We start from the raw sequence: 72,089 nt of genomic DNA, 5'->3' as shown, positions 1-72,089 counted from the left end.
TCAAATGGAAGATTTCTGCAGATATATCTGTACTGTATTGTACATAAATATAGCGATATATTATGAGAATATGTGACTGCACGCATTACAGACTCGTAGCACGGGGTGGGGGGGGGGGCAGGAGAAATGAGTCTGGTGTCATGTAAATTTTTTGATTTACTGGGTGGGTGTTAATACAAAATTTACAACATAAGTTGCCATGTTGTAAATACAAATTTTATAACCTGAGTTGCCATGTTGTAAATTATGTATAAAAATTTACACCTACTCAGTAAATTCAAAATTTACGACATGACACTGACCCCCCCCCCCCCCCCTCCTTTTAAAAAAAAAAACGATGCTACGTGCCTGCATTGACAATATAACATCCATACAAAATATATTTACAGAATACAAGTAATGATCGATATGAGATGCACGTTCGTCAACAAAGTATTGCATATATAGGAAGGCTACATCTAACAATTCATGAATACGTTAAGTTTGGCTTATAGATATTGGAGTAAAATTGCATATTATAATAGTTTATATTTAATACAAAGTGCACTTACATGAAAAGTGTACATCAAAACAATATAAGCACATATCAACTATATTGTGCAATATTTTGTGATCATGAATAATTGGAGTTATGGAGACCTTTGAAATTATTTCTTATATCGATTAAAATGTATTTAAATAAAATATTCTCTGCTAAAGAATTATTTCATATCAAGAAAATTTTGATCAAACAAGAATTATTACTAACGACCCGGTGATCCCGAATAAGAATTGCATGATTCATTAGCGTCCCTGCATAATCCGAACAGCGGATTCAGCCTTTGAACATTTGAAGCGAAAAAAGAATATGAATTTTCACCATGTAGTGTTGTCATCTCTGTTAAATGAATATCTGCAACAAGAAGGATGAAGATCTTGAGGTTTTTTTTTTTTGTTCAATTGTACAGAGTTTGGTACTGAGAGCTCGGTGGGGCAAAGTTATGATGTCGGAACTATTCGTCAATTAGCATGTTCTTCCGGTCCGTTGGGTGGATTGCGGATCAAAGGAGACCGGAGCCGGTAAATCCCATGTAGTAGGAGGCAACAGGGACAGATGACCAGGAAAGATCCCCTTCGTCAATTGTGAAGAATTTATATAATTGTTTGTGTTAACTTTTTTCAGCAGATGGGCCTTCGATTTAAGTCCTGTGCGACTAGATCCCGCCAGCTTCTGCGCTGGTGAATTTCATACCGATATAATATATCTATTTCTAGACGAGTCTATTATTTACATAACGGTGGACAATTGAATTATTCTACTAATTTGGTTGACTACCTCTCTACATATGTTCTTGCCGCCTGAATAATTCACGCAGACGACAGCTGATAAAAAGACTTTAAAAAAGCGAGCAAGACCTGAAAATATTGAAGCACAAAATACAATCAAATACTTCATTTGGTTAGTAAATCACTCTAACATAAAGATGACATCAATTTCATTTGCTTAATAAAGCAATAGTTTTGTTTGATTAAGTGATTGACAGTTATTGCGTTGTCCATCAGTAGGTATATATCGCTGAGAGAGAGAAAGAGAGAGAGAGAGAGAGAGAGAGAGAGAGAGAGAGAGTTTTCAAGTGCAGTATTATTTCAATTAATTAGGTCACCCGAGAAAACTCAGGTGACCTATTGCTATCTGTTTTCGTCCGTCGTCGTGCGTCGTGCGTTTACAATTTTTACTTTTTTAACTTCTTTTTAAAAACTACAAGGCTAATTGTTACCATTTTTGGTGTGAGGCATCTCTACGGTAAGAGGAATATAAATTGTGAAATTCGTGGCTCCACCCCCCCCCCCCCCCCGGGGCACCACAGGTGGGGCCAAATATGCCAAAAATAGTCAAATTTTCAAAAATCTTCTTCTCTACTCCCACACATGTGAGCAAATAAAATGGTTGCATGGTTATGATGTCCATGAACCCCCTACCAAAATTGTGAAATTCGTGGCCCCTGGGTCAGTGGTTCTGCCTCTAGGGTGGGGCCAATATGGCCATATAGTAAAAATGTATTAAATCTTAGAACATCTTCTTCTCTACTCCCATATACATTTATTAAAAACTAAATGCATGGTTAGTATGTCCATGAAGCCCTCTACCAAAATTGTGAAATTCATGACCCCTGTTTCAGGGGTTTAGGCTCTAGGGTTGAGCCAATATGGCCATATAGTTAAAATGTATTAAATCTTAGAACATCTTCTTCTCTACTGATCCCATATATATTTGTTAAAAACTAAATGCATGATTTTGATGTCCATGAAGCCCATCTACCAAAATTGTGAAATTCATAACCCCTGTGTCAGGGGTTCAGGCTCTAGGGTTGGGCTAATATGACCATATAGTAAAAATGTAATAAATCTTAAAAAATCTTCTTTTTACTCCCAAACATGTGGGCAAAAAACTGAATACATGGTTATGATGTCCACTTACTCCTCTACCAAAATTGTGAAATTCATGGCCCCTGGGTCAGGGATTCAGGACATGGGGAGGGGGCAATATGGCAATATAGTGTTAATGCATAATTATAATGTTTTAAAAATCTTCTCTATTCTCACACATCTGTATAAAAAACTGACTTCATAATTATGTTAACCAGGAAGTCTTCTACAAATAAAATTTTAAATATCATGTCCCCTGGAGTATTGGTTTTGACTCTAGGGCAGGGCCAAAATGAATGTATTGGTTTAATGTATATAATGTTTAAAAATTATCTTCTTTACTCCCACGCATCTGAAAGGAAAACTGAATTCATGTTTTGTAGACCAGATCTTTAATTTTTTCGCCAAAATTACAGGTTTCGTAGTTCTTTTTGAAAGATTTCAGGCAGGGAGGTGGTCGTCATTACAACTTTATAATTTTTCTACTCCAGAATGAAACCAAATTAAATGAATATATGAGACTCCTTGACAAGTTTGTGTATGGGTTATATGCTACTCAGGTGACCGTTAAGGCCTATTGGCCTCTTGTTTTAATATGAAAACAATCGTCTGAAAAAATAATTTTGTTGTTGAATATTTCCAGATTTTGTCTTCCGTCTTATATCAATTGGAAACGGGAAGGTTCAGTACTTTGATTATGCAAAAGAGGAAAAAACTACTTGTATCTTTTAAACGATTTCATTTGATTCGGCATGATTCTGAATATTACTGGTATATTGTTATACGTGTAATTATCTCTAGACCTAGATCTTGGCTTTGAATATTTTATGATAGATTTACTTACTGTATATACTGTATATACGCAATATTTTTGCATCGGTAAAGAATTTTTCGGATATCATTCGTGTACTTATGTGAGAAAATTCACCCCCCCCCCCCCTAAAAAAGGGTTAAAACGTTGTAAACTAGCGTAACGCGCAGAACACGTCTCCCTTTGACAGATACATAGTCGTACCTTGCTGCAAACGTGAAGGACATGTCACAAGTTACATGCTTTCACTTCAACAATTCCTTGTTCCAGATTTCAAGAAATCCCTGATTTGTGTTTACAAGAAGTTGTAATTATTGAGCTCTCTTGTAGATCATGTTGTACAATCACTTTTGTTTAAATTTAGTCGTAAAATCGTTGTTAGCAAACAGGTGTTGAACAGGTGGTGGAATGAAGGAAGTGAAAAAGAAAGTATAAAATAATATTGTTTAATTTATTTTTCACATTTGTTCCATCTAACATGCCTTTTGATGTAACATTTTTTATAAACATATTTAACATGTTTTCATGAATTATCATCATGCAAAGTGTTCATTTTTAACATATTAACATTTGTATGTACATTGTACTAGTATATGATGTATCTGTAATTTAGTGATACTTATATCTTGTCCAAATTTTGATCAATTTTTATTAAAAACAATGAATTATGACATAATATAGTTATGACTATATCGTCTCTGTCGTATGTCTGTCTCTCTCTCTCTCTCTCTCTCTCTCTCTCTCTCTCTCTCTCTCTCACTCTGTCTGTCTGTCTGTCTCTGTCTGTCTGTCTGTCTGTCTCTCTGTCTCTGTCTCTGTCTCTCTCTCTCTCTCTCTCTCTCTCTCTCTCTCTCTCTCTCTCTCTCTCTCTCTCTCTCTCTCTCTCTCTCTCTCTCTCTCTCTCTCTCTCTCTCTCTCTCTCTCTCTCTCTCTCTCTCGTTGAATTTCCACTGCGTCAAAAGAGAGATAACTCTTCCATGAATTGTGCTCGGGTTCAACATTTCACCCACAGCGAAAAATAGGACGTGCAGAATACCTGAAAATGTTGTTGCAGGTGTAGGTAAGTGGTTATATGTTAATAAATAGAAGCAAAGAAAGGTATATAATAATTCATCACAGGTAAATTTAACAAATGCAGCTTTATATTGATCTAGCCTACATGCGTCAAGGCATCGGGGTTATCAATTAAAGTGTTTTATTCGGCTGCTTCTACATTTTCAACTGCTTGATGAACTTATTCAGTTATTGAATTGTCCACAATGTTTATGTTGTGAGCATGTCCCTAACGTCACTCCATGTGTAATTTGAGCAGGTGAGTGTATATTACATGTAGCCTATTAGGATGTGTTTATATGAACACATGTACATTCATGAAGGCCTATATATCTGTAGCTCCCGGTCTGAAAAAATTCGGATGGACGACCTGGGAGCTACAGTGCCTCCCATAGTAAAAAACTGCAATTTACGGCGCACAAAGAATTGCGCTAGTTTTGGACTGATTAGTCTCATTTCCGAACATATTCTGTACAAATATTTAATTCCAAGAAATTCCCCTACAGATATCGTCACTTTACTTGCGGTGCGTCGATTTACCCAAATGGACCCAAATGGAACGTAAAATGACCCAAATGGACCAAAATGAACCCAAATGGAAACCCAAATGGAAATTGAATGGCATAATTGAAGATTTTATTTAATAATTTCAATCATTACTTTAAATATAATGAGTTTTTTTAATTGAAAAATTTCAAATAAAACAACAATTTCTGACCAAATGGAAAAAGAATTTGATAATGTAGCCTTATCAATTAGTTTAATGATTTAAATACATGATTTAAATAATTTTTTTTTCGAATCTATTTATTGGATTGTTAGCAGTTATAAGTAGTAATAATGTTGTCCAGCTCTTGCCACGTTGAGGCCATCCTAACATGCCTAATAAGAGTCATAATTTTGAAATAAAAATATTTAAAGCCAAAATAGTAAATTGAAAAATTAAACATAAAAATTATGATTTCCGAGCAAAAAAAGATTTTTTATGATTAAAAATAAAATATGTATTTTCAAATAATTATAATAGTTACTTAGAATTTCATATGACCTTAAAAAAGATTTCAGTCCAAACATCGATTTATTTTAGAAATCAAAAAGTAATTCAAAATTTGATGCATGAAAAATGAACCACATACTGTACATGTATAAGTAAACAAAAATCATCATATCAAAACATGCACTACATGATTGGTTTGAGCTACTATTTTATTAAATGCCCTATTAGAAGAAACAACCGAACAGCACTGTATTTACAGCACTTAAATTATTTAACATGCATAACAAGAATTTTCCATCTAACTAACTTATATACATCTATATTTAAAAGACAACTATGGTACTTTATTTTCCAATATCGAAAATAAATATTTGAATTATATTGTTATGATTAAAAAGGTATCTCGAAATGATTATATATCAACAGCTATATTAACAGTTAGATATAAATTCATATATCAATAAAAAATCATTAACAACACAAGAAAATTGTCGTTTTAGAATATTCATATTTATTGATTCTTTATCATATAATTGAAATTATTAAATAAAATCTTCAATTATGCCATTCAATTTCCATTTTTTTCCATTTGGGTCCATTTGGGTTCATTTGGGTCATTTTACGTTCCATTTGGGTAAATCAACGCACCCCTTTACTTGCCTCTGATATTCTTTTAAACACGACCACCAGCCCTGTAAAGTGAAGTGGTGCAGTTTGTTTACATGTAAAAATGGCGACTCTCGATCTCGACGTAAATTAATATACTTTATTTTCCAAGGTCGGTTAGCATGTTTCAAAGAAAGTCTGAGGCAAGTAAAGTAACAATATCAGTAGTAAATTGTCTGAAGAATTTAATGGTACTAATTGTTTTCACAGAATTTGTGTGAAAATAAGGTTAATCAGTCCAAAACAAGCGCAATTTTTTGTGTGCCGTAAATTGCAGTTTTTTACTATGGGAGGCACTGTAGCTCCCATGTCGTCCATCCGAATTTTTTCAGACCGGGAGCTAAAGACCTGCAGCTAGTATATATCAAGACACTTTTCAATTTTAGCAAGATGGACCTGCATAAAAATAACAGCAGCTAGCTTATACATATGTTGGCTAGCGCCCAGTGAACACCTGAGTAATATGGAGGGCAATGGTCAGGGAGAGGAGATCATAGCTGCTGCTTCTCCCAAGTATGAACTGGTTTTTGAAGGCATCACTGTATCCATTGGGGAGAAGATCATACTCCAAAATGTCTCTGGGACGGCCCAGTCAGGAAAACTACTGGCAATCATGGGGCAAAGTGGTTCGTTAATATGAAAGTTTAAAGCAGTTAATCAAATTATTAATTATATTAAAAAAAAAAACATTGGCCCAAGATTAATTCTTGCCAAGTACCAGTGCTTGCCATTTCTTTGAAATGCACAATTTAACATAGAAAAATAATTATGAGTGTTGGCAAGAATACAAGGTATTTGGTAAGAGTTGGTCCTTTAGGTCAGTTATAATTTTATAAATTTTTCTACATTTACACTCCACAGATTGTCATGTAAACTTTCTGTAATAAGATTGCATTACTCTATAGGTCTTGTTACAATGGCAGAATTCATGCTAGAAATTATTGCCTGTGAATTTGTAGGTGCTGGTAAATCAACATTACTGGACACTTTGGCTGGAAGAATGAGTCTTACTTCAGGGGCAATAACTCTGAACCAGCAGCCAGTTGGAAAGAAAGACAAACGACAAATATGTTATGTCCTTCAACAAGATATATTTTTCCCAAATCTGACTTTAAGAGAAACATTGAAGGTATACATGTACATTATATAACCAATTTAATTTTTTGTAAGTGAAGCAAATCTGACTAATTAAGTCAACTACTATTTAAACAGTAAATATGATATGCAAATTTTTTTGCAATTTTTTTTAATCATCAATTTCAATTGTTGCATCTAGTTTGCTGCCATGCTGCGAATATCAGACCAAGTTAGTTATGATGACAAAATGAAACAGCTGGATGAGGTCATTGATGCCTTGGGTCTGAAGAATTGTCTTGATACAAGTTGGTCACATTTTTTCTTTATTATGAATACAATTTATGATCATAACTATCATTATCAAGTTCACTTTTACCTGAAAGAAATATGGAATCATTGAAAGCTGTTTAATCCTCTTTCAGCCATTATAGTAGAAAAGTTATAAACTTTCATCAAATGAATAAACTGAATCTGCAGTCTCATTTCAAAGATAGAAATATTTGAAGTACTGGTGAATAAAGGCAATATTTTTTACAGAACACAAAAATACATAGAATAATTTATAATGAATTGTTAACATTTTCTCACAGAGGAGAAAAATGAATACAAATGTCAATGCAATAACCAAATTGAAAGAATCGACTGCTGTGTATATTTATTGAGTTCTCTTGCTCTGATGTTGCAGTGATAGGTGGCGATATGATGCCCGGGCTGTCAGGGGGCGAGAGGAAGAGAGCTAACATTGCCTGTGAGATCCTCACTGACCCTGTCATCTTGTTACTTGATGTATGTACCGTATTAGAAAAAGAAAGTCTGAAAATGAAAACCAAGAGTGGAGAAGTTTTCATTTCTGATCTTGGTACATGTTCATTAAAGTTGATCTTAAAAGGTTTTTTTTTTAAATCTACGTCTTCTTTATCAATTCCCCCAACAAACATTTGTTTTTATGCACTTCTAAAATCATGTTGAAAAGAATTTTAAATTTCTTTTTTCTCCAAGTTTGCATTAGTTATAGTTGATATTTAAATTGACACAGTGTTTTTTGTGATAAGCGAAACTCTGAAGGAGAAATTTATCCTTTTTTTATGTGTAGGAACCTCTGACAGGATTGGATGCCAGTACAGCGCAAACTTTTGTACAGCTTCTAAAATCTTACGCAGCTTCTCATGACAAGATTGTCATCCTGACAGTCCACCAACCCTCCTCTAAGCTGTTCTTCTCGTTTGACAGTCTTTTGTTGATGTGTGAAGGCCAGGTACATTCAATTCAAGTTCAACATCTAAGGATGGAACTAAATAATTCAGATCATACTCATAGGAATTTATTTACTTAAAGAAACTAAAAATGAACTGCATTAAAAAAAAATTCCATTGTTTTTGGTATGAACTGTATTTAGAAGCCATACAATTCATTCCGAATGCTTTAAATTCCTTATAATATGTGAGTACTATTTTCCGCAATCCCATTGTTTTGTATCAAATTGCGAGAATATAAAATTGCGAACTCGGAACATTTATCAACATTTCTTATTGTTCCCAACTCTCAGAAAATAATGGTGAGATATTAAAATCAGCGAGGGGTGCTTCTTGCAATTTTACGCGGATATAAATTCCTCACGTTTAATAAGGAATTTACAGTACTGAAACAAAGTACATCAGTTTTCAAAAAATAAAGTGATTTGTTCTCATAGGTGGAAACAAGTGTAAAACAGGCATAAATTTGAATGGAATTGATATGTTTTGAATGAAGTTGTATTGTGATATTTAGCAAGGAAGCTCATGCATGTACTGATACTTTTTGTCAGTCACTTAGTTACAAACAAAATTCAATTATACATGTTGTTAAATTTTCAATTGTAGTTACTGAAATTATTTGAAATTCAATTTCCATATCAATTACATGTAGAACAACCCATACTCATGATTTTTTAAATTCTTTGTTTCATTTATAGAATGCTTACTATGGTGCTACCAACAATATGGTGGAATATTTTGATGCAATAGGAATCACAATAGCAGAAGGTTTCAATCCAGCTGATTTTATTTGTAAGTTATTCCTCTAGAAATTAAATATTCTAACATTTTGATGAGTTTTGACTGAAAAACCTTTGAATATATTTCTCAGTTCTCATTGCAATTTCTATGTACACCTGTATTTCAGTGGAGAAGATGAAAAGCTGTACGGATACTCAACAGAAGATATTGGAAGCTGCGAGGGAAGTCAGGTCAGTGAAGGGCACTGGGAGTTGTAAGATTTAAGAAATTTTTAAAAACTAAATTTCATATTCAGGAGGATGAATACCGTGTGGTCCTACACCCAAAACTAGATTGACATTATAAGATATGGAAATACTGTTTACAGAGTTATTTTTGCTTAATGTAATTTTTGCCCTTTTACACTTGCAAACAATTTTGCCACGTCTTGAATTCACCCAGACACAGTTGTGTTTATAAAAAGATGATTTGAGACAGTGGAATTCGCCCAGTCTTAAATTCGCCAACTGACAATAAGGGCAAAAGGGGCGAAAATAAACAAGGATGAATATTTCCCAATATACAGTATACCTTGTTTTCCTGCAGATTAAGAGAAGACTGGCCACTCAAAGATCGCTCTAGCTCTGTGGTGTATGATGATCCAGCATCTCCAACGATGTTAAAAACAATACAGTTTAGGGATAAAAGTTCCTCATTCTTTGTCAAATTTTCCAAAAAGAAGAAGGCAAAGTCAGATGAAGAAGGTACTTGTAAAAGAAGCAATTGATAATTTTTTTTTGGTCATTTTACATCAATGAGGTATTCAATGCGTAAATAGATATCACATCATTCAATGGCCTTGGTTTTAAGCAAAATCAATCAGATTATAAGTCTCTGATGCAAACACTACTGGCAATGTGTACATTACAGTTTACACTGTAAACCATCTTTTATTCGCGTGTGAGAATATTTCGTAGGATCATCATCGTCGCAATTATTTCTCACCGCAAACCATTTTTTGTCATATAGTTGTTATAGCAGGACTGGTTTTGAGAAGACTTGGTCGCGAACATTAGTCATCGCGAACCAGTTTAATTAAAATGTGAAATAAAGTCGTTGTGAACAAAAGTTGGTATCAGTGATGTATAATTTCTGATTTGTTGTATAAACATGTAGTATGACTGTTTTATTTTGAGATTTTTTCCCTTAGAACCAGGAAGCATTCATGCCAGTTTAATGGATCTTGATGAGATATCACAACAACCAGATATCAGGACCAAAAAGTGGCCAACAGGGTTCTTTGTTCAGTATAAATACCTCACAATTCGTACATTCCAATTGGCCAAATCTCGACACTTGGACCCGACTAAGCTTGTGGAGAATGCTGTGGTGTGCTTGTTGTTCACACTGATCTGGTTCCAGCTTCCACGTGTGGAGGAAACTGTGAGAGATAGGATGGGTGCTGTAAGTATCCTATTATTATTTTGTCATAAGGAAGACATTAAATACTTTTAATGATATAAGGCTTCCACAAAATGGTAGTTCAGTACCATAAATTCCTTACTTTACGGGAGTACTTTATTCCGTGATTCCGCTGTTTTGTATCAGATCGCTAGAATACATAGTAGTGAGCACCATTTTTTTTGTAATTTCCTATATTTCAAAACTGTCTGAAATACAAAAGCGAGATTTTAAAATCTGCAAGGATTGCTTCTCGCAATTTTACGTTGATATAATTTCATCTAATTTAATTAGGAATTTACAGTAACCAAAAATACAAATCACTTGGTTTTGTTAAATATTGCCCCAAGAATTTTGGTTTATTTTTCATGTAAATTCATGTTTTTTTAAACTACTGATTTTTTTCTACTTTAAGTAATGTTTTTTCCATATTTTGCAGATATTTTTCATTGCTATTCACTGGGGATTCATCCCACTGTTTGATGCTGTTGCATCATGTAAGTTGATATTTTATTGTCTGTCTGAAACAAAATGCAAACAAACTTAGTTGAATTGCTGTCATGTCATTGATGAATATATACATGTACATGTAATACTGCAAATTCATTAGTGTGTAGAGTTTTACTTTTCTGATCATAGATGTTAAAAATTGTAGTTAGAAGATTTTCCTTGTCCACTTAGTAAACATTGCTTTGCTGTTGACATATGTAGTTCCAATGGAGAGAGTGGTTATCAACAAAGAGCGAGCGGCGGGCTGGTACCGACTCTCCGCCTACTACTGTGCCAAGATGACCAGTGAGCTCCCTCTGACCCTGCTTCAGCCATTGTTCTTTGTTGTGGTCACTTACTGGGCAATAGGACTCAATGGAATCACATCATTCTTTGCCACCATTGGGACAGTTTTCATCAACAGCATTGCGGGGCAGGTATAAGTCTGGCATTATTTAATTTATCTTACATGTTCGGTTCACTTACAGCTGGAATTTTGAGCAAGATTTTTTTATCATGTTTCGTCTAGAGTCTGTTGATTTTGAAACTACAAATACCTCATAAAGTTGGTTAATTCTATTCAGTGCACAAATGTTATAACATTATACTTGAACATGTATTTCTTACCTTTCAGAGTATAGGCCTTTTCCTGGGGATTGTGAATACTGAAATGAGACAGGCGATAACAGTGACTATCCTGATAGAGATGATCATCATGTTACTAGGTAATATCTCTAGTCCACTCCTGTCTTAGACAGTTCAGACATTGAAATTCGCTACAAATGACAAATCCTCAAAATTTTTCCAAACTGCCATCTATAAATACATGTGTATTACACCCCTGCGAATGTGTTCGGAATGTTTTCTTTATCGTTGCTAAGTTTGTAATAAATCCAGAGGTGCTCGAATGAAAGTTCACGAGACTTCACCGAGATTTGTTCAGTTCCTGTGAAATTTCGAGCGGAAGTTTAAGTGTTCGGATAATACTCTCAAAATACGTAAGTCCTGGTTGTTTTTCATATCATATCCTACTTGATATTATGTTACAACATGGAAATCTTTTAAGATGTATGTTTTGTTTCACCATTTAGCGGTTATTTATATTAAAGGATAATATTCAGAACAGAGTTATCGTTCGTGTTCAACCACGTGTACAGTGGTTGAAATTTAAACATTGGGTTGCTTAATAAAATCATAGCCATAATTGATGCTTGTGGTGTGTAATACCATGTTTTTAGAAAAATAATGGGTTTCTGATTTGCATAAAAACTTCGTATATCGAGCCATTTTCAAGGTACATTCTGCATAAAATAGTATAGTCGGTTTCACTATTGATGCTTTTACTAGGTCAGGCGCGGATCGAAAATTAATCTTTAGGGGGATCTCTACAAACATGTTAATTGTTGCAACAGCAGACAAAATTTTCTTTTTGTAATGTCGCATTTATTTCTAGAACACATTTTATCCACCAATTAATGAATATGAAGTTTAAAATCAATAAACCTTTAGATTTTATATTTGACTACAAGTATCTACATGTAGATTCTTTGAAAAAGACTTTAAACACGAGGCATGATTTTTACTGCGAAACTGAAAGGGTCAAATAAAATCACGTGGTCTAAAATTTAAATGACAATAACATTCGCAGGGGTGTATTACTTTTGAGATATTTGCATAAATTTTTCTTTGAATTACTTTATTTTGGTGAAAGATGAAATACAATGTAAATTGTATCAAAAGATCCTAAATTTCCATGAAAATATTTTCTTTGATTGAACTGAAATTCTGTCAAAAATTTGGTACTTAATTTTAAAGTAGTGGTTTTCATATACACATGTATGTATAAGCATGCAATGCCATGTAGTTTTATCATTGTACTATGTGTGTGTTTAGTATGAATTAATTCTGTAAATAAGTTCTTGTAAATAAGTTCTATGTGTAAAACTGACCAAAGTTACTTCTATGTTTTACTTTCAAAACTACAATCCTATGAGGGAGGGCGATAAAATTAAAACAAACAAAATTTTCAAACCAATGACTTATTCGATTACAATAACACAAAAAAAAAATCAGTATTCAAGCTACATTTAGTCTAGCTATTAAATAATCTTTCCTGTCTGTTATAAAGAAAATCCCATTGGGTATTCCATGTATAATGTGCCCATAACATTTTGTACTTCAACAGATTGCAGTATTATACTTTCAAAAATTAAAATCAAACTGGAAAAAAAATCAAATTGAAAAAATTGGAGTTTGTTTGTTTTTTAAAAACAATGTTTTCCCCTAAACCTATGTGCATGGGTGACATTAAATATAGAGTTAACGTTGGACAGCCAACAAAAAATTAGTAATTTTCTAATGTCTTTTTGAAATAATATTGTTGTTTACACATACACGTACTGTACTAGTACATGTATTTCTAATTGTTGAAAATTTGTTATTTATACACGCCCAGTGCACTTTGAAGGAGTTTACACCCTATATATCTTTACATGTATTTGAAAATATTTGATCTCTTTATTGTTTTAGGGGGATTATTTACAAGAAATCTGCCATTCTGGTTGGACTGGATGAAATATCTCTCCTTTCTATTTTATTCCTACAACTGTCTCATGTATCTCGAGTTCAAAGATGGACCTCCTCTACTGTAAGAACAATATGTTGTTATTATTTAATGAATTTCAATTCCTCATGTTTACCTCAAATTGTGTCTGTTCATCTAATCTTTTGTGATGAAAAATGACTTGAATGCGAAATATTAACATATAACTGTATGACATGTTTGTAATATACATGGATGTGAACATTATATAAATTCATTGAATGAGCTGAACATAACTTATTAATCATGAGTCTTAAAAAGGCATGTAATATTTCACATTATTTGAAAATGTGTTTTTCATGATTTCAGCTGAAAATTGTCAAATTTAATTTTCCCCAAGATCCTGAATTTAAGTTTGAATGATTTTAATTTATACACAGGTGTAGTGGTCAAAATGGGAGTAGGTCGGCGTACCCTGTCTGCCATGTGGACAACAACACCATGATCCCCTCCCCCCAGGTCTTGGAGCACCACCAGATCTCCTGGGAGTTCTGGCAGTACATGCTACCATTGTTTGGCTACATCGTGGTGTTTCGCTGTCTGGGCTACATCTGGCTCCGATTTGTACAGAAACCTCACTAAGTCCTATACTGTAAAAGTGGTTATTTACGCTGGTGGTTAAGTCAAGTTTTAAATACAATTAAATACACGTTTGTGTTATTTTCCACTCAAAAATTGGATTATTTAAGTCATACGCACAGAGTTTTTTTAAGGCGGTTTTAAGCTTATTGTGTAACTAGTGTATATTTCCCCCATGCGAAAGTAAACATTTTTACAGTAGATCAATGTAATCATTCACAAAGTGGTGCAATTTCCATATTTTAGTAAAATTTATTCCTGGTTTATGTTATACAGAGAACATACTTCAGATATTGTGATATATAGAGATTTTAAAGTTTGTTATGTTTTGGGGGTTTTTTAATTATTTTAATATTTTTTTTAGAATTTTTGTACAATTTCTGATTATTTTTTTTTGTCAATTCTTAACTGTTCAACCAAATGTACATGTATTAATCACTAGATTTAATATGTGAATACATGTATCAGCTTGATTATAAAAAAATATCATTTTTTGTGAATGATGTAAGTACATGATTTTTTTTATCAATAACTGTTAAAATTATTACATGTACTTGTAAGCTCTTACCATACACTGTTCTTTACTATCTGTTGATGAGTGCTCTTAAAGTTATGAATGTTTATGCATACATACTAGTATATATAAACCTATTGTTATTCTTACATATCATATTTTATATATAGGAATTGAGAGTTGTTAAGAAACTATATTTTGAATCTCATTGAATATGTAAAATGATATTTTCAGTTCATTTTATTTTTATAAATTGTAATTCTATATGTTGTTGATATTGGACATTTAAGCATATTATTGTTATACTAGTAATAAAGATGTAAGAAACTGTTTTGTCTATATCATTTTTTATTAGTTCAACAGAGTTACCTAGTTCCAATCATCAATCATTAGACATCATCATGTGGTTAAAATGTGGAAAAATTATTCCTTTACCAAATGATTGCTTCTTGCCAAAAAAAGAATAAAATGAATAAACTTGTAAAAAGCTGACAGAGTGGTTACACTAGTTGTGTTGCAGAATCCCACTGCATTTTTCAATATGACCTCCGCTTTGACTCTTCCCTGCAAAAAAGAATAGGGGTTAGAGTAAGGGGAAAATGGATACGGAGATAAATTTGTCATTTGCTCTGGTGACTTTAATGGCTCATAAGCCTCTTGTGTCTAAGCAGCCGCTGAAATCAACGGTCTTTTTCTTTTTGTGACGATTTTTTTACCTCGCCGAGACGGTTATAGTTAGTTACATTATGAAGGTACCAATTTGAAATTTCGGTGGACGATGTAGCCCATGGGCCTTAAATGCATCCGAAAGTACAAAGAAGTTAAGAAGTTAAGTGATACTCAGTTTTAAGCGCAGCTAGATCAAAAAAGTGTGCTTCACAAAGACGGTTGGGAGCCAAATAATGATGAGAATTAATGTATATATTATACATGTACTCACTTGAAATGGTTGAATGACTACATGTAAGTGATAGATGTAAAAAATACCAGTAACAGTTACAACGATAAAAATCCCCAACCTCAGTATCTATTTAAGGAATAAGGAATCATTTTTTGTAGTATTATGAGATGATCAAATACGGTCGGGGAGATCAAATTCAATAAAGACAGAAGATTTATGAGAGATTTTATCACGCATCATCAGATTGTATTTACAGTGTATATAGTTTTCAGCTTTTGTACGATTAAATATTAAATAATCATTGATGAACTGTATTGGACTTTACATTACAAAAACGATTCGTACATGTACATGTAGTACTAGTGTAATCAAAGACCAACACATCGGAAAATGTAAATATTTATAATTTATACATAAATTTCTTGAATAAAAACAAAATCCATCTTGTTCCACAGTTGGCTTACCCTCAACAGCATCCATTTGTTTTGGGGGTTTTTTAATGTAAATTTCAGAGACTTTGTCATGCATTTGTATTCTGGTAGATGTATTTTACATGATTGTGTATAATTTTTTGCTGCATGTGTCTCGGTTTTTTGGGGTTTTTTTATCCAATTTTTTTTTATTGCATTCGATCAAAAAAGGAGGCAAAGCTCTGGAAACTGTTTTGAAAAGAACACATATACAGGTATAGAGTAGGGTGTAAATTAAATATAATTGGGGGTCAATAAGATGATATGCAAAACTCATATCATCTTATTGACCTTCTCTAAAACTAAAACTGATTCATTCAATTAAATCCTTATTTTTTACATAATTTTAAACGTATTCAATGGCGTTGTACAAATAGAAGCAAGAAAGAAAGAATATAAGGGTTGATCCAAAAGTAATGTCACACTATGCGCCGCGTTTCACACTGGTGCTGTATTGTATAAAATGATACATCAAAATTTTCCTTATCAAAATTCTAATTTGAAGTAAAATTTTGAAAAAAAAATCGTTGAACACTTAACAAGAAACTGATGTTTATAGCATGATATACCGGTTTGCATTTATGTAAAATAACATAATTTTAAAATCTGAAAAAGACCCAAACAGCACAATATTTTGAAATAGATATATCATAGACTTTTTCTAACTGTTTTAAAAAATTAGGGAACTTTACCGTCCATTTTGGATATCTACTCTCTAGACCAAGGAATAAAAAGATAGGAAATGCGAATAGTGATATGAGGTATTTTTTGCTTCCGTGGATAGAAATCACCAGAAAATGTGCTGGAATTGATACATCAACCTAAAATTGAGAGCGAGTGAATAGGGTACCCTTAACGTGGTTCCAATATCTAATGAAAGCTTATGTTATGTTAATAAATAAACTAAATAGACAGAAAATATTTCTCTGAAGGAGAGTTAAAACTAGGTTCTTACGCCATGAGCTATATCATAAAAGCTACGCCCATGACTTCTTAAAAAGACCTCGACAAACTGATTGCACATTAAATAATATCAAATATACTACCCCATCAATTACAAAAAGACTAAATAGTTACTTTACGAAAAAAAAGTAAAATAGAGCACCGTGGCCAATTTTTTATAGAGTACTAAAATTACGATTTCTACCAGAACACCAAAGATCTAGAAATGACGTAGCTAGCGTGCGGCGACTATCCTTGCTTCACGCTCTACAAAATATTTTATCTTCAGAAATATATATTTATCCTAATGCATTAATATTTTCAGATCTGAATTGAAATAGATAGATATCTAAATGCACAATTTTTTGTCCTTTTAAGCGGATTTTTCACAATTTTTTCGCATTTCGGTCAACCGTCGTATTTACGTAATTATATTCAAATATGTACACGAAGGTTAGAATTAAGATAACGCGTAAAATTCTCTAAAGATGAATTTTTAATTTGCTTATAAAATTGTCAGTTGATATTGACTGCTTAATATGAGTAGGTAGTTCATTCCATATATTTGGTCCAATTGTACTAAAGCTTCTGGCATTAAAAGTCGTTTTTGTTTGTTTTTTTTTTTTAATAGAAGGACCAGTGCAATAGCTTTCAGAATTTAGGGAAGAACGTAATTTATGATTTGTTGTTTGTTTCGACAAAGTTCTCTTGTAATCGAAACTCCGGTGCTTGACCCACAGAACAGTTGTAAATGACGTGAGAAATAACTAAGGACAAGACTAAAATTTCCGTTGCTTCTTTCGTTAAATACTATCGAATACATTTGATCCTTTGATAGTTTAGCATAGCTGTACGACATATTTGTTGATATTCTTTGAAATTTATGTTTTCATGCACCCTAGTATCGTATGCATTTCAGTTTTGATATCATTTTCGTAAGTGTTTATTGCCCTCGTTGTACATTTTTCTAAGTGCATTTTACTTCCAAGAAGAATGAATTCTGTTTTTGGTGAATTCTTTAAAGCTTGGCGTTCATCCAGTTGTCGATAATTACTGCACAGACCTCAAAATCGCGAATAGCATTGGTTTCACCGTATTTCGACGATGGATTGAATGGTTTATTTGCGGTAAGGTCATCGTAAACCGATATGGACGTAGGGGTAACGTCGACTAAGGTGCCAGCATACGTTAAATATAGTCATGGTCCTAAGGAGCTACCCTGAGGAACGCTGCATTGCAGCTGATGAACAAAAGATGAAACGGCATTTACACACACTCTCGGAGTCGCAAGTATGATTCGAACGCCGCGCTAAGATCGATTGCAATGACAACTTTCTCCCTCATACACACTACTCCATAACTGACAAAACTTCATTGAAATTGATCGGCAGTAAATTCTAAAAAGGCCCAAAGTACAAAAATGCAGTTTGGTTGTACAGAGCGAAAATTAGTTAAACTGGTTCCAAGAGCAACCAACACTTCGGAATGTAGCGGTAGAGATGGAGTTATGACTTATGCTTTTTGTTAATCTTTTGCACTCATATCATCGAAAGTTATCAGTCTGTTGCATTACCGATATCAATCAAATTTAATCAACAATTAACTATTAGATTAAAATCTAAAGGCAATCATTTAATAATAAGTTCGATAATTTTATTGGGCCTCTAAAAAAAACCTGATATTTTTTCATGCAAACCTAAAAGAGAAGGCCTTTTAGCTAGCCTGATCTTATGATAGCGTACATGTGCATTTGATACGGTATCTTGAAAGGTGGTATCCGAGATATCCGAGATATTGGGTCCTGGTATTTGTTTAACCTCTGTGTATACACTGTTCCACACAAAGTATCAATCATATTTTCACTGTAATGAGATCATGTGTTCAATAAACTGGATATTTAATAGCTTATAAAAAAAAATTCCAAGTTATATGTATGTACCGTTTCCATCCCTTTTTGGCAATTTCTAAGAAAATAAACTTACATGTCACTGAAATAGATGAAAGGGTAAATAATTTCTTCTGTACAAGTAATCTCTGTTTACCTGGAGAAATTTACAGAAACGAAAAGAGATTTCTTACGGATATTTATTTATTAATTTTGTAGCCGCATTCTTCAAACTGACAAGAGGGAGGGAGTGATTCATAGAAGAATACTTTATATTTTCATGCATAAACTATTGAATAAATATTGTTTGAACCACAAAATTTATATTTTTAACGTATCTACGAATATTTTTCGAATAATTATGTACATGCTAACACTAGCTTATTTTACAGTTAACGCCAGGATGATAAATATTATACATATACGACGCGTAGTACGCTTTGGGTTTACTTTATTATCTCTCCTTTGCCAGGCTTTTTCTGGGGGGGGGGGGGGGGGGTAAGGGAAGGGGCAGAATTTTTTCTAATGTAAAAAAAATAAATCTCAATGGACCAATACTTTACTATACTACTTTACACAACTGTTTGCTTTTAAAATGTCAATACAATATCAAATAATTCATAGTACACATTTATTGATTTTTTTTAATCGTAAAACTTTTTTACTTTCGTTTTGGGAACATACGGGTACTTGATATGTCACATGGTCGGTATGTAAGTCAACCAAACACAGATTACGGGTGCGCATTACAGGTGTATGATGTATCAAAATGTCGATAGGCGACCCTAAACATTGAAAACAAAGTCAGTTTTGGGGGGATAAGAGACAAATTGTGACTTCATTTGTGCTGTGCTGAAACTTCCATACCTATAGGATCTTAAGCAGTTGATAAAATATAAGGTGGGTGTCTTTTTATAACTTCTCTGTAAGTTAAAAAAGTTTGCTAGACATTATGTCGGCCATTGAAGATAATGCATACCTCCCCGGCCTTTTAAATTCAGAAGGCATGAAAATAATTATGCCCGCGTAGACAAGCACTGTATGAAATTTGCAAACATACCTGTATAGATATATATGTATGAACACCAAGTTAGAAACACATGGCAATTTATATTTGTTGATGTAAAAAAAAAAAAAAAAAGAATTTACATTAAAAAAATATGCAGTCTAAATTTAGATTAATTAAAATGATAAAACAATATACAAAAATTTATCATTATATATTACTTTTACGCATCCATACTCTCTCTCTCTTTCTTTCTCCCTCTTCCTTTTTTTCTCTCTCTCTTTCTCTTGACAACAGCTGGAAAATATTTCCCTGTTTATTATCAGATTTTGTATCGATTTAATTCAGACAAAGTAATAAAAAGTCGGTTACTGAGGTTTTGACCTACTTGTATTATTTACATTTAAATCTACTCTAAAAGACTTGTAAACTGGATTATTTTTGTTTACGTCAGAGGTTGAGGAGAAAAAAAAACCATGATTTTATATTTTACTTTTAAGGAGTCTGGATGTTGAACAAATTGCCCATCAGATCTACCTTAAAATTCTAAGTACGTTTTTTTGCCGTAAACTTTATTAATTGGGGGGATCCAAATATTTTAGGTTTCAAATTTTAATTTTTTTTTCTTAATATGCAGATTTTCGTCCATAGGATATTAATTTATTCTAAAATGTCAACGACCCTCCAGCCCCCATAAAAATGTGTTTAAAATTTTGTATGTGTTTACATGTAGGTAAAAAGTCTTTATACTTATACCTACATGTATCGTCTGGTCATTATCTACATACATGTGTATGTTGTTTACTCATCGTAGAATTATTCATGGTAATAATGCACGAGTTCAATACGTGTTTTTACATACATGTATAGCTATTGCATACTCTGTGTTAGATAAACTTATCAATACATCGCTCTTGGCTTTGATTGAACTACCGAAAGACTCGGACGGAAACCTAAATCGTGTGATAAAAGGGAAGAGAAAGGTAGAAAGAGAAAGGTAGAGATTTACTTTAATCACTCGAATGTTTACTTCAATACATCTAATAGATTAATACCAGCTGTTATAAAGAATTGACATGCTTATACATATGTCAACGAAAGTATCTGCAATTTTTTTTTTTTTTTTTTTTGGGGGGGGGGGGGGGGGGTCCGTCGCTTTCACTAAAAGTGTTGGAATGGGTTGGTTTTTTTGTTGTTGTTCATCCTTTCAGCCAGGACGATATTCCCAATGAATAATTAATACTGTTATAGATAATGAACAAGTTTAGGTGTACACTTTTCATCTAGATAGTCAAAGCCAATAACCTTTTTACAAAATTGAGATTGCCATTTCCATGTGAACGATTTGTCCGATCCTATAAACGTTTAAATAATAGATACATGTACTTTGAGTACACTTTAAGTACACTTGTCCTTTAGTACACTTGTTCAACGTGTGTTATTGTCATAATGATGTTTTTTTATTCATCAAATTTTACTGTTTTCTTTTTTTAACATATTTTACCCAAATATTGTGCAGTATAAAGGAAAATAATATTCATGTCGCAGCCACGTACATTATTTCCCTTGCTATTCCATGTTCAAAGAGTTCTCTAGTAAAAAGAAAACCTTTTACGATATTAAATGAAAAAAAAGAAAAACTATGATTCATTGCATAGATTTTGATAAACAAACCCTTGAAAATACAATTAAAGGAGTCAAACAAATTAAATATTCATGGACTTTTCAACAATATAGATATTCATGGAATGTTCAACAATTAAAATATTCATGGTCTTTTCAAAGACATAATGCCGTTGGAACCTTTTAACTTTTTGAATAATCAGAATGATAATTTGCACTTAAATACATTAATGACTTTGACAAAACACACTTTGAAAATTGATGTTGGATTGAAAACAAGCACATTTCCGATATATTAAAAAAAACTGCCGAGGAATACCGTTTGTTCAATTTATTAATATTAAGCGAATATTTGTTTGATTTCTGAGTACACAATTAATATCACATATTCACAGAGTTACAAACAAAAATACGCGTAGCGTACACCCCACAGATAATTTTGATCTGTTTGAACATATTTCATTGTTAAGAAAATATATACAACAGGATAGGGCACAATTACTGTAAACTTCAAACGGAGGATAAGTAAACTCGATTTCAATATACTCTTTGCACGTAGCGGTTTGAAATTCTACAGAGTATGTCTTGGGTTTTTTTTTTCAATATCTGCTTGAAAAAAGCTCGGATAAAAACTGAAATCCTTGATTTCAATTAGACACACTGTGTAACATTTTTAGGTTGCCAGAAACAGATATAACTTCTCATTATTCATTTACTCATTCGCAAGTTAAACTTAGGTGTCCTCCCTAAAAATCAAGCGATAATCAAATATGTACGTCTCTGTTTTGCGCATCGATTTACAATGTACCAATTGACAATTCTTTAAAAATTTAGACAAATTAACTAGGGTAAGAGTTGATAACCTTGAATCAGTTTAAAAGGCAGTCAAGCATAAGAAAAAAATGCCCCTAAAAAAATTCCGCAGCAGGAGTCAAATCACATGCTTAGGCACTTAAAGCGAGTGCCAATCCTATAATGGCGGATCTGCCGTCTGTTGTCTGACGTGCTCTCGTATATATTCTTTATGACCACCATTTGTGTTTATACATTTAGTTCCATATTGGTCAACTTCTTCCAAGTCTTCAGTTTGCCTCCAGGCCGGCAAGAAGCTGGAATGGTTTATTAGAAAAAAGAGCAACAGAGTCTGTTGTCATGTTGTAAATTTTGAATTTTTCATGTTGTAAATTTTGTATTTACACCCACTCAGTAAATTCAAAATTTACAACATGACACTGTATTCAAAAGTTAGGCATGTGTTATTACAGCACATTTCTGTTTAGTTCCAAAGAAGGACGGAGGCCTTCATCCAATCTTGAATTTAAGAGAAACCTTAATGTTCTGACTTCACTTACATTTTTTCATTCCAAGATGGTCGTAGGTTACAAAATCCTGATATTATATTGTAAGGAAAAGTTAAAGAAAAATACATTTAGCATTTAGTGGAATTCACTTGCTATGATGTCGCTTATATTCTTCCATATCAGTTTGTGTTGTAAACTGTTTAAATATGTATAGGGGTGAGAACAATTTTCCCCCTAAAAGCCTTTGTAGTTTAATAAAGGTTGTATTGAACACCTGTCGATATCAATGTGGATAAAAGTATATTCTAATCAAAATACTTTCACCGGTTTAGAGTTTTTAAATTTTGCAATGTTTGAAGAAAAAGTATATTTCAAAAATGTTTGGAATGGTAAAAATTATTAAAGTCCCAGTAGGATTCGATCTCATGACCTAAAGAATCGTAGTTAACGTACTAATATCCATATCTATATAATGACAAACTGACAAGCCGATGCAGATCCATATCGCTATATTGGAAAACGTTTTTTTTTTAAACTCAGCATGGTTTGAATACATGTTTAAACGTAGACTGACTATTTCTTATGGGGATTACTCTGCTGCTTTTCCGATTTGGAAATAACACATAATGTGTACATCAGTAAGGCCCATTGTGCAATGCTAAATTTAGACGAAATTCCAGGTAAAAAGTTATGGTTTCTTCGAATAAATGGCTCGACGACGAACCCTACCTCATATCTATTTATATACACATACAGTCATTGAAATCGCCGAGCGGAACTTTTCCGGAGTTTCCCCCTCTAAGCTTATTCAAATTGGACTTTAATCTTCAGACAACAACTGAGGCTTAAAGTTCTTTATTGAAAATACACGACCATGTACATGTGCTCAATATTCTTGTCTTGTAATTTACTGCAGTCATCGATTTGTGCAATATTTCCATTCACACAGAAAATTCATTTCATAGATCTGTTTATCCCCGTGTTTTTCTTTGTACTAATAGTTCAACCGATTTAAAAGTGTTAACAGTGATGATTGGGCATTTTATTGAGTACTTAAGTTAACACGTTGATGATCATGCTCAGAAACCTAATACATATGTATTTACAAACCAAATTTTAAACATAAATATTAACCCTTGTACAGATATATCTTTAAATTATCCAAGCGCCTTGAATACATTCATATTGTGCATGCTCTCAGACAAGCTTTTTCTCTTCTTCAAAAGTCGAGAAAGAAAATGGGAGAATATAAAGTGGATAACATCCTCATAGTTGACTGAAAAAGAGAATAAAAAGTAAATATACGTATCAATACACATCTAATATTTTACAAGCAAATAAGGACTTGTGTCTTCATACCACCTTCTAATAGTGTAACAAATAAGGACTTGTGTCTTCATACCACCTTCTAATAGTGTAATTTTGTTTAGAATCGTGTTATTGATTTTTTACGGTGGCCTTCGCTCCATATTTTTTCAATTTGAATGTTTGATCAAGGAACCAATTTTAAAAAACATTGGCCTGGGGTGATGACCCTAAATAAATTAGAATTATTAATTTTGTTACACAAAACTTACACGTTCCAGGAAAATTAAAAACTGAATTCCTTGGACAAAAATATACGTACCGTTTCAATGCTCGAGATCCCAAATGTTGTGACATTGATAACTATATGAATGGTATGAGCACTAGAAATAATGTACAGGCTCAAAGGAAAGAAGCTGAACGTGTCTGTCGATTCCCCAAATATAACGTTAATTTTCCTTCGTTTTTGACAAAGTTATCTGACAATTGTAAAAGTCATCAGTTTTAGGAACAATTTTGAAATTTAATTTTTTTTTTTTTTACACTGAACCCAATATATTCTTAAAATGAAAACAGCAACAAAAAATCGAATGAATGAATCCTTTCAGGGCAATGGACAGCCGGAAGGGATTGTATCCTGTATCAGTAAAAACTATGGCGTGATTAAGTAAATCAATAGAAGCTCATCAGTAAGGGCTTCCCAAGGAATCTCTTGTTTACGTTTCCGTGTATCCTGGTTTGTTTACAATCACAGTAAAAAAGCTTTTAACAACCTCTTTGTACGGAAAATCCTTTTTATGCATTCTGTGTGCTTTGTCAGTATAGGAACGTTTTCAAGAACATTCTATAAAAGAAAAAGATAATTATTTTAAATTCCAATAGATGGATGAAAATGGAAACTATTCTTTAAACGAATGTTTTTAGAACCATTTCAGCTAGGAGAAACGCGATATGTGTTTATAGTTAAAATGAAATCTTTTTTGGCGATCTCTTTACGAATAAGATATCATTTTTAAAGTCTCTTTAACCGAAAGCTGAAAAGAAGAAGAAGAAAACAAGTATATTTATGTAAATTCTAGCTCGTTCTGCATCGCCATAGAGGAATGTAAATGTTTATGTGCACAGCCCTTTGTAAGGTAACAACGGATTGCATGCAGATCCTAGTGACCGAGAATATGGGTCTTGTTACCTGCAACACATGGTCGCCATTTGTAGGGACTGTGATCATAAAAAGGGATAATTTAGTTGAATAAACGCTTATTAAGATGGTGATTTGGATTATCTTGTAGGGATGGCTCAAAACCGTTATGTTCCTAAACTTCCAATCCATTGTATCCCATACAAAGCTCGTTATGAACTTGCTGAGGTGTTTGATTCTCCTTCTGTGGATGGGCAGCGGACACTGGAAGGTCTCGCTGATGCCATTCTTGTACGCAGCGGCTACAGAGTACCATTCGACCACAACACAATAGCGGTATGTATATTGGGACATTTAAATGTTGTCTATGATTCAGTTTTGAAAAATTCCGCCTCGAACTTATGAATGATTATTAAACTGTAAATATTGCAGGCAATCAGGTCTCGTTGTAATTCTGGAGAGAGTCCAACAGTTAGGTTTATCTATGATCTGTCCAAATCTAAACTGGCCGACCTTAAACTTCTACAGGATGCTATATTCTCCCTTGATACACGTGCTGAGGATATTTTACCAAAGTACATGACAGGTATGTTTAAAAAAAAGATTGTTATTTGGGAAATTTCATGTAGGACTTAATCGTTGAAAAAAACGGTGCTTTTACAAATACATGTACTTCATAAAAATTACATATTCTTTTAGAAATCATTAAGAGATATGAAGCTGAAAACGGCCGAAACATATGCACCTATGATGACAAAAGTTCGCAACATGCATGTAATTGCAACGACTGCTCCGTCTCTTACAAAAGGCCAGAACGGTTAAATCGGGTTCCTTCGGGGGTCACCAGACACCCTAAAAAACAATACCATAAACATCGCTGTGACCAATCAGGATGTGTCCACAATCACGAAACTACACCAGGAGGCCGACAACAACCACCGTACCGTAACAACATAAGTCAGGATGGTTTCTTACCCAATAATGTGGAGGTTGCTATGAGTCGTTCCTTGAATATCTCTGATCACAGTGACATTCAGAATAAGTTAGTATCGCCGCATGCAGACGACTATATGTCAGAGAACCATAGCATGCATTTGTTTGGTAATGGTCTTGGCCTGTCTCCTCCTGACGATTTCAACCCCTGTCCTCCAAGTGACTGCGGAGAGGACGACGAAGATGATGAAACCTGGACCAAAACCACATCCATGGAAGCCAGCCAGAGTGAAGGGCTACTCAGACCAAGACGAGGTGTGCATCCAAGGCGAATCAGATCGGAGCCGATAAACGAAGGTTCAAATGCTGAAAATACCGACAACACACGGAGACATTCGCATCCCATCTACCAACGACAAAATGAAAATGGCCCGAGAAAGAGGGACTGTGAGAGTGACGGGGATATTCCTAATATTCCGGACGCATGCACATGCTACAGGAGTCCAGTTATAAACATAGGTAAAATATAAACCTCTCTCTCTCTCTCTCTCTCTCTCTCTCTCTCTCTCTCACTGTGTCTTATGTACGATAATTAAGCTATTGTGCATTTTTCTTTACAGGACCCAGGACGGTGTTTGTCTCACTAGCTGATGATTCTAAATATCATATCAAGGAGGTGCTCACCATGTGTAACAAGCTCAAAGAATACGGCTTCGAGGTCAAATGTGATATGATGGAATCCTTGTTTTTAGAACAGAATATTAACGTGAACGAATGGCTGGACCAGTGCTTCACAAGAGCAGCTTTTGTGATTTTCTGCATATCCCCCAAATATTACCAAAATATCGGGGCAGACAATCCTCTGGAAGCTCATCCAAACGATAATAGATTTCACACGAGATACATTTTCGACCGTGCTCGAACCGAATTTATCCAAAATAATAGCATCAACAGACGATTTTTACCAGTATTATTTCGAAACTCAAATGCAAGAAACAGCCATATTCCCGAATTCCTGAGGTCCACTTTGAAGTATGTATTCCCAGACACGTTTGGTCATCTTACAGAGTTTATTGGAAAGTCCATCACCAATTAATCAACGAACTCTGTTATTGTTTGAACAAAACAAGTGGTGCTCTGTTTCGAATTAAAGCTAGATTTGAAACAGATTGTTAAAACATATACCCAATATGTTACCAGATATATAAACTCGCTAGATAAAGATACAGTTATAAATGTATTATATACTATATATTTTGCAGGCACTTTCCATTATTGTTGCAAGATGAATAAGATATTTGTTATCGGTTTATAATTCTTATGTACATATGTTATGAGTATGTTATTCACAATAAATAATCTATAGGATAAATGGGTGTTGTCATTTGGGATAAACTCTAAATACTTTTAAGTCGATAGCAATGAGAAAAGCACATAAAGATTCTTTTAAAAGTTTTTCTACGGACATTTTTTAATAAGTCGTTTAAGGAATTGGAGAGAGATATTAACACAGTAACAGGCGAATGCATTGTCAAACTGGTTTAGAGTTTCTCATTTTCGGGTATTCAGTTTACATGTCCCCGATAGGCGTTCACGCAATCTTCTTTGCCTTGATATCCTGAGACAGGGTACACTTTAGACCAGCATGACATTTGCTTTATCTTATAAAGACTCATCCGAGAATGAATACTACACACCTGAAATACTTCTTATAACCGAGTAACAGGAGCACGTGAAGATCGACTGATTTGATATACAGGTGCATGCGACCGTTTTGCATCTACCTTGCATATACAGGTGCGGCAAAAGTGGTTAGCTGTACAAAATGATCGACTCGAGAAAAATTCAGTATTGTATTTTGAGAAATATATGGCCCTTTTTGTGCAATCTGTGGAGAGTTTATGACTTATAATATTTGTCATGGATTCAAAAAGGATATCGATTCGGTAAATGCAGAATAAAACGCCAATTTTCAAGAGCAATAATATATTTAAAGGGACATGATCACGATTTTGGTCAAAAATTATTTTTCCGATTTTAATGTTTACAATGCTTCAGAAAGTCATGTTAAATAGGCAACCAAAACTTGAATGTCATTCGTTGAGTTATAAGCAAGTTACAGAGCTTACAATTCTTTGCTATGTAAACAAAGCTTTTGTTTACATTTTGAATGTTGAAGTGAAAATTCCAATTTTAAACATTAAAGGAATGTGTTAAACGTTAGGAACTGTTTATTTATGCTTAAAACGAATAAGAAAATACACAAATCAGCTTGAAAAGGATTTTTACTGGTATATTAAACCTATGTAAACAAAAACAGGGCACGGGCCTTGTTTACATGACAAAAATTTGTGAGCCCTGAGTCTTGCTTATGACTGACTCTCAAATTTTATATGATCAAAAATGCTTTCCTAAAGCATTGTAAATAATGAAAACAGAAAAATAGAATTTGACCGATATCGTGACCATGCCCCTTTAAGACTGGGTTCTTTGATTTTTTATATATATATATATTTTTTTTAATAAAATTTTATCTTCACACCCCCTCCCCCTCGAAAGACCCAGGATATTGAATTAATATTATTTTTAAAAAACTTTGACAATTTTTGTAAATTTTAAATTATTGAATCATATACATACAGCATTTAGACAAGAATTCAGAATTCTAAATCGTTTTCCTTTTCAAGGCTATTTCTTACGGAAGCATATTGCTAATCCATAGCTTTATAGAAACTGGCCGGATTGGTCGAAACCTTCAGCGACCAAAGAAAAATCGCGGAGTGTAAACCATTTGGCTGTTTCTTTTCCTAACGTACTAATGTACATTAAAGCTATACACGCTATAATTTGCGTCAATTTTGAATAAAGGGGAAAATGTATGTGTTTGATTACTAATAAAAGTTACCTTTATTCTGTTAATTATAATGCTCAATTCGATCAAGTAACAAATATATCAAATATTAAACAATAAAAAATATTTATTTTCCTGCCAGGAAAGTAATGCCTCCTCGTGAATATCAATCTATCACGTGATATCGACAGCTAAATTTAGCCTATCATACCAAAACTGGTGAAGGGTCAACATCTTCATAATTGTGATAGTTTCACAAAGGAAAGGATATTTTCAGTAAAGCATAAATTTGTCAGATATACGAGTACAAACAAAAGAAAAAAATACAAGCCTGTGAGTAGATATGAATACTTCCTTTAAAAAAATGACGTAGACCTGTGTTTCCCCCTATGTGCTATTTATAGATCCTATAAGTGTTAATGCAGAAGTAAGGGTATCGTAAATGGCAAGCGTATTTTACTCATTATACATGTATGTATTTCAAATTAACAACTGTTAAGCATATTAAAAATCAAGTTGGATATTTAATTAGGCAAACAATAACGACCACCTAGTTCTCCGCGGACATGCGCAATGAGGTCGGTTTGCTCTTCTTTCATCAATATTCATGAAAAGGTATATTTTCCTGGCAGGAAAATAAACAATTAAAAATCTATATCTTTGTAACGAGATGGAATTCACCCTTGTAATTTACAGATTAAGGATAACTTTTATAAGTAGACAAACACATGCGTTTTCACTGTCATTCAAAATTGACGCAAATTATAGCGTGTATAGCTTTAACAGTTAATAAGTTAATTTATTATACTTTCATGTTACTGAAATCTGATTGGGTTAGACGCAGTTGGTAATCCATTCTATTACCCTCAGCGTTAGCAACAAACTTGGCAACGGGTAACACAACAAATTGTTACATGCGCGTAAATTATGCGCGTACGGTTCGCCGTAGAATTAACTTCATTTCTATATAGAAGCAGTAAAATTTTCTTTAAAATTAAGACATTCAGTATAATAAAATAAATAGTGCCTGTTTGAGGGGGGGGGGGGGGGGGGTAACTGTTGAAATTGACACCCTTCGCGTCGGTTGACAATGGTTTTCTCGGGGTGTCAATTTCAACAGTTACCCTCCCAAACAGGCACTATTTATTTTATTATACTGAATAGTCAATTTATTAAAAGAAAGATGTAAATGCATACAATAAAATGCTTTCTTTGATGATTCATGTGGGTTATGAAGGTTGCGATCATTGCAGAAAAAATTTACATATTTACATAACATGCTAACGCTGGTTATCAAATATATGATCCCAGTTTATGTGCACAGTACAGTGTCACGCCATGCAGTCTCCCTTTTTTGGCAGCGTTGCTTTCGCTATCTGAGTGTCCTTCCATTGTTCTGTTAGATAAAGAGTATACACCAGGGTGTACGTGAGATATAGACATGCCACAATGGCGACCAGAATAGACTGTTCAATAACTGGGACACTGTCAGTGCTTGTTATTGAAAAGGTGACATGCATGCAAATTATATACAACATATATTTTTTTTTCAAAACAACGATGTATTTTTAAAGGTACGTGTACTTGAAATGAAATAATGAGACAAAACTTAAAATCAGTATTTACTAAATGAAAAATGATTCAAGTCAAATAAGCTGCTCTGATGAGTTCTGTTTTTAACGTTTTTAATTTTTTTGTTATCAGCAATCAAAATCAAATTACAGTCACGTGAAAATTATTAAAGGGACTTGGACACGATTTGACTTAAAATTTTCAAATTTTATTTTTCCATTTTTAATGTTTATACTGATAAATATAGAAGTTTATAATGCTATGTCAAAATTTGAAAGTCAAAGATCAAGTTATGAGCAAGGTACAGAGTTCATATTTTTTTGTTTTGTAAACAAAGCTCGAATATTGTCATTTTTTACATATGTGTTGTATTGTTGTAAGTTTCAATCAAATCTATCTTTCTTTTGTTGATAATAATATTCATGAAGATATTGAAATAGTTAAAATTTGTTTTTACATATCCTTTTGTCTAAGAAATGGTAATTTTCTACATTACATTTTTGAAAACAACTATAAGACTCGAGCTTTGTTTACATAACAATCAATTCTTACGTCTGTATCTCGCTTGTAACTTGACTTTAACATTCAATATTTTGATTAATCATTTAAAATGCACCAGTAAACCATTTTAAACATAAAAATTGAAAATAAAATTTTTGATCTCAAATCGTGTCCAAGTCCCTTTCACACAGTTTGGGTGTCAGTGGTACTCTAATATCGCGTTATTAAATTACATCATGTATATGTGTCGCGTAAGCAATTTCGATCGCATTGGGGCGAGAAATACATGTAATTCATTACAAGCAAGTGGAAAATTGTATAATAAAGAAAATATATTCTAATGCTTTAAACGAATTCAAAGTCAACCAAAGTATCGGTTTTGTCTAAACATTTCTTTACGTTAAGGGCACCCCTTTATTTTAATGATACAACTTTTTTCTTATGGTTCAACAATCACAAATCGTTTAGAAAATTGCTAGTATAAAAGAAATAACTTTAGTTATAGGAGCATTTGCCTAACAAGATTCAAACTTCATCAAATAAAATCTTATTGCTTCATGCAAAAACAGCATGTTGCTATAAATGTATATGCATATCATTGACTAAAGATTTAACAAGACAAGGAGCAAAGTTTCATAACAAAATGCTCAGAAACCTTTAGAAAAAATTAAGTTCTATCTATTAAGTACACAAATCATGTGTTATACAGATAGAAAAAGCACTCATTTACAAATGATATCAAATTGAAATCCAAAAATACAAGTGGCTTTTAGTGACATTTCACCCAACGATCTTTTCCCCATCCAACGTTTCCCCTTTGTAAACTAACTTCATTAGGTATCCTTAATCGGAACCCCCCCCCCCACCCATAGTTAATATGAGTCATAGACAGCTGTTTATTTCTCTTAATTGCACTCTAATCGGTTAACATTAATTCTATTACATTATTACTGCTTACACAGAAGAAATTTCATCATTCCGAACCCCTGTATTATAATCATTGATAATGTATACATGAATATGCATTAATGGACATATTTATTATCACCTTTAAAAATTCATGCACCATGCTTTATTATTTAGTTTAAAACCCATTCACCTAACAAGTGGTAGTATTGTTGAAAACCGGTTTTAGTGGAGAGCAAATAGAAATAAGAAAATTAAAAACGATTTCCGTTGGAGAGAACTTTTGGGCAAATGCTTATAAAATTAATACATGACGCCGGGAATTTCTTCATATTCTAAATATTAACCTTCCCTCATGTCGTTTACTCTCTGCCAGTTGCTAAAACATTATATAATAATCAGATATATATATATATATATATATATATATATATATATATATATATATAATTCGCATGTAAATGTCAATTTAAAGTTTAAAAACCCATCATTTTCATTGTTTTACTTCATTTCAATACATAATGACAGTGATACAGAGTGTGATGTTTATTAAGAAATCTAACATTTATATACAACACGTAAGTTTAAATTTGAATCTAAAAATAGACGACATGCCCTACCTGTAGTTGGATGACGAAACGTGCGGTAGCAGACAAATTTTTGGGAAAACATGGAATCTTGGTACCCAGGTTAGAACACGTGATATTAGTTAATTATCATTTTTGAATGCATTCATTCAAAGATTAAAAAAACTGTAAAAATAAAAGTAACATTGAAAATATGTCTTGTTTTTGTCTATCGGGTGTATGTGGACTTTGAACCTTTCGGCAACTACTGGTATTCTCCAATTGAAAACGAAACCAACACAATTTTTGCATGTTCTTTATGAAAGTCGTGAATATCTATGTCCAAAATATTCTATTTAATCAAATTAACATCAACATAAATCATAAACTTTGAACTGAGTACATGTATTATACACAAATAAAAATATTTTATGCGACACATTGCAGCGGTGCATTCCCATGAAAGCACCAAACGTGAAATAGAAAACAGATGTCCTTGCCCAGAGTGCTACCAGTACCATTCCTCTTCAAGCTCCGTTCATTCGAGCAATACAACGAAAAGCAATGATCTTTTCGGCGATACATCCCCTATTTCGCCTTCTGATGCATTTCTATCACCAAGTCCCCAGAGTCCACGTTCTGGACACGGTGTGCACCCCTCGATAACAAGACAATCTACGAATCCACTCTTTGGACAAAATGGAAACCGTTCTTCTAATGTGAATGTCAAGGGTGGATGGTCATCTGTGAAACCCTTTTCTGAACCTTCCAATATAGGGCGTGAGTGTAACTCTTCGAATCAACTTACTGAACAAAATAGGATCCGTTCTTTAAGCCAATATAATGCGAACGGTTTCCCTGGAAGGTGTGAATGCACATGTGGCATACCTGGCTCACCTGAAGAGTACACAGACCACAGTAGTTCAGCACAGTCCGTGTCACTTACCTGTCTCTGTCCATCTTCCATCATAAGTGAGAACACACGTAAGTTGATTTATCGGTTTATAAATTCATCATTTTTTTCTGTCAATCTGTCGTATGTACAAGTTTAATGCATAGTAACTAATTTATACTTTCTATTTTTTTTTAAAGCAAATACAGAAAAGCCGATCGTTTATCTGACGTTTTCGGGGAAAAGCAAAAGACATTTTCGTGAAATTAAACAGTTGTGTGATGAACTTAGAGATTGTCTAAATTTTTCGGCGAAGTGTGACAATTATGATGTCATCAGACAATCTGGAGAACTCAACATTCTTCAGTGGAGAGACACGAACTTTTCAAAGGCTCTGTGGATACTATTTTGTATATCACCCGAATACAGTAACACTTTACGTTGTGTGAGAAAAAACAATTGTCTCTCTGATATTAGTGAAAACGAAAAGGGGATACTTTACATACACAGTATTTCAACGGCTGAGTTTTTGGACAATGGAAGTCGTAACTTTCGGATGATTCCTGTAGTTTTTACCAAGAGCAATGCAAGTGTACAAGATATTCCATGTTTTCTGAGATCTTCTCCATTCTATAAATATCCGATGGAAAAAGAAAACTTATTCGAACGATTAATACAATATAAGTAGTTTGAAACGAAGGAATGCACAGAAAAAAAAATCTTAGTTCTAAACTATTAAAGAGATTTGTAATATATAGCAAGTGCAACAGTAACATGTAAACAGATTTAAACTTGATTAAACCCCTGTTTCCTGTATCAAGGTCTACAGAGCTTCAAAATGTGGCTTGTAAAAACCGATATGTGAATGCAGTTTAACTGCGACTTCCAGAAACTAGATTCGGAAGATATGCACAACTGAAAAATGTATTAGACATTTTTATCTCAAGAACTATACAAGAAATTTTAGCTGTAAATTTCAGTATTCATTTTGCTGCAAAAAATGTGGTATTATGTATTTATGATATTAATTTAACATAACCTTGAAAATTGACATGATTGAGCCAAATTTTATATACCTAAATGACAGATTTGTGCACTAAAGCAATTTTGATAACTACATACACATACAAGTACTTTTAAATGATAACTTTAATGTCTTAGTTATGGCACCCTGAAGCAGGAATGTAGTAATAGAGGTCCAGAAAGGGATACAAAGTGGTATCCAAGAAATAATTGTCTATAAACATTCATATAATATAAAGGTAAGTCTGTTTTAGAATTGAAATATATAACAATTTTTTTTAAAAAAAAAGACTGGGGAGGAAAAACCAGGGGATATTGGTTCAGTCTGCTGAATTGACTTTCAATATAATACATGTACCAACTCTCGAAAAGCCGGGTTTTGATTAAGTTTTCTGTATATAAAAGTACACAAATATACAAAACAAGTAAATGTTTGTTATTACATGCAAGATATGTCTTTACAACTAAAGGATGAACGCAAAGTGATCGTTGGTAAATGAAGAGATATCAAAGCGCAAAGTTTCCAACCTTCTGTCCCCGATTGTTCAGCTTCTCTACATCACGAATCATTAGAGTGTTTTCTGAATACATGTAATCACAAGTAGCAATTCTTGATTGGCATTTACAACTCTTATATTACAGGATGGTGACAAAAATTGATTCATTTGATTTCGCGGTAAAAGGTAGTATTTGAAACCTTAATGTCATATCTTTGGACTTGTTAATAATTTTTCTTTTTAAAATATTTTTAACAAGTACATAATTTGTTATCTCTGGGTCATCTCTCATTCTTTTAAAAACTCTATCCACATATGCTATCTCGAAATAGTAAGTAAGTAAATATTTTATTAAAGTGACATATGTGTATGTCAAAAGCCATAGTGCAAGACAATGTTGTATATCATTAAATTAGACCGGGCCCCTTTCACCTTTATGTCAATTTGAAATCATTGAATATACAAAGTAGATACAGTATTTATAAGCGCATTAATGTACTTTGGTTTGTACAGATAATTTTATTTTGTCTTACTGAGTAAATTAAATTGAGATATTTGGCAGTCTTTGATTTTTTTTTCTCCATTATATTCAAGTTGACAGTCTCATCTAAATTTACACAATGAAAGAAAGAGTTTCTATTGGTTTCGTAAAATTTTGAAGTTTTAAAAAAATGTTTTTCATTCACAATCGATCAGTCTTTACACAAAACACAATAACGTTCTTGTACAGGTTCACTGTGAAAATGACCAGTTTTGACCATGAGAGGAAGGATTCCACGTCCGAATTGTGCCATCAAAGACCGCCATGTTCGGTTATGTTCATTTTTACTTACATGTAGGATTTGAACGTCACATATGTCCTGAGCTTAGGTAGAGACTTCGTTTTCAATTTCCATACATCTTCATAATATTTAAATAATTTAGATTTAAATTCCTTTATGTCACAGATAGAAATCAAAATAGGAATACATATCTAATTTATATAAAGATTTTTTTTTTTACTTGTGAGCGAGTACCATGTGCTGTTGTTACGATAGCTCCACAAGAAGACTTTTTTGGTAAGACGGTCATCATCCATTCGTATTACTCTGTTCCATCTTCTTAAGATATATGTACATATTCAGCGCCTCTGTGTTAGTGCTAACTATGCAACTTCACTATTTAATGGAACTGACGGCGCGTAGATCTGTGTTAAACCAAGAAATATCGGATAACATAGTTTTGAACCATTATGGTATGTTTTAATCCCCAGACTCTGGAACAAAAATCTAAACTAGGTACTACACAAGAATGAAATAGCTTTTCAAGGCATTTTATCCGACATAAATATTTCATCTTGACGCCTTCATGGTAAATAAGTGGGATTTTGCATCAACTGCGTCGTGTAGCTATATTCTGACCAATATTATGACAAAACCTTTGCAGTTTGTCCATCAGTTCCCCTTTCCAAAGAAACCAAATAACGATTACAATTCGAAAAATGTGCTCAAATGATCGGCAAAGTAACACTCTTTCTCTCTCAAAATCCCTGCTGAATCTACATCTAAAATCTTAAACACCCACGTTCTTTTTATAAAAACACTTATAATGTACAAGGTTTGATTTAGAAACGGATTCAATTTGATTAACTCTATACGGTACTAGAGTATAAAAAACAAGGACATAAAATTCAACAAATGTACAAAGCATGTAAACATGTGACCCTAATGTTTGCAACATGTAAACGGTTACCCAAAGCTCAATCTGATAAATGGAGCAAACCATGTGACGTATTTTTTTAAATACCCGTTTACGATAAGAGGTATATACCGGTTTACCATGCAGTTACTGTTATGAAAATGTCTGGGGCGTACAGCCATTTTAAAGAGGCTTTGTTTATGTTTTGATTATTAGCATATTTATATTCTTGTAAATATGGATATGAGGAGTAAAAGATTTGATTTCTTTCCTCCTTCATTTAAAAAATGCAAGTGCAAAGACTGCTATGGATATGAGAAGTATGTAAAAGAGGGGTCCCAAGTGAACCATAGTGTTTTACAAACAAAAAGTGGATGTAAAAACGATTTGTTTCACCAGACTCTGGTTTTGGGAGAGACAGCATTAGTGTCTAGTGACTATGAATCAAATTCTTCGCTAGCTGATATGTCGGAGTTTACTTATTCGTTAGAGACAATTAATCCAGCACAACGTTGGTCCAGTACTGGAAATATTCCAACCATTGGTGAAGGAAATGGAGCATTTGGCAAATCAAAGAGTGCCAGTGGATTTCCTGCAAACTACTCAGAATGTAAGTTCAAGTTTACTAAACCACTAATGACGTCATTCATTAAAATTCTATACGCATGTTAAGCATGATAATAGGCATAAAATAATTTGGATGGCGTTTCGTTTTCAGGTTCTTGCCATGGCAGAAAGACCCGTCCCATTGTTTATGTAACATTTGCAAGTGGCAGCAAAAGACACGAGGACGAGGTTGCGTCCCTTTGTGACATGTGTGACCAGGCCGGCTTTGCCGTAAAGTGTGACAATTACAGAGCTTTGCAAGAAAAAGGTGAACTAAACGTTCACCAATGGAGAGACGAAAACTTCCAACGTGCTGACTGTGTCTTGTTTTGCATCTCTCCTGGATATATTGACATTGTTAATTCAATAGAAGACGATTTGGCCTCGGCAGGAGAGAACGACCATGAAAAGGGAGCAATTTACATCTATAATCTCGCGCGCAGTGAATTGGTGGAGTGTTGTTCCATTGACAAGAGATTTCTGTTCGTATTGTTTACAAATTCAGGGAAAGAACTGAACGTCCCCCAGTGTTTTTCGCCGTATACAAAATTTAAATTCCCTGGTCAGTCCGAAACATTGGTGAAGGCAATGCAAAACCGCTACCCAGGCAGCAGATGACTGGCTTGTGATTTCAGTTGATGAAATACTTGACACAATTATATGCTTTCTACCTTGCAATATTAGGATTGAATAGTCAAATCAATTTGTAAAATAAAACAGATTTGCATTTTCAATTGCTAAGTTACTATAAATTTTGTATGTTGTGCACGTTTCATAGGCTTTATTGCAGTAACGTGTCTTACCGTATTCACGAACTTTCTACTGGTCACCCAGGGTGGATTGTAAAGGTATATGTATTTTACATGGGAACACCTGGATGATTTTCATAATATTACTGTTTTACGAGAACATTTGTCATTAATAAAACTAAAAATAATAATCTGAATTGGTAAAATATCGTTGTCTCTAAGCTTTAAATATCCATAAAACCTGAATCGTGATTCACAAGTTCATGGCAGCCAAATAGAGGTCAAATTCTTATTTCACAATATGTACTTGGAATTCCCAAATTCTAATTTTAAATCCTTGTCACATTTTCTTAGGGGAGAACCTTCAGGAGATTTGCGTCAGAAATTGAGCATTAACACATTCAAACGGTTACAGATGAGTGGGTGCTTCGTTCGGCTTGGATATCTGGATCGCTTCAAGGCCTCGGGATCAAGAAACTTTACAAACTTTAGTCTAATTTTCAATCATTCATAAAATTAAAATACATAAAATTACGATTAAAATTTGTAACTATTCACGTATTAAATATAGAGTAAAATTTTAAATATTTCCTCTGTTTTCAATCACGGCAATAAGTTTTTACTTAAATCAAAAGACTGCTTCATGATCAGCATATCTATGTTACCTGACCACTAACTCTACCCAAGTCTCAGCATGATATGGTTGAAGAGAAATAAAAATATTTCTTTAAGATTCCTATGGATTACAAGAAACGAGCAAGTTATTGCGATCTCACAGTGCATTTGAAAATTTGAAAAATTCCCGAGAAAGCCTATAAATTAATACCATGTACTGGTATATATATAAAATTACATATTACACGATACGTTTTCGTCAACATTTCATTTAGGATTAAAATAAAACAAAACAATGAATCTGAAGATTTGTATTAACAATATAATGGTGAATACACGTACAGAAATAAACTCAAAATGAATTTTAAAAATCCCCCAAAGTAGAGCAGAGGGATCGCAATCACAAGTGAACAACACATTAAACAAAAGTCTTTTGTTACAAATTATTACACAAGAAAACTCAATTTTATTCCATAGTCAGACATAAATCGGATGGGATTCCATTTAGTGAATTGTGTATCACATTTCATAGTATTTAATAAATTAACTTGTTTTTTAAATCCGTAGTGCCTATCTGATCTGAGATCTAACAACACGTTTATACCTAAAATTTAGGTACACGTTAATATATGTATATATGAAAAACTTAAAAATTTGCGACAAACACGATTCGTAAATTGTTTAAAAAATTTGACATGCATAATATCACAGACAGAGAGGAGAAAAAATGCGCTAACGTTCAATGAAATATGGAGAGTTTCAAAAAATAGTTGTTATTTTTCCCAATAAAGCAAACCCTACAAGAAAAATAAAATTCTAGGTAACGGCATCCTGTGATTCTACATCTTGGCCAGATATCCAGTCTTCTTCCTCTGAAAGGTCCTCCTCTTCATCCTCGTGAGTGCCTAGCGCCTTCCTACAAATCTCTACCCCCGTGTCCACAATCATATAGGGCAAAGACTCTTCTTCATCGTCATCAGTGGCTCCTACATCTTCTAGTGAGGGTTCGGAATCCGCCGTGGACAGATTTGTCTCCCTTAACGGATCTCTTATGTTCACAGTTTGGGGACTACATATTCGTTCCTCAGAACTAGCATTGACTGACTGATTTTCTTCCTTTGGCGATCTCTCTTTCCTGAATATCATTTTTAGAGAATTACTGCTGTTTGTGGGTGAAAATGAACAAGACATGAACACTTTCTCTGAATTATCATCGTGTTGCAGAGTTTGGTTTGAAGCATTACTTAACGTCGATGTCGCACTAGTACTGTAGCTTCTTGTAAACACGGGTTTTGAAATGAATGAATCTGTATTTTCTTCATAACTCAATGTTCTTGGTTTTTGTTGCTTGGCTGTATGGGACAAGGAGCTTTCTTCTGGACGATTATTGTGATTCTGCATGCGTTCCGCTTTGTACTCCTCCAAAATGCGGCTCCAGACTTGATCACACTCTGGAGTACTTTCTGAAACCTTTGGAATAGATTGGTGAACACTTGGTTTTTGTGCATTTTCTGATTTGAACACATTGGAATGTGAAAAGACTGGGTCCACATCTGACTTTTCTGAAGACATTTGTGAAGGAATTGAGACACTGAGTTCCTTCAATGGACGAGATAATTTAGAGGGTGTTTGATTGCATGCCGTTTCATTGTCCTGGTTAAGAGGTTGAGAAATGGAGAGAGTAGATTGGTTTTCTGGGTAGCAGGTAGTACCACTACTGGTTTGACAATTTTCAGATACATAACCAACTGGAATGGCGTAAAGAGGCAAGTCTTCATTGCTTTGAAGATGTTTGGTTTGTAACACATCATCCCTAATGTTAACTGAGGGTCCAAAAGGTGTTTCTTGTTCAATATTTTGTAATGGCTTTAGATCTGCAACGGGATTTACATTATGGGCATTTGATGATGCAAGTCTATGAGACTTTGGATGCTCGCAACGAGGAGTTTCCTTTGAACAAAAACTGAAATGAATATCAACAACTTCACTGGTATTCAGCTTCGGTCCTGGGACCATGTGTATATCCCTGGTAGGGTGAAGGATTTGAGCATCATGCCTTGGTTCTGGTGCTTTGGGACTAATGGTATTGTAATCTTCCAGGAATTCATAAACTTCCTTTGGTATAGAAATGTCCCCAGGATCACTCTTGGCCCTTTCATATGTTGATTGTGCCTTCTTTTCAGATGATTTATCTTCAACTGGGTAGGCAAGACCTTGAGGATTATCATCTTCAAACACACAATTGTTCTCCAGTTCTGAAGCAGCTTTCTTCAAGTCCTCATTTATACTCTTTGGAACATTAATAACATCAATACCCATTGTGTATTCATTAGACTCGGCTGTATTGTTCATAACAATAATCTGCATTCCATTTTCATCATCTACTGCATCTTTATTCACAGTTTCCTTATACTTTTTTGGAGTTTCACTCAGAGAAGTTTCAAGGGGTTTTGTTTTTGTAGATGGAAATATTCCTAATGTCTTTGCAAGGATCTGAAGCAGTTCCCGTCCATTTTCTGGACTAACAGAATCCAGCTCTGGTTGTTTTCTAACTACAGTGTCATCTGTGTAATTTAAAATTTCTTCATCAGTAGGAATAATGAATGTTGGTTTCCTGTATTCTAAATTTTTGGGATCAACTGGCTTTGGGTATACCACCACTTCTTCTACTGGTTTTGTTAGCACATTTTTTTCACTTTGGGTTTGATCTACATTTTTGGTGTATTTTTCATCTTTGCACTGAAAAATATTGCACGACTTTGAATCTTCAGAAACATTTTCAAGGCTTTCAAATAAATTTTTTCTACCACATGGTTTACTATCGGGGATATTTTTGTGTTTGTTTTCTAACCTTTTAAGACATTTTAAAATAAAAGACGATCTAGGATACATGATTTTGTCAGTCACAGAAGGTATATCTGTTTGCAATCCAAGTGTAACACTGTAAGAGGGTTTGGTGTCATCGTCTTCCTTCAACTTTGTTTTGGTGAATTCCGATTCATCTGAAAATGTATCACTTGACACATCAATTGCATCCATGAAGTGCCTCTCGCATAGAGTTTTATTTGGTGATTTGAGAGGCGAAGCTTTATCTGCACCAGTCAAGAGCTCTGATGGTATTTTTTGTTCTTCTATAGAATTTTGTTCGGAGGCTTTGTTAGCTGAAAGATTTTCATGATGAAAACTGTTTTCTTTATTGGGTTCATTATTTTCAAGTTTTTCTTTGTTACACGATTCAGAGTTTGGTAGTTTATAATTCTCTGTTAACTCATTATCTAACGTTGGACACATCATGTCTGTTGATGCTTCAAATCTTTCTTCCAATGAACAACCAGCATCCAGCTTTTCAACTGTCATTAAAACTGGTGGCTCAATATCATGGTGAATTTCATCCCTCAATATATATATATCCTCTTGTATTCGTCCAGATGCATCAACTACTTTTTCTAAAACTGGAGGCCCATCTTCAAACGGTTCTTCCCTTTCCAAAACTTTTTCCATGCTATTAGATCCATTTTGCTTCAAAACTCGTTTGATTAGAGATTTTGGTGTTCTATAATGTGATGGCAGGTGGTTTGTACCCACAAGACCTAAATGAAAGAAATGTTGCTCCTGCTCATTCAATGAGTCATATTGCACTAAAACATCTAGATTGGCATTCCTATAATCTGTACTCCTTGTAATGCAGAAGTTGTAATCATACAGTGATTTCCTTCTGGTCTTGAACTTTCCTTTCTTTTCCTTATTCAAATCTAAACTCCTATCTGCAAATCGTCTATTAATGAGCGTTATCATTTTAGGCTTTGCTGGCACCGGTTTCTGTTTCTTCTTTTTCTTAACAATTGGTAAAGGCACTGATTTTTCAAGTCTCTTTGGCCTTAGCACTTTTTGAGTTAAATTTCTGGTCAGCCTAACTTTACAAGGGACTTTATTATGTTTTCGTAATTGTTCTTTTGTTTTAAATTCCTTGTCACAAACTCTACATTTAGGTATCTTGACATTTTTATGTTTCTTTTTCACGACCTTGACTTGATCAGGACTGTCTACTTTCTCTTTGTGGATACCTCCTTGGGCCTTGTCACCGAGTTCAATTATACGAGAATTTTTCTGATTTTTTTCAATGCCTTCAGTGTTTTTATCATCATTATTTGTTTGTTGATTGCAGGATACTTCTATATCAGCACTTGTCAAATTATCTGATTCAGAGTTTGTGTTCACCAATGGCTCATTTGTTGTAGATTGCAAAGAGTTCTTTTTTTCTTTAAAAGGACTTTGCTCAGTATCAATTTCATCACTGCATTTTGTTTTTTCTGACCTGTTGAACTGTTTATCTTTTACACATTCATCAGCAGTTGTATTTAAATTGTCATGTTCACATGCGATTGCTCCACCACTCTGTTCAGTTTGAGAAAGAACAGAAACACTAGAACTATTTAACTCTGGGACTTCCTCATGGAATCCACATTTCTCCTTTGTGTCAATGTTACAAATAATCTTTGAATCCTGACTGTCTTGTTTCTCTATTGAGCCTTGTTGAGTCAAATCCTCTCCTATTACCTACTCATAGAGAAAATAAAACTTTACCACAACATATATTTCAGAACAAGGCAAGTTGATAATGATTACCTCAAAAATTTGAAATTTAAATTAAGATGCTTCTTTTTATGGTACATGTACTTTTTATGGCAAATGTAGAGAAATTAAAATCCTTGTAATACCACATAGCCAAGATAAAAAAGAAGCCAATTTCAGTTTTAAATGCACACCTATGCTAATTGTCATACAATGGCAACAAGGTATGTATGCCCGCTTAGGTGTATTTTCAAAATGCAAATGATCAGGAATTTAGACTGTTTATCCGTGCTAACAGATACCTGAGATATAAAGTCAAACTCGTCCCCCGGATTTCCAGACTTCTGTAATGTGTCAGTAGAAGCGTTCGGAGACAGCACCAGGGTAACAGTAATGCCGTCACTTCCCACTAATTTTACCTCACTCGGTAAAACACTGGGGTGTGCAGAAATACTGTACAAATCCTGGGTACCCGTAGTTGGAGTCTGCAAAAAATAATCAAGCATTGAATCATTATTTTTTTAAAGATATAGTCTCATAACAGCAGCGGTGTGGGCATACACATTGAGTACGGTAATGTGCATTAAATTTACTTATATTTACATGTTTTTTTACTTCTTGTCTTGTCTGCAAATGTGATTTACACCTTAAAAATCTTACTTATCCCAAGGGATAAGTTTACATAAATGGAAGAGGCACTGTATTAGCTACAAGCATGAACATTAATTTTCGCTTGTGACGTTGCATTTTACAGCGTTCAACATTTGTGACGTCATAATAAAACTTAAACATTTGACATTTCAGCACCCTGTGTGTTTTTCAGTGTTATAACCTCGGTAGCTTTCCACACATTTTACATCCAAAAAATATGCAGAATTTAAATATAAGATTTAAGATTTTATCTTTAAAATGCAACACAAAATGTCTCTGACAGCCAATCTAATGTAAATTGAACACATGCATTACATTTACACTGTATAGCTTATACTTCTATAAGAAAAAACCCCATTTTGATTCAAACGATCAATGATAAGAAAAGCAACTTTTAAAGCATAAAATGCTGCTTATAAAAATATTGATAAAATGTTTGATAAAAGTATTATAGCAAAGAATTCAAGATTTGGAAATCTTAAAGGGATTTGTAAGTCCCAACCACTCAAACTTTAAGTATTTTACCCTTGATATCTTAAATACTCGGACATCTCGAAGTTTCTAACCATTTCCAACTACTTCAAGATAACGAGGTTTGACTGTATAATTTTATTTTCAAAAAATGGGCCAAGATCAATTTTAAATAAATTTATTTAATTGGGAAAGTTTTTCAACATTTTTGTTGAAATGATGTTGAATTTTGTTGTTGTTTTGCTTAACTGCAATAGCATTCATTAGGCAATTCTATTTATGTTTCAGATATCATTAAAACTATAGGCTGATGAAATACATGTAATATCATTTAGCAAAAATAAGTGCCAAATTTTAACCTTGATTGAAGTATAATGATCATGAAACTGTATGTTATTCATATCAGTCCTCAATTTCATTATTGTCTATGTTTTATGGTCAAAAGATAGAAGATTAGAAGACCAGTTGTACACAAAATATAGTCATTAAAAACACGCTATAAATAAATGTAAACTTAACCTAATGGAGATAACTTTACTTTCTATCGGTATTAACAAATAAAATGACAATACCTGTGATTCTATGCTTTCAACAAGTCCAACAGATGAAAATATAAACTTTTCATCAGACAATGCCCCTTGTATATTACTACTGCCCTCTTTCAGCAGAACCTCTTGATTGCCGTTTGCTTGTTTCATGTCAAGTATTTGCTGTTCACTGTATGAACTTACGGCACTTTTGGCATGTACATCTAAAATGAATATAAGGAAATGCATCTAATAAACTTTGATTTCAAATTCGAAAGTTATTCTATATCTTTATACAAAGCTTGATCTCCTTCTAATTTTCCAAAGAAGTTTAATAAAGTACATGCATAAAAAACAAGAGGCCCATGGGCCACATCGCTCACCTGAGGAACAATAGGTATGATAAAATCAGCTTAATGGAGTCATAATACAAACTATCTGGACAATGTACAATAATACATGTAGATCCTGTATAAATAAAATCCATTTTCCCCTGAATATTCTTATGTTTATAATCATTAGTCCCTTTTCTAACAGGATGATTTTATAGTCATATCATATGTTGAGTATTACAGTTCTCAAAAAGATCCTTAACAATAGTTTATATATGGGATATAAACGTACATCAACCTCTGAACCTTCTCGTGAGGCCAAAGAATTGTCCTGGGGCCAAAGTCTTAACAATTATAAAGAATCATCTGGCTGATTAGTTTCTGAGAAGATTTTTAAAGATTTACCCTATATATTCCTTTGTTAAACTTTGACCCCCATTGTGGCCCCACCCTACCCCTGGGGATCATGATTTTCACAAATTTGAATCTACACTACCTGAAGATGCTTTCACACAAGTTTCAGCTTTCCTGACTGATTAGGCCAAAAAAAAAATTATTCCTGTTTCCTGTCGCCCGACCGACCCTATCTTTTACCCTCCGACCCTAAAAGTTTTTTTGTGATCATGGTGGTGATCGGTAACTTCGCCAGAATTTCCTCAGAAAGAGAAGTGAAGATGACCAAGTCTTCTGAGTTCATAATCGTGTAAATTAACCTCACTGGCGAAAGAATGATAGAAAATTAATCTACAGACATTTTTACTGCATAAATATACCTTGTGGTGAATAACTTTCGACTATCTTACCTACAGGGGTTAAAAATACGGGTGATGCAACAACATACTGTATATATTGGAAATTACAAAAACAATGTTTATTACTTTAAATCCTGATATAACAGTTAGGCAATAACCTGTTATTAATTAATAACTGCAATAGATGTTAAAATTATCATAAAACTGCTCTTATATTATCTTTGGAATTAAACAGATCCTCTACATAACGTACGGTAGTAAGTGGGTCAAAGGGTTGGACTAATACCCCAAATACACGGAAGTACAGAGAGTGATTTAATTAATCATGTTAATATTGACATTAAGCTAATACAATACAAAAATATTTATCCAGAAAAGGATAAATACATTCATACACGTAGATTAAATTTTGCAAATAATATTAGTTTTTATTTTTAATTAAAAAATTAATCTATTTTTTTTCTTTGCCTGTTGTTTTCTATACGGTACATGCATCAACAATACAAAGACCTTTGGACATTCTAAATCATCTATTTACATACTGAACACTGGGAATATACATCTCTCTCATTATTACACACATGCTCCAAGTTTTTAAAAATAAAATATTTTTTAAAAATACAATTTTTTTCCTACCTACCTACCCTAATTTTTTTGGTCAAGTGACAGGAAACAGGAATATTTTTTTTTTTGGCCTTAGTTTCTGAGAAGAAGATTTTTAAAGATTAACTCTGTTTATTCCTATGTAAAACATCGACCTCCCATTGTGGCCCAAACCTACCCCCAAGGTTATAATTTTCACAAATTTGAATTTACACTACCTGAGGATGCTTCTACACAAGTTTCAGCTTTCCTGGCTAATTAGTTTCTAAGAAGAAGATTTTTAAAGATTTACTCTATATAATCATATGTTAAAATTCGACCCCCATTGTGGCCCCACCCTACCCCCAGGGGTTATTATTTTCACAACTTTGAATCTACTATACCTGAGGATGCTTCTTCACAAGTTTCAGCTTTGCCGGCTGATTAGTTTCTGAGAAGAAGATTTTCAAAGATTTACTCTATATTCCTTTGTTAAACTTCGATCCCCCATTGTGGCCCCACCCTACCCCCGGGGTCATGATTTTCACAACTTTGAATCTACACTACCTGAGGATGTTTCCATACAAGTGTCAGCTTTCATGGCCGATTAGTTTCTGAGAAGAAGATTTTTAAAGATTTACTGTATATATTCCTATGTTAAACTTCAATCTCCCATTGTGGCCCCACCCTACCCCCGGGGGTCATGATTTTCACAAATTTGAATCTACATTACCTGATGATGCTTTCACACAAGTTTTAGCTTTTCTGGCTGATTAGTTTCTGAGAAGAAGATTTTTAAAGATTTACTCTATATATTCATTTGTTAAACTTCGACCCCCCATTGTGGCCCCACCCTCAGGTGAGCTAAAAAGGTTAAGTTTACAATACGTTAGTTTCTGGAAGAACAGACTTTGAAAATTTTCTTAATAAATATTGACAAATTTTTTTACTATTTTAATCTTTAGTTTTTAAGATATGTGTACAAACATAGAATTGTGAGCAAATCTTTGTATCTTGCTTATAATTCGAAGCTTAACACTCAAATATGGTTAGTAAATAGAAACTGTAAACAATTAAACACAAGAAACATGCACTACATGTATAACAAATAAAGAACACAATTTATTTTTTCGAAATGAATCATATATATATACATGTATATACCTATACATTTCCATCAGCGATATCAAACTCTATATAAACTGAATAAACTCGAGAAAATGCCGAGCATCTCAACAAAACCTATTGCATTAATCTGCCATTACGCAAAAGATAATGCCGAATTACCGATAGAATGAATTGTATTTCAGTAGGCACCTACCCCTACATCAGATTTTGCTTAATTTGCGCAGGTAAACAGTTAACTGTTTGATTTAACGAAGTCTCTGTTTGATTTAATACGTAAAAATCACGAAATACAGACGATAGTTTCAAGGTAACAAAGCATAAATAATGAAAACGAAACGAAAATTAGAACAAGCTAGCACCAACGTCATCTGTGAAAACTGTCAACGCATCGAAATATTTAGCCTCAATTTATTTCACAAAATCACCGATATATTTTGCATGTTTCAAAATTTCCCTTCATACGCGAACTGTTGCACAACAAGCAAATTCATCATAGTCAGATCGACCCTTTTTCGTATAATGTCATGGCTGCTTCAAACAAAGAACCTCGTTTTAGAAGTATGGAATACGAGTCTTGGTAAAATGGGTATGCAAACCCGGGCCGTGGCAAAATAAAAGCCGGGGGAGATCGGCAATCGTCAATTCCAAATACGCATTATTTTGCAGCAATATTTACAGCGAATACAAATATACTAGTCCATCAAATATCCTGAAATTTTAATGAGATTGGCAGATTAATAACTGCCAATATTTTGTTTTACCCAGGCCAAGTCTTGTCTACCCATTTTATCGTATGCCGAACCCGAAGCTATTAAACTGATTGAAACACGCCTTTCCTTTATTATTATTTTCGTAATAACTCAGATTTGAAACAGAATTACCACTTAATTTTTGCAATTTATATTTTCCTTCCCATAAGGATAATTTATGCTAAACTACGTTGAATTTGCCTCGGTAGTTCTTGAGAAGAAGATTTTTAAAAATGAACCCCCCTTTTTCTACAATTTCAAGGTTTTCTCCGCTTTGAATACAGATCGGACTTTTATTTCTGCAATTTATATTCGCCCTCCCATAAGGATGCTTTGTGCCAAATTTGGTTGAAATTGGATAAGCGGTTTTAGAGAAGAAGTTTAAAATGTAACAAGTTTACAGACGGACAGACGGACGACGGACAAAAGGTGATCAGAAAAGCTCACTTGAGCTTTCAGCTCAGGTGAGCTAAAAAGCCATGACCATACTGCCTTCTTAATCAACGAAATAACGTCTTCAAGAACATTCAAAAGATGAACAATTCAAGAAAATTGGTTTAAAGCAAATGAATTCCACACATTCCAAAGTGCACAGCTAATACTGACCATGCCCTGAGGTTACTGTGATTTCCTGAGGGGTGACTGGATCGTACTCCTCAGCAGTCAGCTTTATTGGAGGGGTATGAAGGCTGCGCTCCTCCTCTATTGCAGGGGTGGAGGACACCTGTTCTACCTGCACCACAGGCAGCTACAGATACGAAAAAACCCAACTGTCATTTCTTACTAGAATTAATATAGTTGTAATGCCTTATACTGCCTAAACAATTTTTTTCTGTATTGTATAACATATATTGCCTTAGTACATCACAAAACATTGAATGAGGCACATCTAAAATGTGTTAATCTGCTTGACATCACATTTAATTCCTACAAATATTAACCTTCAATGCACGTGGGTTTTAAAACATAAACTACCCCAAGATATGTTACATCATTTAACATATTTAGGTATTGATCAGGTTCATTTCTTCATTTCATAATTTTCAATTATGACACTGTGTAAGTTGTAATGTGTCAATATCCATGAATTCTGACATCTAGCACAATCACAAAATATAAGTACATGTATTGATATCTATAAATTATGACATGTGGAAAAAGTCATTACATGTGAGTATTCAAGAAGTACAGTGATCACGACTACTATTTTCAAATCACTTTTCAAATCTAATAAAACAAAGAATGAACATAAAATCATTACAGCAATCTGCCTTTCCTATGATATCTAAATGATATAAACAAAACATGAAAGTGGAAATTTTTTATGTGTTATATCCACATGTGTCTGTCATTATTTCCAAATCTACATGAGGCTTCAACTTTACAAAAACAATGTTCATATTTGTACATGTACTATTTATTGTTTACCAGTGTAGCCTACCAATTCCATCATTTACACAAAAATTAATTATCATAATGTGAATAATTAAAAGGGGTCAATTCGTCCCTGTCAAAGCAGAATAAACATCAGAAAAAAATATTTAAAAGTCTGACGGTAACACAATGTACAGTGATCATATGAACTATGGTGGATAACTCAAACTTGACTACAGCTATGCCTTTCATTGCAGAAAAGAAGAAAAATTCAACCAATAGATGAATAGAGTCCACCCTTTCTAGGGATAGACATTTACTGAACTCGATCCTCTTTGGACAAGCGAAAACCAAATAATTCAAAACTTTAAAACAGTAACATGAAAACTAGCTGACATGCATATTTTAGGTTAATCATTAGGCAAAAAAAAAATGTATGTGTTTGGTTCTAAGGTCAAAAATTTTAAAATACAATGAAGCACCCCACATGTATTTTATTTTTACTCCAAGATCTGCAAAGGGGAATAACTCAAATTTAATATTCTAATGTCAAAAGAATTAACATGGTAAGAAAACAAATTAACCAATATTGTATAATGGGATTGTACTTCAAACAATAGCAAAACAATCAATACTTTTCTGGTTACCATGCTGTAATTTGCATAATATTCAATGATTTAGAATACTGAAATGTAAACAATCTAATTTTCATAAGATTGCATAACTAAGGAACACTAAAAATAGAATACATTTCAATAAACAAAGTTATTTGTCTGCAATGTCTGTTGTTTTACATATATGGCATTTTCTTCCGAGACAAGATTTGTAATGCCATTTACTTTTGCTACTAAAAATAAAATTAAAACTAACATGGTTTTCAGGCATATATATGCACATATGTTTTATGGGGGCTGTATTGCTAATTCTTTTTCAACCTGTAACCATATTAGTTCTTCAAATAGCCACATGAAGTTTTTTTGGTCACAGTCCAAATTACTGCAGTAAGTGGGGTTTTTTTAAAAGTAATTTTAAGCACTATCATTGGATATTCATGACAAAAAACATCTATACTAGCTAGCTACAATTAAGAAAGCATTTTATAATCATACTAGTAACAACACAAAAGTTCTACTTACACCGTCTGATCCTTGGATTGAGGAATAATTAGGAAACCCTGGTTCCCCATATTCTTCTACACTACATAAGACCGGTTCACCCTGGTTGTACAACCAGTCTGGATTTCCTCCATCTGGTATCACCTCAGTTTCAACATCTAAAAATCAATCATAAACTTTAAATATTGTGACTACTATTTTATTCATACAAGCAAATAAAACCATAACATTAAAAACCTCATTTTCTATGACAAACTGATACATAATTTTATTGAATGAATACTAATGAAAATAATTCCTGTTAAATAAATCTTTGATACTTTTAACATAAAACTAATCTTAATTAAGGTAACAAAATTTCACTGTATAATGAAAAATGTGATAGTACATATAAAATAACAATTGAAATTTGCTCTTTTATTTCTGCACTTGGAAAACATTGACTCAGCGTGCTAAAGTGAACATGCACTTACTCTGAAGCTGCTCTGCTTGTTGCCGCTGCTGCTCCTGTTGCTGCTGGTGCAGTGCCTGAGCTGCTCTGAGCAACGATTCTATCTGATTGGTCGCCATGTCTTCACCTTTGGCCTCCTGTAACTGTTGAAGCTGCTGCTCAAAGTTTTCTAGTTCTGGATTAGGTGGCGCCAATGTCGGAGCCTTCGGCTCAGGTGGTGGCTTGCTACATGGATTTCTTACATGTTCCTTCATTTCCTCCAAAGACGTGAATACCGATTTACATATCACGCAATTGAGAGGGTTTTCTTTTTTCTGTCGCTTTTTGCCTAACCCTCCCCTTTCTGCAGTCTGTAATGAAAGTGAGCACTGATTTAAAAGAAGTTTACAAATCAATAAACTGTCATAAAACATTATGTTAACAGTATCATTTGATTTTTAAAATATGAACATCTATAAATAGATATATAGATAAATAGAATAGAATATAGATAAATGCTTTCATGATCCATATATAAATGTGTACCTCCACAGGCAGGTCCCTTTTGCCGTTTGATAGAGGGATACCTTCTCTACTCTTGGTAGGAGCATCTTTCTTGCAGCTTTTACTATGTCGCCATCTTTGAATAGGGTCGTAAAACTTGGCCATGCAATGTCGACATGTAAAAATCTGTTTGTCTGTATTGCTCAGATTGTGGCAAGGATGTTCTGACATGTTGCTCATCATGTGACTGAAAAAATGAATATCTTGAATAAATTGTTATTTACATGTGCTGCATTTTGTTTTCATTCATGATTATTTGAATGAGCAGTTAATCAGTTGCACTTTTTTAAAATACTTTATGATTAAAGGTTCTGACTGAACCTTGAAAAATGCTACAATCTATTATCACTATTGAATGAAAATCACTTGAAACCTGAGGTATTAATAAATATCGAGTATTTAAGTAAAATGTGATGCACGGATATCTTTGGACAAAGTATAGTGTAAATAATGCCTCCCACTGTTATTAGCATTCATTGTAATCATAATATATTTTGAGCATGTTGTAACTGTTTAGGTCGACTGTTATAGATGATCCATGATTGTCCAGATGCTCACATTTCCTTTTATGATGCAATCTATCGATTATTATACTAATAGCTATTTATCTAATTGACAGTACGAACAGATCAGAAAAGATAAGGAAAACCATACCCTATAAATGACATACATGTAGATTTAGCCATTCATGCAATGCAGTCTGCAGATTATTGATTTGCCCCCCCCCCCCCCTTTCCAAATAAAAAAAGAAAAGAATGAAAGTTGCTGCACGAAAAAGTTCATTTTATTAAATAATATTTATGCGTTTGGTGACATGGGGAGGTTAGAATAATATGAACAAACACTCATTGTCTAAAATGGTTCCAAAATATCGTACACTTCGATCAAAAACATGAACGAGGCTAAAATTTAGAGTTATCCCCCTTGATGACAAAAAATGCGTGAATTCCTTCTTACCTAATTAACAAACGTGTTAAGGGAACATAAACATACGTTCTGTCTACGACAATTATGGTTAACCTAAGGAAAATACTTACATTTATCAATTCTTTTGCATATTCAAGCGGGATTCCTTCTTTCGACATTCACCCATATTGAAATCTCGGAACCGCTCGCGACTATTCTGCAAGTCCGCGTAAATTTCTGCATTCGCAATCCTCGGTCGTTTTTATCTTATCAACAGGCGAGTTTTACATGGCGGATCCAAATCTCTTATATTTTATGTCCAATGAAGTTCTTGCAATAAACCATGTACTGGGTTCATGCTCGTAGTATTTTATGCATGTTTGGGGGAGGAGTGTCACTTATATTGTCAGAGAATTTTTTTTTACCAGCAAGTCCCCTCAATTTTTATTTGTAAAAAAAAAAATCAATATATAGCAGAGACATAAATATATAACTGTCTCTGATCTATAGCTAATTACACATCAACCGACAAACCCCACATCTTTTAATATTAAAACCAAACATATATACTTACAATGTACCAAAACACTTCCACATAACGTTAATCCTCTATACTAATGTGAAACAACTTCCAAGTCCTTAAACATCTTTTAAATCTGACCATTGCCTTTACCTTTCGAAATGTGAAACCAAATTTAGTACCTCCTGTCTGTGGAATTACTAGTACCCCTGTTTCTAAGTTTTCCATCGTAGTATTAATAATTACTTGTTGAGATTGTGCTGATGTCTTTGAGACTTGTTACATTGTACATCCACTGCTTGCAGATGGTCAAGGGTTATATATATACATGTACAGCTACTTATTTTTTTTTTCTCATCCCAGCTTTGCAGCAAATGTCACTGAATAAGTGTCTGTTAGACTGTTATAGTACATTATATACAACGAACTAACAGTCTATACAACGAATCATGATTAGGTTTAATCTGCAATTATTTTCAATTTCAGACTGGTGAGTTCCAAGTTTAGACCTCGGAATACAACAATCGGCACAGAATGGTTACCTTTACTTGAAACCCGTAAAACTCATTCAAAGTTAAAAGTTGATTGTTTCCATCACATGCTAAAAGTTTACATTGATACCAAAAGTTAGTACTAATCCATGTGACAAATTTTTTTTAGTACTTATGAAGTTATCCGTGAGAAAGCGTATCCACTGACTTTTTTCTTACGTTCTCAGTCATTTGATAATGCAAAATTCTACAACGACAGGATGGATTTTAACAGGCACGTAGCATCGTTTTTGAAACTGGGGGGAGGGGGGGGGGTGTCCAGACTAATCGAAAAAGGTAACTTTGCAAAACCCTGAAATTCCTAATCCGTAGGGGGGAGATACTTTAACTTCAATTTCACTGTTTATTATCTTATTTTTCAATTCAATCTTTTACACGGTCCCATAAAAGTGTTCTTCAAATATGACGAAGATTTGTGGGGAACTTGCACGAATTGAACAAATTGGGGCTGTTACAGGACATCATCCGGACAAGAAATTCTTCCATCAATAATGTCAGGAAATGTGACGTCACATGCTTCCATCAAATATTGACGTGTCAATTGGGATCAAGAATTCAAAAAGGAGACTGGGTTTGACCAGGTCTGTAAAAATCGAATCATAACGCCAAGCGGAAAAAAGAAACTTTGTAATAATAACTTAACACTCCTTTTTGTCATTTCAACATTTCTTGACAGCTATATTGGATGCTTTCGAGGGAAAAAATTAATTACGATACTTGGTCAATATCTGGTGAAATTTATATAATAGAATCCAAAGGTAGATGTACATGTTTCTATTTCATGTTTGTTCCTCATAGTTTATGTAATATATAGCTGATAAGGGAGTCCTACGAAGACAGCTATCATTTTGACAGACAGGGTTTAACAATGAGGGCAATAGGCTGCCTACTGCTGTTGCTGTCTGTGGTGACCGCCTCTACACACTTCTACCCCGAGCTCTCCATTGTTAAGGGGACAGCACTGAGACTAGGACTCGTTGGTAATAGGATTTTGTATTGTTCTACTGTCGTATCCGTGAAGTTTTTTCTAAGATTATCTTACAAAAACTTTTTTTTCACGGATAGAATAGAATATATCTCAGCTATTTAAAATAAAAATTTATACCACGTAAGCCTGGGATTCTTTGACCAATATGTATATGCCTACCCATAAAAGAAAAATAATTCGGACGCATATCATTAATTTAATTGATGTGCAGAATCGTTCATCTTAGTGTGTCATTGTGGTAATCCTATTTCATACACCCACTTTTAAACAGATGAAAGCGGAATAAACGGTGTCGTTTACTACGTTCTTTCAAATGGCCAAGAAAGAATATACCAAGTCGAAGAAAAAAACGGTATGTTACTTTTTTATCTATGTTATTTAATCGTTTTAATGTCTATATCATTACACCTCATGTAACATCCACAGAATTGTTAAATTCGAATGATGAAGTGGTGTTAAAATAAGTTCAAACTAGTTTATCAATTTGCATTCAAAAATAGACATTTGGTAAAAAAAAAAAAAAAAAAAAAAAATTTACCAATGCATGATGTACAATAATCAGAAAAACATTTACACATAACTACATGTTTACTTAATCAAACCATAAACGTGTATTCTGTATTGATATTTTAAATTGATGCACACGTGTTCTACCACACATCGAGAGACGTGGTTGAAGGTTATTTAATAGCATATATTGTTGTGCTAATCTGAGGTGCCCGCGTAAATATGAAATGGAGTGGTGAAGGCTCAAATCGATGAGATATACAAACCAATATATTCATTATTGATGATGATTAATGAAGTCATGAAGAAAGCAAATTAAATATCTCAACATTCAACATTTTCAATACGATAAAAATAATAGTAGTTGCTTATATAAAGTTACTTTTTGGTTAAAACGGATACTATCAGTTTAAGATAAACTATTTTTTTCCGCTCCACGTTTTAGCAACATCCACCCACGTGACCGTGATTCTGAACCCAAAATACAGAGACTGCCACTGTTCCATTTAAATAGTAACAGTTTTTCTTTTTCTTTTTTTGAACTGTGTTTTTTTTTCATACAGATGATGATATTTGGGAATTTGTCGACGTCGACGCCAATGCCCACACGGGTGATTTAGTAGAATACAAAACGTCTGTCTTGTACAACAACTACTGGATCAAATCCGAGTGGAACAAAGGTCAGCAGACAGGGCCATTTTTATATCCTCACGATTAAGACGGCAATACGTTTCTGGTTGTAGACATATGATATTTATATATCACCGAACAGGGCACGTTATCAACGGGACCATAACAAACGGTCGCAGTGCATGTTCTGATTTTTCAAGATAACGCTACAAGCAAACATGAAATTGCTGCAATTTGCATAATAGTATTAAATAATTTTTTTTTATTTTTATAGCCCTTTTTAAAGATGTTATACATCTTGAACACATCAAATCCGCTTTGTTAAAATTTTCACGTCTACTTTAAAAATGAATTTTTCTTTCAAAGTAATAAATTAACACATTATAACTTCTTTGACGTTTATATTTTTTATGTTTGTAGTCATTCTTGTTTCCAAAGACTTAATGATACCCAGGAAAAGTAAACGATCCTACACAGTATTCAGGGATGACTTCAACTCCTTCAACAAGGCCTCCTACACCATAGAAGTCAGCTCCTGGGGTGGAGGGGTAGGTTTCATTCATCACCTTGTTTTTTTGTCACTTGTGATTTGTAGAACAAACCATCATCACTGTGAAAGTGAAGATGTGCGGCCATCTCTATCCCTTTTCTAAACATGTACTAGTGTGCATGTATCTTCATCACATGTACATGTATATTTAAAACCTTCACCTCTTTACTAATGTTGAGCAACTTTCAAGTCGCCCAAACTATTTCATTTTCCATTCAATGTAAACTTAAATTCCAGTGGCGTAGCTACATTTAAGCAATGTAAGTACGTGCTTACAAATTTTTTTCGGAATCTAATTTTTCAAAAAAAAAAAAACATTGGGTTTTTTCATTGCAAATCTCACAACTTTTCGCGTTTGTGCCGATATTTTCCTGAAGCATCCCGAACTTTTTCTTAAACATATGTATATTAAACACATTATTTTGTAGATTTTGCAATATACTGCGTTTAACATTAATTTTAGAATGGTGAGTTCCAAGTTTATACACCAGAATACAACAATGTACACGCAGCGAATGGTTACCTTTACTTGAAACCGGTAAGACGTACTCCATATCAAAAGTTTTGACTGCGTTCATCTCATGCTGCTTCGTTTGACACGATAAGTGTACATGTAGCTGCAGATCTGTTGCTCTACGGGAAAACCATTGAGCGACAGTTCCCTTCATACACAAAAACTTGCATTTGACATTACAGTATGCGTGTGTATTTATCATACTGCAACTTTTCGTGGTTGGTTACGTTTGCTTGTTTTTAAAGAAATTCTGAGGCAGGTAAAGTGATAATATCATTAGTTATAATCATGTCTTAGAATTTTTTGTGCTATATGATCTCGATAGAATCTTAAAAAATAAGTCCAAAATTTGCGCGCGTTGTAATTGCAAGTTTATTGTTTTAAAAACTGTAGCCCTATGTCATGGCAATCCAAATTTTGTTGCAGTGTTGTGTATTTCGTATTTTTATCTCCATAGACACTCACTGTAGACCATCACGCATTTGATAATGGAAAACTTTACAACGGAAGGATGGACTGCAACAGTGAGTGTAAACAAAACATCAAACTATTTTTATTCATCATCAGAAACACTGTCTTATGATTTATTATGATAATGATAATGATAAATTGAATTTGTTTTGTTATAAACACGTATATTTCTATCAATGGTATTTCAAGGTTTATGGGGAACTTGCACAAATGGAGTAAACTGGGGATGTGACAGAACATCATTTGGACAAGAAATTCTTCCACCCATAATGTCAGGAAAAGTGACGTCACATGCCGCCATCAAATATGGACGTGTCAATGTGCGAGCAAGAATTCCAAAAGGAGACTGGATTTGGCCAGGTCTGTTAAAAAGTCAATTTATACCATTAACGGGAAAATAATTGCAATTATAGCTTGAATATATTCCTTATTGCCATTTCAACATTTCTTGACAGCTATTTGGCTGCTTCCAAGGGATAATCATTATGGTGGATGGCCAAAGTCAGGAGAAATCGATATGATGGAATCCAAAGGTGGTTTCTTTTATTATTATAAATCATGCTTAAAAATAATATAATCTAAGGAATTTTTGGCCCCCAAAAAAATCAATGCAAAGATAAGAATAATCCCATGAGCTCAAAAAGTCAAATTAAATCGTTTTTAACAATAACTATCGGGCTATTTCACGAGCTTTATCCTTATTTATTAATTCCTTCATAGGAAACATAAGGGCAATGGATGGTGGGTCTAACCACGGCGTGAGTTACGTTGCCTCCACATTGCACTGGGGACCGGATTATTCACATAACGCTTACTACCTCACACACAGCGGGAAGTAGGAAATTTTATACAACTTATAATTAGCTCTATTTCAAATACTTTAACACAAATGACACTCTTTTAGTCAAGTACATTTATTAACATTTTTAAAGTTTTCTGATTTCCATTGTATTTTATTATAGTAACCTATAAATATTAATAGCCGATGCTTGGAACCTTATTAATTTATTTATAGAACATACCCCACGTTAGTATTTATACATTAATCTCATCGATTTCCGAATATTTTTATTCCAGGCACTCAAATGGCGGAGACTGGCACGGATGGCATACTTACTCATTGGAGTGGACAGATAGGCACATTATGTAAGTACTTCATTTGTATCTTTAAGAGAGTGATTCATTTAAGCGCTTAAATAACAAGATATAGATATACATGAGGTAAAATTGAGAAGTGAAATTTTAACTTCTTGAGTTTTCTCTTTATTTATCTTTAAGATCCTGTGTTTTCAATGAGGTACAATATCTAGTACTATTTGTCACAGTGTCCAAATGAGTCGTGGATATCGATATTTGGTTCTTTACTATATGGCCTTGTCGAATTTTTTTGTCAAATTAATTTTTTATCATGAATTCTTGATACCTAACGTATGAATTACTTTAAAAGAAAGGATACATATTCGTTGGATTATAGTATTTAGAAGATATTATATTTTAACAGTTTTTTCTTATGCAGAAACGTTTTTTAAAATGAAAGGCAATTGTGATTTTACAAATAAAATTAAAATATAGTAATTATAATCGATTATGAATTTGAAAAACAAAGACTGTTAAAAAGTAGTTCAAATAGATTGTTTCTAGAATTTACAATGTAAATTCTATGTAAATTCTAGAACACATAGAAAAATGATAATTTAAACATCTTCCTTTTGACCACAAATACAATCAGGTGATTCAATAATGTTTTTTTTTCTGTACAGATCATAATTCAAAATACCCGGTACATTTACTGAATGAAAAATATTTCGGAGGTTGAGGAATACTTTCAGTAACATTTTTCTTCAATATTTTGAGAGACGTTGCTTCCCTAACTTAAAAGTTTCCCCAGTTTACTCCAGTTTACTCCATTTGTGCAAGTTCCCTATAAACCTTGTAATACCATTGAAAGACTGTTATTTTTTGACACGAATACTTGTCTTATCAGAAATGTTGTTTGTTGAAAATAAAATTAGGCCTATGTTTAACATTTTTACAAGACAAGATAAATTGACACAAAAATCAAAAGAAAAGCTGGAGACAGTACATGTATTAATTAAATATTAATTGCATATTGTTATTAATTCAATAATGTATGTAAAGTATTAACAGGATTTTCTCGATATCACAGAACGTACGTTGACAACCAAGAAATCCTTCACGTCACAACTCCTGCACAAGGTTTCTGGAACTGGGCTCACTTTTCAGGTCACAACATTTGGGGAAATTCCCACAATGCTCCTTTTGACCAATACGTGAGCAATTTCATTGTTGATCCATGCCAACGCCTTAAAATTCCTGATTGTAGATTTTTATTTGAAGTTGGAAAAATAATTAATCATATAACAAAAAATATTTAATGATAATTAGCCTAATTGAAATATTAATTCACTCAGTATTATACATTTTTAGTTCCATCTCCTCCTTAACGTAGCGGTAGGCGGGGGTTATTTTGGCGACAACTCCCAGTACAATACCCCTAAACCCTGGCACGGTGGTTCCTCCCACCCGATGAGGGACTTCTGGGAAAAAAGAGGCGACTGGCTACCCACGTGGCACGGAGATGACGTTGCCATGTTAATTGACTATGTTGAAATGATTCAGTATTGATATTGATGACAAAACTTTTCAAGTTTCAAAATTTAAAATCAGTAAGATAAATATCTGAGATATATATACAATATCCAAATTAGTTTCTTTAAATAACAGTGGTCAGAGTTTTTCGAATATAGGATGTATACTTTGTACTTAGTTGTACCTGCTAGTTGTCTTATGAATAAATGGATAAATTTTCCAATAAACGATGAAATAATTGCATCTGAGGTACCGATTGTCTCTTTTTTAAATATTGCATCACATAAAAAATGCCTGTAAATTGAAATTCAATTTAACTTGATCAGCGTTTACATACATGCAGTGTAACATTTCTATAGAATACCCCGAATAACGAAAAAGAAACGGTAGATTACATGCTTTGGCGGATCTACTTTTAAGGTGGTATGGGACACCTCCATGTTGAAACGTATTGTTTATCGAATAAAATGAAGTGTAATTATATAAGTAGTTTGACAAACTTTTTAAAGTTTGTCACCAAACAGCGTAGCGCAGTGGTTTAGAGGGTTTACCACGAACTTGTAAGTCATGAGTTCGAATCCCGCTGGGTGTTTAGCATTTTTTACCTTTCCAAATATTTTCAAAAGCTATTTTTTTATGAAATATTGTAAAATTTTGATAATTCTAAATCGGTGAAAGTATTCCAAATATAATGTACTTTACTCCTCATTAATATCAACAGACGTCCCATACCATCTTAAGTCAAAGGGATATTTTGAAGAAATATTTTTTGTTTAATCAAATGATGTAAATATATACATGTACATGTATAAGAAATAGGATGTGATGATACACTACTAAAACTAAATGCGCCTGACAGGTTGGTGTCTTTACTAGATGATGATCAATGATCAGAATAAAGTCAAGTCATACACAGAGAAAAACACTGTGCATCGGAAACACAGGTACACATGGAACAACCTAGTTGTGCAAAAACATTTTGTATCCTATAATTTATTTGCCCTAATTTAAAGAAACTACTTTGTTTTACATATCCAGTAAAAGAATATTTCTTACTACGCGTATGGTTAAGATTTTATGAAATTTCTAAATGATTAATGTATTTAAGTTTATCTTCGGGAAAAAGTTGCATCATCTACCGAAATAAATATGGTCTCTGAGCAAAACTGCGTTGGATGTACAAAGCGTTTGGTTGAACTAGACGTTAACAATAGCTCCACAGAAACGACAGACACTTTTAAGTTACGAGAGTCCCCATCTCACATACATGTACATATATATGCATATCCGCATTTGTTTGTTTGATATTAATAGGATAATGCTTTCAAAACTTCGTCCCAAACAATGTTTATTTAAGATAACATCAATTTGTAACCCTTACATAGGTTCAATACTTGGAATAAGTTGATTTGAACTAGGGAATGCGTACCAAAATCTGCATACAGTGCCATTTTAAAATACTCCAATCATTTTAGACGGGGTCACGTGACCCCGTCTATTGGTTTACTGTCCGCTGAAGTTTCAAACCGAAGGCATGCGTAGAACACATGAATTGAGTCTACGCGTAAGAAAATAGTGCAGAAAGTTTTCATGCATTTCAGTAAATTTGTATTATAAAAACACGCATTAAATCTTTTTAAGACTTCTATGTATAAACAAAATTAGAAAATAAAGAAATAGTTTTATTGATCAAAATATTCTTGCTCGGGTTCAAATGTGGAATGAGTTATGTAACTGAATGCACAGCGCCGTTGACGATTCAGTTGTGTACGAGCTCATTAATCAATAGAAGAGGTTGATGGTGGAATCGAAATTAAAGTTCCCAAACGCAATGTGCCATTTTTGAAAAGTTGTGAATTTTATTTTGACAACCTTTCACCTTAATACTACCAAACTTCATGCGCAGGCCGAAGTTAAAATCGGGACGGGTTATACACAAATGTTTTACAAATTAAATAGGTGTTTCATTGGTTTCATTGGCTTCCAGTCTACTTGCAGTATGACTGCTGTTCGTCTGAATTTGCCTTCTCGTTCGTTGGCTCTTTAGTTGATTAAACTGAATTTAAATTTTAAACAATGCATTGTCAGCAAAATCTATAATAGATTATACATTTTGGAAGACTTATACATCATATAATACATGTATATACAATCTTATCGATTGAGAAACCAAGTTAAATATATGTTAATGTTCATGTTTTCCGGCTTAGTTGGAATCAGGCTTCGGATGAATTACCTTGTAAAATAATGCATTACATTACCATTACTTCATGAATTAGGGCATTAAATTACCATTACCATTACTTAATTTTCTTGAAGTAATGCATTACATTACCATTACATGAGTAAAGTAATGCATTACCATTACTTTGTGAAAAGTCAATAAGTTTTAAAAAAAGTAATTTAAAAACTAAATAAAGAGTTTTTGTAAATATTTCATAAATAAAACATGCTTAAAATATATACAGGTTCATGTTCATGGTCACTATCAGGTTCAAATTCAATGACTTATACAAGATTGCTGTTGCACTTGTAGTTCTCAAAGTAAGGTTCGTCTCGTAACATTTACACGCTAATGGCGGAGTTGACAATCTCTGTTATTTATGTCTCTGATTTTCGGAGTATGATTTTTAATGAAAGGAAAGGTTGTATCGTAATTCGTGTAGGTGATGCACGAGTTTACACAAAAAAGTAGTAAGTGGCGAACGGATTTATTTTTACCTATTAATTTTGCATGAATCGCAAATGAAGAAAATTGTGTCAGATATGTCGGTCTTAAAAATCAAAATGGCGACCGTGACAAATCTTTTTTATTGTCAAAGTTCTTGGAATCTTATTGAAATAAAAATATTACTAACGTCAGGTGCCTGTGTTTGTTATCGGTATACAAATGTTCACTTTGTTAATTCAGCAGTTTTAGAGTTTTTGGGGTTTTCATAAACCTAGTATAACGGATACCGTCCGACTTGTGGGGTTTTTTTTATCACAAAATTGAATAAATCTAATGATTAAAATTATCTACTTGATAAGGTTGTTTGATTTTCCCGGTTATTAGTAATTTTTAAAATTTTTCCTTGGGGTCTTATTTTACATAATATACCATTGTGTCATTTTTCTACAATTATGAAGGCCGGGATTGAGTAAAATTTAGACAAAGTATCAGACAATTGCAAAAAAGCCGAATTAACATAGACTGTAACAAATACTTCAAACTCATAAATTTTGGAAGCATTTTCGAGGAAATCCAGGACAATTTCAAGACCCCGTCTTTCAGTACACTCAGTACTTTGATTATATACATGTACAGTAAAACTGTGCTCAGTATTTTTGTCGTAGCCCAATCAAGGTGGAAAACGAACCGACACCAATCAACAAAAACCTGGAGTGAAGACCCACTACACATAAGGAAATCATTTCGTATTCCAACAATCTAATGTTTTCGGGAAAATAATAGAGATCCGTAAAGTCGTGTATAAAGTCGCATATCATATATACATGTAGCTATAAAACCATTTTGCTGTGACGAACAGGCACGTAGCATCGTTTTTGAAAGGGGGGGGGCCAGACCCATCCAAAAAATCTTGACAAGCAAAAAAAAAAGAAAAAGAAAAAAATTAATTTAAAGTTTCCAAAAATCTTCACAATCCTAATCCGGGGGGGAGGGGGGGGGGAGACTCAACTATACTTCCAAAAAAAAAAATCTTCCCTACCAAAAAAATTTTTCCTTCCAAATCATGAAATTCCTAATCCGTGGGGGGGGGGGGGGGGGGGGGTACCTTCCATTTGACTACTCATTTCCTAATTTTCATATCAATTTTTTAGTAACTTCCAAAAAAGTGGGGGGGGGGGGGGGGGGGCCAACTCCATTATAATTCATTTTTTAATATGTAAATTTTAAAAAATTTGTTGCTGCGAGAAAAAGTGGGGGGGGCCAGGCCCCCCCTGGCCCCCCCTGGCCCCCCCTGATGCTACGTGCCTGACGAAGATAGCTCATGGCAAGTGTACCAGATGCGAGATGACCTTATAAAGAAAACTGTGCATTTTTAAAGGTTGAAAACCAGTAAAGCTTGAGGTGAATATTTTTTTTTCTTAGTATCTGTAAAACAAGTATTTAGATTTACCATAGTTATATGCTTTGATTCTTTAAAATTGCATAATATTATCTAAATAAGTATGAGATGGAAAAATTTTATTCACTCATTTTCTTAAACAAAAAACTTTTTAATGGTAAAAAGACCTCGACGATGGTTTATTTGGCACTTATTTTCGTAAATAGTACGCCAACAAACCAACAGACAATGAACATGTCGTCAATGAAACTATGATATTTCCATATATCCTGTTGATTCGTACTTTTATATAACTATCATTATATTTTATTCTTGATGTAAAGTAAAGCAATTTTCTTGACTCACAAAACGGCAACTATAGCAAATTATCTGCCTAATACAAAACCCTATGAGTATTGTTGTTATATAGTGCCTTTTCCCCCTAGCCATCTTTCCCCCCGGAAAAATGGCTATATAGCAGTTCTTCCCCCCGGAAAAATAGCTATATAGCAGTTTTTCCCCCACGGAAAGCTGACTATATAGTGGGCTTTCCCCCTTTTTATAGCCAGATTACCCCCACGGAAAACCTACTATATAGTGGATTTTCCCCCATTTTTACTTTCCGGCCATGTTTATTGCGGACCATTTGTGACAATAATTTGCAATAACTGATATGATATGAATTTCTCACAAAAAAGGATAATTATGAACAGTGCGACATTTTAGTCCGGACATGACAAAGTCCGGGCTTTTAGCTACCATTTCCATTGGACATAGCTTACTTTTGTTTATATATCTTGGTGGGACATTTTCCTTTGATCCTATCATGTCAGCATGAATGTACACATTGCTCTAGTTTTCTTGTAATTGTCTCTCAAATATCAAAATCCTATGGGATTTTGGTGGGATTTTTCATCCCATCTCAAACCCCACTAAAATCCCATGGGAGAAAAAAATCTTTGTGGGATATAAACTCCCGTGGGATTTTTTCTCCCATCATTGGTGTTTATAGGATAAATAATCCTCTAAAAGGCTTTTATAGGATTTAAAATCCTATGAATCACCATGTTGGGATATTTTATCCCAGAGGATAAAAAGTCCTCTAAATATATCATCTTGATTGATTGTATGTTGGGGTTAACTAAACACTTATGATTCAATTGTCTGATCATATAGTCTAGTAAAAGCAATATTCAAACAACCAATGTATTAATTTATTAGATAATGTCATTATATCCATCTAATGAATTACACGTGCTAAATTATATGTACCATCAATAACATATTCTTCTTGAAATGACTTAATAGAGCTTATAACAATAAGATTTAACAAATTCTGCGAAAATAAATACCAAAAATTACCAATTCTATTGAATATTAATGAAAATATTTCTGTTTATGTAAACCCATAAACTCTTACTTTTCACTGCTGCAAGGAGACTCATTTTTGTTTTAAATTTTGATTGATTGATATGATTTGATTTGATACTGTATATCAGGTGAACCGGCATGACCCAAGGAACAAGAAAATATATGATTAATGGGCGGGGATCTCGACTATTTTCAAGATATTTGGGCACTTCCTGTTCAAAGGGGGGGGGGGGGGGGAGGGGGGTCATGACCACCCTTGGGGCCCATGACCTATATACTATTTGATGCTCCTTGACACAAGGAACAAGAATATATTTAGTTTAGGGGTGGGGATCTCAACCATTTTTGAGATATTTGGGCACTTCCTGTTCAATGGGGGTCAGGAAAACCCCCAGGGCCCATAACCTACATACCATTTGATGCCCCTTAACACAAATGACAAGAATATAAGTAGTCTGGGGTTGGGGATCTCATAGGAATTTAATGAGATATTTGAATTAGGGCACTTCCTGTGTCAGGGGTAGACGGAACCACCCCCATATGGCCATAACCTACCGGTATATACCATATGATGCCCCATTACACAAGGAACAAGAATATTTATGGTTTAAGGGTGAGGAGTCACGGTTTTTCAAATATTAAGTAATTTCCCATTAACCTGGGGGTTGGGGAATATATATAGTCCCCAGAGATCATATCTATAATGTACCATGTATTGACCATAATTAACACTCAATATATTTAGCATTTGAAAAATCCATGTCAATATCTTTAACGGTTTTCAAGTTATAACCATTTACAATATAGTGTATAATTTTTCCCTAAGGATTCAATGTTAGACCCCACCCCTATTTGACCCCCCAAAACTATGGTTGCCCAACCCCAATTTAAAAACAATAAATTCAAAATTTAAAACAGGGTATGCAGGCCTATCATATCCTTGAGTTGTGTACAACTCTGTTCAACCATCTCTGAGAAACGCGATGGACAAGTTCAAAGGCAAGAAAGAAGAAAAAGAAGAAACCGCTTTCAAAAACAATGTCTCCAAACTTCTTTTGGGAGACTTAATTACAAAAGGTACAATGTAAACAATTATTTTTATATGCATACAGAAGGAGAGTTCATAAATACTCCCTCTTCGGTTACATGTGTAGAATGGCCACCACTTGAGTAAAATTTGGCCTACCCAGAAAGTTGGAATTTCCTATCCTGATGACAATTTATAGGCTTAAGTTAATTACTGAGATAAGCGATAAAAACAGTTTTTATCAATTTAATCATTAAATTTATAAATCTGCAGTGAAGTTGCTCTCTGGTTTTATGAAATAACATTAAGAAACCTGACTAATTATAAATACCCATTTTTTTTTTATAAGAATATGTCTCTTTCAAATGTAGTAATTACATGTAAACAAATGTAGTTATCATAGTATCAACCTTAAAAACCCAAGTGTATGTATCCTGTGCAAAAGTGATATTTAAGATGGTTTTACATTAGTTAAAAAATCATCTCTCTTCTTTTATTACGCATATACATGTATGATATGTAAAGGTACACTTGACCTTCAAATAACATCTAGCTACTATATTTATGGTACTTCTATTGAATCGAACAAGAATCAACATATTTTTACCCTCTTATTGTATATATGCGTCAAAAATGTAGAAATACATGTAAAAATTGAACATTTTTCATGAAATTCTTATCCATCTCCAGCTACCCTGGTGTGTTTGAATTTTATTTAAATTAAAGGTAGGCATATCATACTTGCAGGTCCTACTGTTTTAGCATGCATATGGTTTATCAAAAGGAGACTAGAAACCAGAATAGATAAGATATTCACTAAATATGATTGTTAAACTTCCATTTTCATGAAAAAAAAAAAAAAAACACATGCAGGATGGCATGTCTAGTTGTGAATAAAAATGCTACAAATCATCCATTTACCAAAAAAAGAGCAATTTCTGAGCATCAGTGATGATTATTTCAAATATGTGTAAGAAATGACCCTAGAAAATTGCCACAAATTTCATAATATTAGGTAAAATATTTCAAACTATAAATGCTTTTTATGACAATCAAAATAGGGGGAGTGTAATACATGTAAGAGTATTTCTAAGTGATTTGATGCTTTTATCATGGTAATATTATGTAGATGTATGTAGTACTGAATAAGGTTTCTTATTCAAGGAGGTTGAACAACAATTGATGTCTAAAAGATTAAGTTAATATGTTTTACTAAAGGAGAGCCCCATGAATCTGTGTTAAATAGAGGAGTGGGGAAATGGTAGGTTCACTTAAATGGCTATATTTTTCTTAGACCTCAATGGAATTGGCAATATGATGCATATTTTTTCTCAGAATTGCATAAGCTTTCTAATTTCATCTTTTCATAGAATTTTAGTGTAAGTTAAAGAGAGCAAGTCACACAGTTTTGGATAATAATGAGAGTAACTCCCTCCTAAATGATTATTTTTTTTAAAATGAAATATGTTTAAAGATATAAATTGTTCCTCTTGAGTTGAGAATTGTAACTCATTTTTAAAGAAGTGTTCATCCCACGGGTACCTAAGGAAGTTTTTGTCCCATGCTTTTCCTTTATGAAAAAGTAATTGTCCCATGCCTGTTAAATGAACTGGGTCCCATAATAGTGATAAATTTAAGGTTCTCAAAAATTATAGCTCGATCATACAGCCTCAAAACATTAGATTTGCTCATCTGATCGACTTATATTGGAATCATTATTATATGACTGACATTTATTAGTCAAGATTGTTTTAAAATATCTACTGAATGGCGGATCAGAAGCTGGAACCCATTAATTTCTTAAATAACATTTATTTATTATGCAGTTGTATTATGTTGGTCTCAGTGGTACTTTTATGGATATTGTGAGGTTATACTATAAACACTTAATGTTTATTCAATAGTTATGTTTCATATTAAATTTTTCCTAATACTCTAATTTAAGCATATTTTATTGAGTAATCAAATGGATTAGGCAACAGGCAAAGCCTATATAAACCCTCTCCAAAATAAAAAGTCAAGAAGTGGTGTAATCATAGAATATAGTATAATATAGTATGTAGTATAATTTACCAGTTTACAGAGTGATATGTTATTGATATATTTGTATACAAAACAAAGGATAATTGGATAATAAATAATAAGCTTGACTTTTGTCATATGATGATAAATTAACTTGTTGTTTAGCATATACATGAACACATTCATTCCTACATTTATAAACCCATCACCTCATTCATTCATACCGACAGACAGACATAGAATATTAGTCCTAATACTCTGCTCAATGAGCTTAAATAAAGCTCTGAATACATACATGTATTTTTAACCAGTGAACCCTAATGTTCAACAACTCTCTCTCTCTCCCCTAATGAATGATTTCGGTTTGTTTCAAAGTTAATTAATATGAACATGATTATATATACCGGGTTTGTTTTCTTTCTCTCGATTCTCTGAAAATTTTTGGCCATAGGTTTTAAAGGATTAATTCTGATTTTTAACTTGCAGTTACCTACATGTAGTACATGTACTTAATTATTTCTGATCGACTTCTTCTATTCATTGACAAGATGTTTTAGTAACTAAAAGCCTTGTATTTATGTTACTCATTATTTACTGAAGTTGTTGTCTTTCTGGGCAGTCATATGGTATATCATGTACATGAATATTGTTGTTTGACAATACACTTATTAAAATGTACATGTAGTAGTGTAACAAGGACTATTCATAAAACCACAATGTCTATTCTAGATGATGTAGATATACTGGCAGCCTATGGAAATATGCCCCCATGTACTTCATGTATATATTAACTCATATCAGTAAACAGCAGTTAGAACATGAACTAAGATGGCAAATGGATATCCCCATTAAATACTCCTAAATTAAGAACATAAAAACTATCAAAGGAAAATTCTTGCCTAGAAAATTATACATCTCAATGAACATTCCTAAACATATTGTTAGCTAGATCAACAATAGCACAGTTTCGATGTGGGGTACTACCCCTGAAAATAGAGACTGCACCATTTCAGGGTGAACTTGTCTAGACTGAGTGCACATGAAAACTCTGTAGATGAAATACATGTAGAGGACACATTCCAATTTCTTCTGAAATGAACTTAGATTACAGTCTCAGAAGAAAACTTTTATTTTAAAAAGAAAAAGAAAAATTTTATACACATGTATAATTAATATTATTCGAAGAATATAAGTTGATATATGAGTTTACTTTGTAATAGGAGTAGTAAAATAATTTGACTATAACAATAGAAACGGTTCCTGACAAAAGTCTTCACTCCTAAGTTGATATATGAGTTTACTTTGTAATAGGAGTAGTAAAATAATTTGACTATAACAATAGAAACGGTTCCTAACAAAAGTCTTCACCCCCCCCCCCCCCCCCAATGAGAGAATACAACAGTGCACAGTCTATAATAGACATATGATGCCAGACTATATAATGTTTTTTAAAATGTTGCCAATTGTACTAATGACAAAATTAAAATATGGTTCTGTTCATATTACTTATAAATATTTCCTTAAAATGAAAACAATACAAGTATAGTAACAAAACTGTATTTAAACGTTATCAATTTAGATCAATGCATATAGTTTTAGGAATGCAATGATTTGTATTACATTGACTATATATGATAATATACTTTTTCAACATTTTATTACTTGCACATTCATTTCATTTATAATATCTTTTTAATAACTTTTAAATATTGTGTTGATGTCAATTACAAATAAGCTTTACATGTAGCATCAAAAGTCTTTGTTGTGTTCATTATGAATTCCTTATAGATAAGTCAACTGACCAAGGAGACACATTCTGTGTATACCTAATAACTATCCTATTGTCCTAAAGCATCTACCAATTTACATGGCAGTATCTACAGGTGTCAGTCTGTGTATATTAATTAAGGTCTTCCGTTTCCAACGGAAGACCTTTCTATTATTGTGCGGGTTAAGATTATTCTTATTTTTCTTTTTTTTTTTTTTCTTCCTAGACGCGAACTTTGAGGCTTCATATCGTGCTCATTTCTGAACGGTTTCTGCTCAAATTTTCAGGGCTAATGGACTTTACAAAACACTATCTTCATCAATTCATAAAAGTTAGAATTCCCTTTACGTTAACGAGTTATTCCCCTTTTAAATATTTTTAGGGCCTTTGGTTTCCAGACAAAGGCTCCGAGACTATGATAGCAGGGAATGGGAATCCAACGAATTTGGATAGCAAAGACATTGAAGTTGTATACATCGGTTTTTGTTTTTGGATTTCGTTCCTTATTTAGGAAAAGGTAGGGGGTTAAAAAACAGGATTCGGAAGAGTGCGAAAATTTAGTCATATTTTCCTTTGTATCTTTTAAACAAAAAATAATTTGTTAAAACATGTAGAATAAAAGTTGTGCAGAATATCAAGGGCTTTCATTTGACACCAATAAAAAAGGGCTGGCCCCTTAAATTAAGGGCCGACAGCCCCTAAAAGTTTTTGCTTGATAACTCAAAAACGGTTAGGATTTTGATATGGCTGTCGCTGGAAAAGTTGTTTGTTGGGATCTCATAAAGGTCGTAACAATATTTTTTTTGTAAGTGATTTGTGTAGTATGAGTGTAAAAAGCTTTACATGTTGACATGTACCTGTTTTCATTTGACAAATTAACGAAAGTCTTTGTGCGTACAACTGGCATAAAGTTGCCACAGAAAGTATGCTGGTTTATACAGGAGGCATTAATTTATAAGAATTTTTTTATTGTTGGAGTACATGCTTTTTTTTTTTTAGGAGTTTAAGTCATTGTTGTTAAGTTCTTATAGTGCACAATCATTAAAAACGGCAATTGGAAAACAAAACATTCTTTTTCTTTTCTATTAAACAACAAAATATGGAATTAAAAAAACTCTATGCATTACATTTTATTTATTAACTCCATGCATTTAAAATCTACCTGAATCAGAGCTGTGTGTGTGTGTACCATTACGTAAGCTCTCCCTCGCCCGCGGCCGAGAAACTCGGTCACCATGCTCGCGGCTGGACTACCTAGCGGTCAGCGGTTATCTAATACACGAGAGCTGTGTCTCTCATATACATGTACGAGTTTATTTAGCCGCGAACTCAAGAATTGGTTTCGTTTTGATTACACATAATTTTTTTATGGATTAAACGATTGGGTGTCAATTAAGAAATCGTTCAGTTAATTAATAAAAGCAATGTCATACTCAATCTAAAGCAATAATAGACACAGATCAATTGTGGGTTTTAAGTTTGAAATAAATAACTTCAATTTGATAGAGTATGGTCATTATACTGCAAACTTTTCAAATCTTCCTGGGTTCTGAGCTGTGCCTGTCTGTGCGTTGTACATGTACCTTTACGTAATATACCCTTCGCCCACGGCCGATGAGATCAGCCACGGCTGCACTACCTAGCGGTAATTAAGCGGTTATTTAATACACAAGATTCTCACACCGCGACGCACACTTACATGCATATGAACGTGTTTGAGTTAATATAGCCGTAAAAACAGGAACTGTTTTAATTTAATGCTATAAAAGTT

The 72,089-nt window shown here is 33.5% G+C and overlaps 5 protein-coding genes and 1 long non-coding RNA gene across 8 annotated transcripts; 5 read left to right on the top strand and 1 right to left on the bottom strand.

The window, feature by feature from the left end:
- Window positions 1–4,137: 4,137 nt before the first annotated feature.
- Window positions 4,138–14,956, top strand: LOC105332392 (uncharacterized). 2 transcript variants are annotated; one of them, XM_034470565.2, is made up of 15 exons: window positions 4,138–4,277; window positions 6,320–6,559; window positions 6,893–7,062; window positions 7,210–7,315; window positions 7,696–7,796; window positions 8,104–8,265; window positions 8,962–9,055; window positions 9,171–9,234; window positions 9,590–9,747; window positions 10,194–10,447; window positions 10,884–10,941; window positions 11,156–11,370; window positions 11,568–11,658; window positions 13,463–13,580; window positions 13,916–14,956. In XM_034470565.2, the coding sequence occupies exons 2-15, from the start codon at window positions 6,397–6,399 to the stop codon at window positions 14,115–14,117; spliced, it is 1,956 nt and encodes a 651-aa protein (XP_034326456.2). In that variant the 5' UTR covers window positions 4,138–4,277; window positions 6,320–6,396; the 3' UTR covers window positions 14,118–14,956. The 2 variants fall into 2 exon arrangements, with proteins under 2 accessions (XP_034326456.2, XP_034326457.2); XM_034470566.2 differs by lacking the exon at window positions 4,138–4,277 and adding an exon at window positions 4,405–4,529.
- Window positions 14,957–19,537: 4,581 nt separating this feature from the next.
- On the top strand, window positions 19,538–27,504 carry LOC105332391 (uncharacterized). Its single transcript, XM_034470520.2, has 5 exons — window positions 19,538–19,726; window positions 25,351–25,535; window positions 25,632–25,785; window positions 25,899–26,651; window positions 26,753–27,504. Exons 2-5 carry the CDS (start codon window positions 25,353–25,355, stop codon window positions 27,226–27,228), a joined length of 1,566 nt encoding a protein of 521 aa, XP_034326411.2. The 5' UTR covers window positions 19,538–19,726; window positions 25,351–25,352; the 3' UTR covers window positions 27,229–27,504.
- A 2,802-nt stretch (window positions 27,505–30,306) lies between these two features.
- Window positions 30,307–35,497, top strand: LOC105332389 (E3 ubiquitin ligase TRAF3IP2). Its single transcript, XM_034470556.2, has 4 exons — window positions 30,307–30,557; window positions 32,569–32,651; window positions 32,976–33,512; window positions 33,621–35,497. Exons 2-4 carry the CDS (start codon window positions 32,633–32,635, stop codon window positions 34,106–34,108), a joined length of 1,044 nt encoding a protein of 347 aa, XP_034326447.2. The 5' UTR covers window positions 30,307–30,557; window positions 32,569–32,632; the 3' UTR covers window positions 34,109–35,497.
- Window positions 35,498–35,912: 415 nt separating this feature from the next.
- Window positions 35,913–38,472, top strand: LOC105332388 (uncharacterized). 2 transcript variants are annotated; one of them, XR_010714005.1, is made up of 3 exons: window positions 36,740–37,227; window positions 37,336–38,071; window positions 38,327–38,472. It is a non-coding gene; the product is annotated as an uncharacterized lncRNA (long non-coding RNA). The 2 variants fall into 2 exon arrangements; XR_010714004.1 differs by lacking the exon at window positions 38,327–38,472 and having other exon boundaries at window positions 35,913–37,227; window positions 37,336–37,957.
- Window positions 38,473–38,883: 411 nt separating this feature from the next.
- LOC105332387 (uncharacterized) lies at window positions 38,884–53,031 on the bottom strand. Its single transcript, XM_011434975.4, has 8 exons — window positions 52,872–53,031; window positions 51,817–52,021; window positions 51,314–51,641; window positions 50,862–50,998; window positions 48,958–49,099; window positions 44,854–45,032; window positions 43,462–43,644; window positions 38,884–43,144 (listed from the first exon to the last, which is right to left on the bottom strand). The coding sequence occupies exons 2-8, from the start codon at window positions 52,015–52,017 to the stop codon at window positions 39,404–39,406; spliced, it is 4,911 nt and encodes a 1,636-aa protein (XP_011433277.3). The 5' UTR covers window positions 52,018–52,021; window positions 52,872–53,031; the 3' UTR covers window positions 38,884–39,403.
- Window positions 53,032–54,629: 1,598 nt separating this feature from the next.
- LOC105332385 (beta-1,3-glucan-binding protein) lies at window positions 54,630–60,324 on the top strand. Its single transcript, XM_011434972.4, has 12 exons — window positions 54,630–54,791; window positions 55,071–55,151; window positions 55,870–55,986; window positions 56,357–56,484; window positions 56,950–57,024; window positions 57,458–57,524; window positions 57,661–57,831; window positions 57,927–58,004; window positions 58,192–58,306; window positions 58,549–58,617; window positions 59,639–59,762; window positions 59,920–60,324. Exons 1-12 carry the CDS (start codon window positions 54,680–54,682, stop codon window positions 60,115–60,117), a joined length of 1,335 nt encoding a protein of 444 aa, XP_011433274.3. The 5' UTR covers window positions 54,630–54,679; the 3' UTR covers window positions 60,118–60,324.
- The last annotated feature ends 11,765 nt before the right edge of the window (window positions 60,325–72,089 follow it).

The sequence above is a fragment of the Magallana gigas genome, chromosome 5 (genome assembly GCF_963853765.1).
Source record: "Magallana gigas chromosome 5, xbMagGiga1.1, whole genome shotgun sequence".
Lineage (NCBI taxonomy): Eukaryota > Metazoa > Mollusca > Bivalvia > Ostreida > Ostreidae > Magallana > Magallana gigas.
The sequence above is the reverse complement of the archived record's forward strand: the minus strand, read 5'-3'. Positions and strand labels throughout refer to the sequence as shown.

Bases quoted from the DNA above. Each gene is read 5' to 3' on its own strand.
- LOC105332392 (XM_034470565.2), top strand. From the start codon at position 6,397: ATGGAGGGCAATGGTCAGGGAGAGGAGATCATAGCTGCTGCTTCTCCC. The intron at 7,797-8,103 runs GTATGTACCGTA...TTTTATGTGTAG, and splicing joins CTGTCATCTTGTTACTTGAT to GAACCTCTGACAGGATTGGA. The intron at 11,659-13,462 runs GTAATATCTCTA...TTATTGTTTTAG, and splicing joins GATGATCATCATGTTACTAG to GGGGATTATTTACAAGAAAT.
- LOC105332391 (XM_034470520.2), top strand. From the start codon at position 25,353: ATGGCTCAAAACCGTTATGTTCCTAAACTTCCAATCCATTGTATCCCA. The intron at 25,536-25,631 runs GTATGTATATTG...TAAATATTGCAG, and splicing joins TCGACCACAACACAATAGCG to GCAATCAGGTCTCGTTGTAA. The intron at 26,652-26,752 runs GTAAAATATAAA...TTTTCTTTACAG, and splicing joins GAGTCCAGTTATAAACATAG to GACCCAGGACGGTGTTTGTC.
- LOC105332389 (XM_034470556.2), top strand. The intron at 33,513-33,620 runs GTAAGTTGATTT...TTTTTTTTAAAG, and splicing joins CATCATAAGTGAGAACACAC to CAAATACAGAAAAGCCGATC.
- LOC105332387 (XM_011434975.4), bottom strand. From the start codon at position 52,017: ATGATGAGCAACATGTCAGAACATCCTTGCCACAATCTGAGCAATACA. The intron at 51,642-51,816 runs GTACACATTTAT...CTTTCATTACAG, and splicing joins AAAGGGACCTGCCTGTGGAG to ACTGCAGAAAGGGGAGGGTT. The intron at 50,999-51,313 runs GTAAGTGCATGT...ATTGATTTTTAG, and splicing joins ACAAGCAGAGCAGCTTCAGA to ATGTTGAAACTGAGGTGATA.
- LOC105332385 (XM_011434972.4), top strand. From the start codon at position 54,680: ATGAGGGCAATAGGCTGCCTACTGCTGTTGCTGTCTGTGGTGACCGCC. The intron at 54,792-55,070 runs GTAATAGGATTT...ACTTTTAAACAG, and splicing joins ACTGAGACTAGGACTCGTTG to ATGAAAGCGGAATAAACGGT. The intron at 57,832-57,926 runs GTCTGTTAAAAA...ATTTCTTGACAG, and splicing joins AGGAGACTGGATTTGGCCAG to CTATTTGGCTGCTTCCAAGG.